This window comes from Azolla caroliniana, unplaced genomic scaffold (assembly GCF_043228905.1).
Source record: "Azolla caroliniana isolate FFs.n. ecotype wild unplaced genomic scaffold, voAzoCaro1.0.p SCAF_4, whole genome shotgun sequence".
NCBI lineage: Eukaryota > Viridiplantae > Streptophyta > Polypodiopsida > Salviniales > Salviniaceae > Azolla > Azolla caroliniana.
The window spans coordinates 3254629-3326717 of record NW_028230439.1 but is presented as its reverse complement, the minus strand read 5'-3'; the positions used below and the strand labels follow the sequence as shown (position 1 = coordinate 3326717).

Sequence of the window (72089 nt, the reverse complement as noted above, 5' to 3'; positions counted from 1 at the left end):
AGAAGTCCCTGCACAACAGGTAGCACCGGCAAGTCCCGTCACTCGAGAGCCAGTTATACAAAGGCCAAACTCCTTAGCCGACCAGGAACAAGCAGACAAGGGGCGGCTAGCCGAAACACACCCAGAGCCAGAACGACAAAGTGGTCAGCATGCGGAACCAGAAGAGCAGCTCGATGCAATAAGGCGGGACAAGCCACCGGCAAGTGAACCCATCAGCCAACCCTCCATGTAGACGCAACAACAGTGCACCAGCAGCCAATGGCTCCGGTGGATAGGAGAACAAATTGCCGGAGTAGTCGGATGCATAGAGGCGGAAGAAAGAGCGCAAACGGAACGATTGCTCGTCACAACCGATGAACTGGAGACGGCCCGGTCAAGGATCCGGTGCCTCGAACAAGACTTGGATCGGATCACAGGAGACATGGCCAAAATGGCCTTAACTACAACGCAAATCCAAGCATCGGTGACTCCGGTTGATGTACACATGAATAAGACCCCGGAGACAAAAACTGTCCCAGAGAAAGATGCGGCGCAAGCCCAAGAGCTTGCGGAATTACGAGATGAACTTGCCGCACAAGAAGCATTACGGAGCCGCGAACGCGACTTGAAGAAGGTGGCCGAAGAAGAATTAAAGAAGACTGTTGAGAACCTCCGCCGGGCAGAGGAAAACCTGCGTAAAGGACATCATGCTTACGACCGACTAAAGGAGGAAAAGGAGAAATTGTTGCAGGAAAAAGACAAGCTGCACTGGATGGCGGAGACGGAAATCGAGAGGCTAAAGGAGGAACTCCGTCAACAGAAGGACCGGGAGGACCGCGCGCGCCAACAGATCAACCAGAGGCTGAAGCAGAAGACCGATTATTTTGATCATCTACACCGGGACTACAAGCAGTTGGAGACGGAGTATACACAACAGCAGGAACGGATGGCTGAGCTCCGGCAAGAAGTTGATAGGGCCACAGTGGCACTCGCCGAAGAACGAGCTGAGAGTTCCAAGCTATTGGAGGAAGTCGCGATGGACCGGATGGAGCTCCACAAGCAGAACCATGAAGAAAAAGAAAGGGCGACAATGGTGTTACAGAGGTTGCAACCAACCTATCAAAGTCAATTGTCGCATTATAGGGATCAAGAGGCGGACACGGTCCGAATCATCAAGCAATTGAAAGGAGAAATTGTTGCACGAAAAAGACAAGTTGCGATGGATGGCGGAGACGGAAATCGAGAGGCTGAAGGAGGAACTCCGTCAACAGAAGGACCGGGAGGACCGCGCGCGCCGACAGATCAACCAGAGGCTGAAGCAGAAGACCGATGATTTTGATCATCTACACTGGGACTACAAGCAGCTGGAAATGGAGTATACGCAACAGCAGGAACAAATGGCCGAGCTCCGGCAAGAATTTGATAGGGCCACAGTGGCACTCGCTGAAGAACGAGCTGAGAGTTCCAAGCTATTAGAGGAAGCCGCGATGGACCGGATGGAGCTCCACAAGCAGAACCATGAAGAAAAAGAAAGGGCGACAATGGTGTTACAGAGGTTGCAAACAACCTATCAAAGTCAATTGTCGCATTATAGGGAGCAGGAGGCGAACACAGTCTGAATCATCAAGCAATTGAAAGAGGAGCGACAAGCCGCCGAAAATAAATCACGGATGGGAGCCGAACGGATCCAGTGCATCCTCCGGTCATGGCTCACTAAGACCAAAAGCTTTGTTTGACGACAGCTCTGTGCGATGGTGGACGAAATGGGCGCAGAATACAGCGGAACTCCAATTGCTCAGGGCGAACGTGGAAAACCGGCGGAAGGAGGGTGACGACTGTTATACGCTGACACCAGAGGACTTCACCGCCATAAGGGATGAGTTGGCCGAAGATTTCATAGCCCTGGCGGATGAACAATTGGTGCAGGTCTGGCAGCTCGTAGCTCAACTGGACGACGATCGGTTGGAGGCTCAAATCCAGTTTGAGAGTTATGAGCGGTCCCGACTTTGGGAAGAAAAAGCGAGAAAGGCGGCAACGGTCAACCTTAGTGATGAGGAACCGTCGCCGGAACAAGGACCAGACGGGGACCAGGCCGGGGTCAGTCAGCCAAAGACAACTCTAACAGAGGAACCAATGAAGGAAACTCCAGTGCCAAAGCAACAAACGGAGCCGCAACCCCAAACGGAGAAGGCACAAACGGAGCAGCCACAGCCACAAACAGAACAGCAGCCACAACAGCAACAACCATAACAGCAACAACAGATTCCTGACGAGCCATTGGAAATTTTGGAGCAAAGCATTCTGGACATTTTGGACGAAGCGTAAAACGGTCGGATAATGGGTTCGACGTACAAGGTACTGTCCCACGGGTGTGCCATGTGTTACCCAACTGGCAAGAAGGCTTAAAGACGTCCAAACCAAAGTGTGAAAGGAATAGTTTATTCGGGAACTGTTGTAATTAGTAATCTTAATATATATTAATATATGAGAAGATGAGGACAGACAGACCGGAATCGGTATGCCGATCCGGATCCGGACCGATCCCGATAAGGTGCCGATTGGCAATGAAGGAAACGCCAGTGCCAAAGCAACAAACGGAGCCGCAACCCCAAACGGAGAAGGCACAAACGGAGCAGCCACAGCCACAAACAGAACAGCAGCCACAACAGCAACAACCACAACAGCAACAACCACAACAGCAACAACAGATTCCTGACGAGCCATTGGAAATTCTGGAGCAAAGCATTCTGGACATTTTGGACGAAGCGTAAAACGGCCGGATAATGGGTTCGACGTACAAGGTACTGTCCCACGGGTGTGCCATGTGTTACCCAACTGGCAAGAAGGCTTAAAGACGTCCAAACCAAAGTGTGAAAGGAATAGTTTATTCGGGAACTGTTGTAATTAGTAATCTTAATATATATTAATATATGAGAAGATGAGGACAGACAGACCGGAATCGGTATGCCGATCCGGATCCGGACCGATCCCGATAAGGTGCCGATTGGCACCATTTTGTACTTCGCACCGGAGACCTATATAAAGGCCCGATTACAATGTAATCGACAGCGGATAATTAATAGAACTTATTGCCTTAATCTTTTCAGTATTGATTACCGTTCTGTACTCATTGTTATATCTTACGCGTTGTCGGGGTTGCTACGCCCTTGCGTGTAGAAAGGAGGAGGGACCACGGGGGTCTTGAACCGAAGAGCAAGAGAGAGAGAGGTAAGAGAGAGAGACCCCGATTACACAGAACCGAAGTTCCGATTGCGCAGAACCGACGATTACACAGGGACACGGCCCAACAAACAGAGATCACAAATAACGCCGACGCAGATGGACGCAACAACGAAAGGTATGTACTTATGAATGCAAGGAAATAACAGACTAAAGTATTACAACCCACAGTGGGGCACGAAATAGATACTAACGAAAACGAACAGGGCGGCGAACAGATGCCGACCCCTGTATGTCGCGACGCACAGAAGGGGGAAACAGGTCGGAGGTGCTGCAGGACGCACTCGGGGCGTTCCACGGAACAGCGCAAGCCTCCTCGAAACCTGCACAGGTACGCGATGGAGCAGAAGACAGAGAGAGCGGGAGTGAGAGAGAAGCTCCGAAATCGGTTCGGCAGCACTTCGTCCTCTCCGCGGGAGATCCCCGACTTCTCTTCTTCCTCTTCCTTTTATAGCCCGTCAAGAGGCCGTTTGGCATTAACTGCATACCAACCGAATCTACCCACCTAGGATCCTCGTATGTGCCTACTTCGTCCTTAGGTACTTCTTGGCGCGCGTGTGTGTGTAGAGCCGTTTCCCACGCCTTGTTCCTCCGATTCCTCTTGTGGGCGGTTTTCTTCACGACATCCGCCCCCACCTAACCGCGCATCCACCGGCATGCGCCAAATTAAGTTGGCACGGAGAAAACCGGCCCGCCTTTACTCTTCGCCTGCCGGCCCTTCCTCGGCCTCGGATCGGTCGTCGCTGCTGTCCAGGAGAATCGGGTCGGGTTCGTCGTCGTGCCGCTTCTTGAAAGCTTTGATCCTCTTCCCGGCCACGGGTATCGCTATTCTCGTACCGTCGAGTTCCGCCAGATGATACGTCCCGTTGTCGTTGGCGCTCTGTACCGTGTACGGCCCGAACCATCTCCGTGCGAACTTCCTTGTTGCTCGGTGCTGGTTGTCGAGGCTGCTGTCGTAGACGAGCACCCAGTCACCTTCGTCGATTTTCTTCGGTCGTAGCCGGTGCGTTCGGTCGAACCGGGCTTTGTTCTTCGTCCTCGCCACCCGGAGCTTCTCCGCAGCCAGTGCCACGTCCTCCGGTCTCCGCTCGAGCTGTCGTATACGTGCGGTCAACAACTCCTCCCGGCTCATCTCGTCCCTCCAGTCGACCGTTGCCCACGAGGAGATCGTCCGTTCAATCGGCATGATCGGCTTCTGGCCGAACATGAGCTTCGTCGGCATGTACCCGGTTACCGAACTGTGCGTGGTCCGGTCTGCCCACAAAGCATAAGGTAGCAACTGCGGCCAGTTACCGACTCGGCCTCCGCATGCCCGAATCAACGCCTTGACGATCGGTCCGTGTCCGCGCTCCACCTTTCCATTCGCCTCCGGATTGTACGCAGTGGTGAGCGAGAGCTTGACTCCAAGCCGGTCGAACAGCTCCGCGGCCTCTTCGGCGTCCAACTCCCCTCGGTCAGCCACGATCTTCCCGACGCACCCGTACCGGCATATCACGTCCTCGACTAGGAACCGACACACGGCCGCGGTCGTCTTGTTCTGAAGGGCCCGGCCTTCCACCTGGTTCGTCAGGTCTTCCCGCGCTAGGACCAGATACCGCATCTGTCCTACCCCCATCGGCATCGTCACTAGATCTACCATCCATTTGAAGTGGATAGTCGGAGGGTACGTAGGGTGAAGCCCGTCCCGGTGTCGGACTATCGAGTGCATCTGACAACTCTCGCAAGTTGACACGAACCGATGCACGTCCCGGTACAATCCCGGCCACCAGTACTTTCCCTTCAGCTTCTCAAACGTCGCCCACGTTCCACGGTGTCCAGCCCAAGGGCTGTCGTGGTAGGCCGCCAGTAGCTCCTCCTGTACTTCCTTCATCGCCACCACTCGGAGCGGGACGCCGTCCCTCTTCTTCGGGTGCTTCCATAGATGCCCATCTCGGAGAAAGAATCGATATGCTTTCTTCCGGATCCGGTTGGCCTCGTCCTTCGTCCATGACGCATCGGGCGTCATTGTCTTCAAAAACCCGCCGATCTGCAGCCATTCCCCGTCGTACTTGCTCGCGTCGAACTCGTTAAGCGCCGGAGTGCTCATCCCGTCGGTCGTTATGTATGCCGCCTCGAAGAAATCCACGCCGACTTCTTCGTCTTCCGAAACCATGCCGCCCTCGTCGTCGAACCTCGCCCTCGAAAGCATGTCGGCCATGGCGTTGTCTTTCCCGGAAAGGTGTCGTATTTCCGGGTCCAGGGACTTGATGTACGCTATCCACCTGAGCATCGCCAGGTCCGGAGTCACGCATCCGGAAACCATTCCGAGAATCGGCAGGCAATCCGTCTCGATGATCACTTCTGTCCCTATCAGGTAGTCTTTGTCGGCCTTAACCGCCGAAACAATACCCCAGAGTTCGCGTTTAACCTGGCCGTATCCTCGCTGCCGTTCACTGAGGACTTTCGCGCCGAATCGGATCGGAAACCGATTGCCGTCCTCGTCTTCCTGGTTCACGACCCATCCGATCCCGGTCGGACTGGTATCCACCGTTATGAATACCGGGGTACCCTTCCCGTATACCGCCTTCCGGAGTGCCGGTGCCGCTGCAAGGGCCTCTTTCAGCTTCCGGACCGATTCCGCGTGTTCGTCTAGCCATTCGAACCTTCGCCCCTTTTTCAGCAACCCGTACAGTGGCTCCGCGACGTGTGCGTAATGCGGGATCCACATGTGGTAGAACGCGCATGCCCCCAGGAATCTCCGTACTTCCGTGACCGAGCTGCAGTCGGGCTTCATCGCGGAGATGGCTTCTACCTTTGCCGGAGACGGTTTCCGGCCATATGGTCCGCACAGGTGTCCGACCACCATGATTTCTGACTGTCCGAAGGCCGACTTCTCCCCGGAGAAGGTGAGTCTCGCATCCTCTAGCCTTTGCAGCACCTTCTCGCAGTCGTCGATGTGCGTCGCCACGAATCGCCGGCATCCGTCCGGCCCGATCGTCTCGTCCCTTTCTTCCACCGGGCATCCCTTGATCGGGATGTCGTCCAGAAACGGCATGGTGATGTCCGGGATACAGTCCCTCAGAACCTTGTTCATCGCATTCACCATGTGGGCCACCGAGTTGGTCCCTCCTTGCGGCAGTGTACACATCCGAACTAGGCCGAGGGGAGTTCGCATCGTCGTAATGTCTCTGCTCTCCACGGCTAGCTGGAACTGGTCGTACCCTGAGTATAGATCCCCGACCGAGTAAATTGACCTTCCGGCGAAGGCCTCCGCGAACTCGTCTATGGTCGGTCCGATCCCTGCGTTCCGAATGGTCACTCGATTGACCGGCTGCAGGTCCTGGATGAAGCGCAGCGAACCGTTTTTCTTCGGTACGGTAAACCATCGATTCGAATATGGGGCGCTCGACGGCTCGAGAATTCCCATATCAACTTTCTGCCTCAGCAGCTCCATCAACTTCGGGATGTGAGCTCTCGGAACCGGGATTGGCTTGAGATTCCATGGTACATGCGGTACCGTGAATATCACCAGCGGCTCCACGATCGTCGGGTCAACGCACCCGATTTCCTCCGGCGAGAATGCGAAGGCTTTCCCGTGCCTTCCGAGCATTCTCCGAAACCGGTCTTCCTCCGCCGGCATTAGGAACCCGCCCCCACCGATTTTGAGCTCTCGGAGCGTCTCGTCAGTGAAGGTGTGCCCTATGCAGGCCGGATCTCGTAGACTAGGGTCCGATGCAACCCCTTTGATTCTCGACGCGCTGTCCTCCGGTAAGGGTGCCGCTACTGGCCTTACCTTCCGGTCCACAGTCTTGTACTTGGTGTTTACGTGGGCCGTCCGAACTGACTCGAGCCCTCGACCGAAGTCCGCGATGACTTCGTACATCTCCTCGGAACACACCGGTATCGTCCGGTCTTCGTTAAGGCCTTCTTCGACTACCTTTCCCAGCATTCCCAAGGTGTCGTCGAATGAGACCGCCTCCACGGCTCCGTTGATTTCCTCGTCCGGGCCGAGAACTCCGCACGCTCGAAGTCTCGCCTCCGTCTTTGTTTTCTCTCGGCCGGCGATGCCGACCATCGCACACGCTCCGCTGTCGGAGAACAAAAATTCCCTACCTATGGTACAAGGTTTCTTCGGTTTTATCGTACAGGTGTGGGGTTTTCCCGGGGTGTCCGGACTGTCGCGGCCCCACGCCTTGGCAGCCCTCTCTAAAAATCCTCTCGGTTATCGGAACCGAGGGAGTCGCGGTTACGTTCGTGGTTCGGCCGTACCGTCAGAAACTGGACCGAATGGCGCCCGTCTTGGCTTTTGACCCTCGCGTAGGCCGAACCATTGTCCAACACCTTGGTCTCCATCCGCGCCGCCGTGATGTACGGCTCTCCCAGTATGACCGGATGCGAAGACGTCTCCTGCACGAAGAAGTGCTGGTCAATCTCGACGTCGCCGATCTTGACTCGCACATTCGGACAGGCCCCGTGCAGTTCCTCGGTGGCGCGCGTTGCTGCCCTTATTTTCCACCCGTGCTTGGTGTTGATCGGCCATTTGCCCTTCTTATAGAAGTCCATGGACATCAAATTGATCTCCGATCCGTGGTCCACCAAAGCTATCACCGGTTCCTGGACATCGCCGATCTTCACCGGGGTTTCCGTGGTCGCTCGGGCCCAGTGCGGTCTCGAATAGTGGCTTTCCGCCCACTCTTCTCCCAGCGCCATGTCGTCTAGGTGCGTCGTCCGTACTTCCACCGGTCTTTCCGGTTCAGTCTCCGTTGACAGCCTCTTCCGTTTCACCAAGTCCACGATGGAGTCGTGGAACTCCTTCTTGGCGATTCCAAGCACCTCCCGTAGCGACAGCTCCACCTTGCTGTCGAGGATCCGTTCCTCCAGGACCTTTCGTAAGTCCGTGGTTCTTTCTATCTCCGTCCCCAGACGGTACCCGCCCTTCTGGGGTTTATCTTGCGTACTGGCCCCGCCGGCTTCGTCCCGCCGTGGCCCGGACCGGGTCTCGTATCGTTGTGAGGGCCCGGTCGTCCCGGGTTTCCCCACCCGCTTCTCTTCTACCAGAGCCTCGTAGTTCCGGCAAGCGGCTTCCACGAAGCCCGTCTTTTCCTCGACCGGGTCGCTCCACCCGGTCATCTCCCGTACCCGTTTCTCCGCACGGTCCGATTCCTCCCCTTTTAGCCCTGCACCGGCAAGGCCTTCCAGCATCGTCGGCCAGAATCCGGCTTTGCTTTCCTTTCGGGCCTCGCCGCCCCCGACTCGAATACCGGCCGACGCCGAGTAGTGGACGGTTTCCACATGTCGGGCCGCCGCCTCTTCCATCAACCTCTTCATTCCGCCTCGCCCGTCGTTTCGGTTTAGGGCCCTTCTCGTGTCGTTGGCGTGAACCCGGCCTTCCCATAGGTACACCACCCGGTTCCTCAGCGCCTCCGCGAAATCGCCGCAGTCTTTTCGGATGTGGCCGACCCCGTCGCACCACATGCACCTGTTCCCTGCCGCCGGCCGTCGGTCACGAGCAGGTCCTCCGCCTTCTCTGCGGGCTTGTGCGATTTGGAGGTCTTTTATCGCCCTCGTCAGTTCCTCCAACGCAGCTCCTCCAGTCGAGCCTCTGATCCCGCCGGTCGGAGATGAACCGGATTCCAGCCACTCCCGAGTCTCTTCCCTTCGCACCGGCTGCGCCGGCTCGAGTTTCCTCGCCGCGACTGAGCCCGACCCGGTTGCTCTGTCATCCTCCCATTCTCGCCGTTTGTCGAAACGGCCGCAGGCTCTCTTGACCGCCGCCCAGTCGGCTGTCAGCCCGTCTTCGGTTTCTAGCAGGGCGCCCACGTGACTCCGATCCCTCTCGTCAACCGATTTGACGAACAGCAGGACCCGGCTTGTATCCAGGACCATCCTGTCAAGCGCCGAAAGGCGCGCGAAGTTCTCCTCGAACTCCCGGAGGAGTGCCGACGCATTCCTTACTTTCCCGGGAGACTCCACCCACTCCAGGAAGCTTCGCTTCGAAAGCCGGAGCGCGTCGTCCAGTCCGTATTTTTCCAGGAGCCGACCTTCGAACTCCTCCCAGGTACGGCTCTCCGCCCGCACCTCGAGCACCTCCGCGTGGATGCTCGGCATCGCCACTCGGGGAAAACCGGCAAGGCGCCTGTCTTCCGGAATGTCCCGCATTAACATTTCCGCACCGTAGGACGCCAGGTACTTCGTGGCATCTTTTCCGGTGAATCGACCGATCGTTCCGACGACCGCCTCAATAGCTCTATCGAGGGCGCCGGTGCCCTCGCGCGCGCTTACTATCCGATCCACGGCCGAAGCCATGGCCTCTGCAAGATCCGCCCCCTTCATTTCCTGCTCTTCTGCCGCCTCTTTCACGTCGGGTTCACCAAAGATGTCGGGGTTGCTACGCCCTTGCGTGTAGAAAGGAGGAGGGACCACGGGGGTCTTGAACCGAAGAGCAAGAGAGAGAGAGGTAAGAGAGAGAGACCCCGATTACACAGAACCGAAGTTCCGATTGCGCAGAACCGACGATTACACAGGGACACGGCCCAACAAACAGAGATCACAAATAACGCCGACGCAGATGGACGCAACAACGAAAGGTATGTACTTATGAATGCAAGGAAATAACAGACTAAAGTATTACAACCCACAGTGGGGCACGAAATAGATACTAACGAAAACGAACAGGGCGGCGAACAGATGCCGACCCCTGTATGTCGCGACGCACAGAAGGGGGAAACAGGTCGGAGGTGCTGCAGGACGCACTCGGGGCGTTCCACGGAACAGCGCAAGCCTCCTCGAAACCTGCACAGGTACGCGATGGAGCAGAAGACAGAGAGAGCGGGAGTGAGAGAGAAGCTCCGAAATCGGTTCGGCAGCACTTCGTCCTCTCCGCGGGAGATCCCCGACTTCTCTTCTTCCTCTTCCTTTTATAGCCCGTCAAGAGGCCGTTTGGCATTAACTGCATACCAACCGAATCTACCCACCTAGGATCCTCGTATGTGCCTACTTCGTCCTTAGGTACTTCTTGGCACGCGTGTGTGTGTAGAGCCGTTTCCCACGCCTTGTTCCTCCGATTCCTCTTGTGGGCGGTTTTCTTCACGACAGCGTGTTAATGATGTGTTGCTAAGTAACCGATTAAGGTCTAATTAAGTGTTGTGCCGTAAGTCATCTTGTCGTGACACCCTTTGGTGAAGTGTCTTAAGTGGACACCCTGTGTCAGTTTGTTGTCCGGCCTAGGATTAACATGATGACACGCCGTCACGCGTTATCTTCCTTTTTCCTCTCCCGGACCACTCCTTGTCCAATTGTCAGCATACTCTTTCGACTTCCGACCAGTCCTCGGTAAGGCCATTCACTCCGTCATCTTCTTCAAGCTCAATCCCGATGGCCTCATGTTCCGCTCGGTCGATCGACCTAACCAACAATAGGACTTTATCCGCCCCCACCAAACTTTGCTCCCGCTCCAGGAGCTGAGCAAGCCGCCGCTCGAACTCTCGAAACGCCTTCATTGCACCCCGGGGCCTCGAAGGCCTCCCACGAACTATGAGCTGCTTGGAGCTCCTTCACTACCACGTGCATACGGACATGGACGACCTCACAGAAGAACTCCAGCCTCAACACCTCATCCACGTCTCTCTCCTCCATTTCTGCGTTGTAGGATTCCAAGTAGAATGGGACTTTGTCCCCGTTGAAACGGCCGACTCCTTCGACCACTCGCTCAATAGCTTGCCGCGCTGACTCCCGTCTCACCACCACTCGTCTGAACTCCAACACCACTTCAGCCACCATCTCTGCGAAGTCATCGTCTTCCGACTCCATCCTCCCTTGTTGCCTTTCCACGTCGGGTTCACCAAAGATGTCGCGGTATTCCGCGGGTACGTGTAGGTTCCAAGGCGGGACCGCAGGGGTCTTGGACTAGGGAGTAGAGAGTACTAGGAGACTAACTCCCTCCTTACTGTAAACCACTTTCCGGAGTGCCGGTGCCACGGTAAGCACTTTTTTCAATCTCCGGACCGACTCTGTATGTTCCCCGCTCCACTCAAACTTTCGCCCTTGCTTCAACGACCAGTAGAGCAGCTCCGCGACGTGTGCGTAGTGCGGAATCCAGATGTGGTAGAACGCGCATGCGCCTAAGAACCTCCGGACTTTCGTAACCGACTTGTAGTCTTCCTTCATTGCGGAGATGGCCTCTACCTTTTCCGGGGACGGTTTCCGGCCATAAGGCCCGCATAGGTGACCGACGACCATGATCTCTTACTGTCCAAAAGTCGATTTCTCTCTGAAGAAGGTGAGTTGCGCGCCCTCCAGCCTTTGTAGCACCTTCTCGCAGTCGCTGACATGGTCCGCAATGAATTTCCGGCAACCGTCCGGTCCAATTGATTTGTCCATATCTTCCACCGGACACCCTTTGATCGGGATGTCGTCCAAGAACGGCATGGTGATGTCCAGGATGCAGTCCTTCAGCACTTTTTTCATTGCATTCACCATGTGCGCCACCGAGTTGGTTCCTCATTGCGGAAGGGTACACATCCGTACAAGACCGAGAGGAGTCCGCATTTTCATAATATCCCTCCTCTCTACGGCTAGTTGGAATTGGTCGTACCCTGAGTACAGATCCCCGACTGAATAAATTGACCTTCCGGCGAAGGCCTCCGCGAACTCGTCAATGGTCGGCATGATTCCTGCATTCCGAATGGTCTGCAAGTCCTGAATGAAGCGTAGCATGCCGTTCTTCTTTAGCACGGTAAACCACCGATTCGAATATGGGGTGCTCGACAGCTCGAGGATGTCCATCTCCACCTTCTGCTTCAGCAGCTCCATCACCTTCGAGATGTGAGCTCTGGGTACCGGAATCGACTTGAGATTCCACGGCACATGCGGTACCGTGAAGATAACCATTGGCTCAACGATCGTCGGGTCTACGCACCCGATCTCCTTCGGTGAGAATGCGAAGGCCTTCCCGTGCCTCCCAAGCATTCTCCGAAACTGTTGTTGGGTGGGGGGTGAAGCCTAGAATGTGACCGAACCACGAGCACAACCGCGAGACCCTCGGCGACAAAAGCCGAGGGGATTTTTGGATGATTCTAGTTAACTCAATGGAAATGTACGAAGTCATTACCGACTTTGGGGAAAGGGTCAGGTCTGATCGAACGGCCTGCGTGTATACAAGGTACAAGACTGTGGACTAGAAGGTGAGGCCAGTCGCGGCATGCTTACCGGAGGGCAGTGGGTTACGGATGAAAGGGGTCGCGTCGGACCAAACTCTACGAGATCCAGCCGGCATAGGACACCGTTTCACCAACATAACGCTACGGGAGCTCAAGGTTGGTGGGGGTGGCTTCCTACTGCCGGTGGAGGAGGAATAGTTTTGGAGAATGCTCGAGAGGCACGGGTGTCGAATACATGTGTATAATGGACGTATTCACACCATCCCGTCTCGGCCATTTATGTAATTAGCATAAAGGGTAGTTGCCCTAAGTCGGTCACTATATATAGTGACCTTGTAACCTCTTTGTGAGGTTGGTTGTTGTATTCTTTGTTTATGCAATAAAGAGTTTTTTGTGTCTCTCTCTCTCCCTCTCTCTCTCTCTCTGTGCAACGACCTACATTCTGTCATACACAGGGAATAAACAGGAATCGAGTGCTTCTCGATCTTCCGCACAGACGACATTGCTTCCAACATCTGGTATCAGAGCCTGCACAGTAGTCGGTCCTTCAATCCGCTGTCGGCCGTCGTCTCTGCATTCGGTTTCCTGCGTCATTCGAAGAAGAGAGAAGAAGAAGAAAAACAGGTTTGCATCTCATCGCGTTAGATCATCTTTGCTTGGAGTAAGCCAGCAGGTTGTACTTCCCTCCTTGTGATCGTAACCGCTCGAGGTGAAATCCCCTTGTGCATCATTGACACGATCGTGCTCCATTCGGTTAAACGGCATCCGAAGAGGTCTCCAAACGCTGCTCGTTGTAACCACTCGGTGCAGATCGGTCTCAAGACAACAACCCTAAATTCGTGCTTCATCCGGCTGATCGACATTCGAGAGGATCAGTTGGATCTGTCTCTCTCGTCGCTGCAGTCAACCGAAGCAGAATCGGTCCAGATAATCGGTTTCAATAATCGGTATTCGGCACATATATCCGAAGCGAACCGGGCTCACTCCGACTCGGCAACATTCGGGAAGACCAGTCGGCTCTGTCCCTCAAGTTACCGGAGTCAATTCGAGCAAGTTCCGAAGCCGAACCGACTCGGGTTCAAATCCGACTAGAACGATATCGGGTGAGCCAACCGGCTGCACTCCAACAAGGTTCACAGTCAACTCTGAACCGAGCTTCGTCAACCGAAACCGAATTTGATGGCATCAACATCAGGCTCGTCAGAAATGAGTCTACGAAAGTTCGATGGATCGAACTTCAACTTCTGGAAGGAACAAATGCAGGACTATCTCATAGTCAAGGGGCAAATCGACCCCATCGAACATGAAGAACCTCCAGAAGGATACAAACCAATTGAGTGGCAGAAGCTGGACAGAATCGTCCGCGCCACGATTCGGATGCACCTATCGGAATCGGTATACTTCACGGTGCAATCGTGTACGACAGCATTCGAACTGTGGAAAACACTGTCGGACACTTACGAAAAGAAGGTCGCCGCAACGAAGATGTTTCTGATCCGGCGCCTCTACAACTTGCGGATGAAAGAATCCGACTCGGTCCAAGCACACCTCAATGAGTACGAAAGCATAAGCTCCCAAATCTCGTCACAGGGGACGGCAATCGAGGATGAACTCAGAGCAATGATACTCATGAGCAGCCTTCCCCCATCATGGGAAACTTTCGTCACAACCGTGTGCAACGCGTCAACCACGGCTGTTAAATACTCCGAAGTCACGAGCGCAATCCTGACCGAAGCAGCTCGGAGAAAGTCTTTCGCCAAAGACTCAACAGACGACGCCTACGTAGTACAAGGTTCGACAGACCGATCAAACATACGAGGAAGAGATTCCTCACGGCCGCCGAACAATCAGCGAAGACGGAGCCAGTCACGGGATAACCGAATCTGCAACTATTGCAAGAAACCCGGACACATCAAAGCCGACTGCCGCGCACTCAAGAACAAGAACAACAAGAAGAGTGGCCGGCATGAGGAGATCAATTACGTCAGCTTCTCAGCTGATGTGCTACCAGACGACCCGAATATACTATCAATCGAAAATCCAGTCGGCTCAGAAGTTCTGCTCACGACTGAAGAATCGAGCACATGGCTCTTAGATTCGGGCGCGTCATTTCACGTGACTCCTCATCGATCCCAATTTCGGCAATATACGATCCGTCACTCCGACTCAGTTCGGGTCGGCAACTCGCAACACTGTGACATCATTGGAATCGGCACAGTAGAGCTCAACCTTGCAGGTGGCTCTACACTTGTACTCCACAATGTCCGACATGTACCCGAGCTCTCAAGGCCATTGATCTCAGTCGGACAACTAGATGAAGACGGCATTCGTGCCGGTTTCTCTTCGGGAGGGTGGACACTCCACAGGGGGAACCTCCTGCTTGCTAGAGGACCCAAGATACACTCACTGTATCCGTTACATGTTACGCTCAGAGAGGGTAACCTGTTTTTGGTGGATATTCCTGTGTCATCACTATGGCACCGACGATTGGGACACCTCAGCAAGGCCGGCATCACGCATCTATCTAGAGCCGGATACATCCCCAAACTCTCCTTCTCCGACCATCAATTCTGCGAGCATTGCCAGTATGGCAAACAAGCCGCCGCATCACACCCGACATCAGCACCAAGAGAAACGAGACCTCTCGATTTGGTCCACTCGGACGTCTGCGGCCCAATGCCGCATCAGTCTCTAGGCGGTGCATCTTACTTCGTCACTTTCATTGACGACTCGACTCGAAAGGTGTGGGCGTATCCAATTCGCACCAAAGATCGTGTCTTCTCGATCTTTTCAGATTGGCTCGCTATGGTGGAAAATCAAACCGACCGAAAGCTGAAATGCTTTCGGACAGACAATGGGGGAGAGTTTAAATCCGAAGAATTCGTCAAATTCTGCCGACAACGCGGCATCCGACGTGAACTTACGGCACCACACAGTCCGGAGCAAAACGGGATTGCAGAACGAATGAATCGGACAATCCAAGAACGGACAGTTTCCATGCTCCAACACTCCGGACTGTCGGATGGCTTCTGGGCAGAGGCTCTACTCACGGCAGTACACATAATCAATATGTCGCCAAGTAGACCTCTAGGACTTCAAATTCCTCAGGAATTATGGATCGGCAGCAAGCCGAATTACGACAAGCTGAGGATCTTCGGATGCGAGGCGTACGCCCTTATTCCGAAAGATGATCGCCGAAAACTTGCACCTCGGTCCAGGAAATGCATTTTCCTTGGATATGGATCAGACGGCGAAATGGGATACCGACTCTGGGACCCCGAACGCAGACAAATCGTTCGAAGTTCGGACGTTGTGTTCAACGAGTCGGCTATGAATCCATCGGTCGACAAACCGATCGAAGTCCGAAGGGTAACATTCTCCGATGTGCCGACCCTTCAAGAAGGCCCCGCTCTCAACACACGGTCAGCTTCACGGGTAGCTGACCCTTATACTACCGACTCGGACAACTCTGACTCGGCACAGCCGAATGATTCGGTTTCGGACCATCCGACCACGATACCCGATGCGACCAGTCCAATCATACCTCGACGATCCGAGAGACTGTCGCAACCTCCGGAGAGGTATTCTCCTGGAATTTTCTTCACCGACGCCGGCGAACCGACGTCTTACGAAGAAGCATCGACATCTGTCGATTCGGCCACCTGGCATCTGGCGATGGAGTCGGAAATGCACTCCATCCGGGCAAACAAGACTTGGGATCTGGTCGAATTACCTAGGAACCGACGTGCTCTTCCTTGCAAGTGGGTTTATCGACTAAAAGAGACGTCTGATTCGACCACCCCAAAGTACAAGGCCAGATTAGTTGCGAAGGGCTTCCGACAAGAATATGGAGTCGACTTCGACGAGATTTTTTCACCAGTGGTGAAAATGACAACCCTTCGTCTTCTGCTCGGCGTCGTGGCAGCCGACAACTTGGAGCTGATTCAGCTAGATGTCAAAACAGCCTTCCTCCATGGTGATCTCGAGGAGGAAATTTATATGGAGCAGCCAAAAGGCTTCGTGGCAACTGGCCAAGAACATCTAGTCTGCCGACTCAGGAAGAGTCTATACGGCCTCAAACAGGCACCGCGACAATGGTACAAGAAGTTCGACGACTTCATCCAATCAATCGGCTTCTCCAAAAGCGATGAGGACCATTGTCTCTTCACCAACACAGCTCGAGATGGATCACCCATCTTCCTCATCATTTACGTGGACGACATGCTAATTTCTGGACGCCACGCGGGCGAACTTTCCGATCTAGTTCGGCAACTGCGGTTGAAGTTTGCCATGAAGGACCTCGGTCCGGCACGACACATCCTTGGCATGAAAATTAGTCGGCATCGCGATAAACGACATCTTTTTTTGTCTCAGACCGACTATATCGGACGTGTCTTGGAACGCTTCAACATGCAATCAGCCAAATCTGCTTCAACCCCGCTCCCCATGAATCTTCGGCTCTCTCAGCGAGACTGCCCGACATCCGGTTCGGAGGGGGAAGATATGAAGTCGGTACCGTATGCACCGGCAGTCGGCTCCCTTATGTACCTGATGGTCGCGACACGGCCTGATATCTCTCATGCCGTAGGAGTCGTTAGCAGATTTATGCACAACCCTGGCCGATCGCATTGGAACGCAGTCAAGCATGTGTTCAGATATCTGGTTGGCACAAAAGACCATGGCATTCTTTTCGGACCGAACCGAACCTCAGGCGTAGTCGGTTACACCGACTCGGACTTCGCCGGCTGTATAGACAGTCGGAAATCAACAACCGGATACTGCTTCAAATTCGGCAATGGAGCAATCTCGTGGAAGTCGAAACTTCAGGAGTGCACAGCGACCTCAACGACCGAAGCAGAATATGTAGCTGCGTCCGACGCGGCAAAAGAAGCTTTGTGGCTCGGTCGGCTGGCGCACACGTTTCGACAAGTCGAACATGACTCGGCTCCAGTTGTCTACAGCGACAGTCAAGGTGCTGTTGCCTTGTCGAAAAATCCGGTTCACCACAACGCCTCCAAACATATCGACGTTCGATATCACTTCGTTCGGGACTGCGTCATTTCAGGGAAAATCGGTCTAGAGAAAATATCTACAACCGATAATGTCGCAGATGGAATGACCAAATGTCTCTCGGCAGACCGTTTTCGGTCTCTTCGGCATCAGATGGGCGTAACGACAAACCAGTCCGGTTAGAGCCGGACACAGAGCAGGATGGTTCCCGACAACCGACATCAGCTCCTTAATGATCGGCTTCAACTGTTCCGACCCGACCAGTTCGGTCTTCTGTCTTCGGATCCTGCCGACTCGAACAAAGCTGATATGTCCGAGAACCTAAGTCTATACCTGTAATCTTAGATAACCCATGTATACGCCCATTACGGGGGAGTGTCGAATACATGTGTATAATGGACGTATTCACACCATCCCGTCTCGGCCATTTATGTAATTAGCATAAAGGGTAGTTGCCCTAAGTCGGTCACTATATATAGTGACCTTGTAACCTCTTTGTGAGGTTGGTTGTTGTATTCTTTGTTTATGCAATAAAGAGTTTTTTGTGTCTCTCTCTCTCCCTCTCTCTCTCTCTCTGTGCAACGACCTACATTCTGTCATACACAGGGAATAAACAGGAATCGAGTGCTTCTCGATCTTCCGCACAGACGACATTGCTTCCAACAACGGGAAGGCCTTCGCGTTCTCGCCAGAATAGATCGGATGCGTGGACCTGACGGTCGTTGAGCCGATGGTTATTTTTACGGTACCGCATGTGCCGTGGAACCTCAAACCGATTCCAGTACCTAGAGCTCACATCCCAAAGCTAATGGAGCTACTGAAGCAGAAAGTGGAGATGGGCATCCTTGAACCGTCAAATGCCCCATACTCGAATCGGTGGTTTACCGTGCCTAAGAAGAACGGCACGTTGCGCCTCATTCAGAACCTGCAGCCGGTCAATAAAGTGACCATTCGGAACACAGGAGTTGGACCGACGATCGACGAGTTTGCAGAGGCCTTCGCCAGGAGGTCGATCTATTCGGTCGGGGATCTATTTGTGCCAACTAGCCGAGGAGAGCAGGGATGTCATGACGATGCGGACACCTCTCGGCTTAGTGCAGATGTGTACCCTGCCGCAAGGAGGGACAAACTCAGTGGCGCACATGGTGAATGCGATGAACAAGGTGTTGAGGGACTGCATCCCGGACATCACCATGCCATTTCTAAACAATATACCGATAAAGGGGTGCCCAGTGGAGGATAAGGATGAAACGGTTGGGCTGGACGGATGTCGGAGATTCGTGGCATACCACATTGACAACTACGAGAAGGTACTGCAAAGACTAGAGGGTGCGCGGCTCACCCTCTCCAGAGACAAGTCGGCTTTCAGGCAGTCAGAGATCCTTCTGGTTGGTCACCTGTGCGGGCCTTATGGTCGGAAACCGTCTCCGGCAAAGGTAGAGGCCATCTCCGCGATGAAGGAAGAATGTGAGTCGGTTACGGAGGTGCGGAGGTTCCTGGGGGCATGCACGTTCTATCACATTTGGATCCCGCACTACGCACACGTCGCGGAACCGCTCTACGGGTTGCTAAAGAAAGGACGAAAGTTCAAATGGAGAGACAAGCATATGGAATTGGTCCGGAGGTTAAAAGAGGCGCTTACCGCAGCGTCGGCTCTCCGAAAAGCGGTCTCCGAAAAGAGTTCGATGAAAGCAAGTACGACGGGGAGTGGCTCTAGATCGGTGGGTTCCTGAAGACGATGACGCCGGGAGCGGCGTGGACAAGGGAAGAGGCTAACCGGATCCAGAAGAAAGCGTATTGATTCTTCCTGTAGGACAGAACCATATGGAAGCACCCGAACAAGCGACATGGAGTCCCACTCCGGGTGGTGGCAAGGAAGGAGGAGCAGGAAGCATTGCTAATGGTGTACCACGAGAGTCCTTGGGCCGGACACCAGGGGACATGGGCCACGTTCGAGAAGCTGAAGGAGAAGTATTGGTTCGTAACGACTTGCGAAAGCTGTCAGATGCATTCCATAGTCTGGTGGATGGTGGATTATCCGCCGACCATCCACTTCAAGTGGATGGTGGATCTGGTGACGATGCCGATGGGGGTAGGGCAAATGTGGTACCTGGTGCTAGCACGAGAAGATCTGAAGAACCAGGTGGAGGGTCGAGCATTACCAAACAAGACAACCGCGGTCGTATGCCTGTTGCTAATCGAGGAGGTGGTGTGTCGGTATGGGTGTGTAGGGAAGATCATAGCGGACCGTGGAGAACTGGATGCACAAGAGGCCGAAGAGCTATTTGAACGGTTAGGGGTTAAACTCTCACTCAGTACGGCGTACAACCCGGAGGCAAACATTAAGCTCTCTCCTCCTCCACCGTTGCTCTCCACTACGTTTCTGTGTCGGTTACCTCTGCTGCGCGTGAGCCCGTGTGCTTCCAGCAAAGGCTCCACCATGCGTTCTCTGTATCGTCCGTGTGTGTGCATGGGACCTCCGTTCGGGGTCTGTTACCGGTTTGCCAGTTGTAATCGTTGTTGACATTGTAATTGAATCTTCTGTTCCCGTCTCTCTCCCTGTGTTTTTGTGAGTCGCTCTCCTCCTTCTTTCCCACGCTCCTTGGTTCAGGGCCCCCGCAGTCCCGCCTCATTTCACACGCAAGAGCATAACAACACGATAATGGGAGAGGGTGTGGAGCGAGCCACCCTCTCGACATGCGGAGAAGGACGACCCGGGACAGGGTCGAGATGGATTAGAGGCTTGAGAAGGATCCTTCACACCGGTGTCTCGAAGTTTCGCGCGTGCGTGTAGAAGGGTGGGACCACGGGGGTCTCGGATGAGGGAAGAAGGGAAGCCGAGAAGACAATTCCGGACGTGTTCAGGAAACAGGAACACGAGATGCCAAGGCTCGATACCCAGAACAACAAATACGAAGAAGCAGAGAAAAGAAACGAAACCGTAAACGAGAGGAAAGAAAGAGGAAGAGAGAACGTTTCTTCCTCTAACGGTGTCGTGAAGATTTTCGTCCACAAGCGGAAACCCGAGCAACGAGAGCCAAAGAGCGATGTGCAACGTTGCATACGTACATAATGTATTTGTAATAGTAATAAGGGTAAAATCTATGGTGCTAGAAATGCCCCATAGGATCCCTAAGGTATAAAGGTGATGTGGTCTTGTGCGCACATCCACGCGAGAGAGAGAGAGAGAGAGAGAGAGAGAGAGAGAGAGGTACTATGCGGTACATAGGTACCTAGTTGTTTGTGTGGAGGTGGGAGTTAAGGGGCCATCAATCTCACCCTCCCCAAATCAAGGCAAATATCCCCTTTGAATGAAAGGGGATATTTTAGTCTCACTTTTGTAAACAGTCTTCCCTCCTTGTGCTATAAAAGGAGAGGGAAGGCACCATTGTGGGGGTTGCCTATTTTGAGTGTGCGAGATATACCACATAGGTCGAGCGTTAGGGTTAGGGTTAGGGTTTCTTTATCTTTATCTTCATCTTCATCGGTTAGGGTTTCGAGTAGTCGTTTGGTGTGGCCTATGCGGCCACCATTTTATAATCGTTCATTTCGTTTCAATACATCTTGTTGATCATCTTTTCTCCATCTTCCTCTTGTTCAATCTAATCAAGAGTTCATTCTTCTTCTTCTTGAGCAAAGCTTCCATTCCATGTCTGATTCCTTCTCCTCTACTCCTTAGTCCAAGACCCCTGTGGTCCCACCCTTTTCCACGCACGCGCATAGCAACGCGACAATGGTATACCCTACGAATGCAAAAATGGGCAATCCCTTCACAAAGGGCGCTCCCTTCCTTTTCTAGAACAAGGAGAGGGATGCGTTACAATGTCGGATAAATCCTGACTTACAAGGGATTCTCTGTCCCGACTTGACTTCTACTATTCACACATTTATACAAGGGTGAGTGCACATGTTGCACACCACCGATTCTCCCAATATTCTCCGATTCCGCCTAGGGACGGTTTTCTCCACGACATCTGCCCCCACCTAACCGCGCATCCACCGGTATGCTCCAAAATAGACCTTTTGCCGGAGAAGACCGGCCCGCGCTTACCCTTCGTCCTCCGGATCGCCATTCGCTTTGGACCGGTTCATCCTCGTGCCACTTGCCTCTCTGTAAGCTCATTCGTCCCGCCAATAGGTCGTTCGTCGTGGCCCCGTAGTATGCGTGCTTCGTCGTTGGCCCTTCGCCTAGCCAAATGCACGCCCCACTCTCCACCATATGCCCGATGCCCTCCGCTTGAGGAACGCCCGTAGTGGCCCGCTTGGCCTCCGTCGACCATTCGTGTTGTCCTGATTGCCGTCCCATGTTTCGCATTGCCTTCCCGCTCCTCTCGCTGCCACCTCCCTTCTCCATGGTCTTACGTCACCACGTCGGCTCAAACCGCCATGGTCTCCGGAACAATGTGCCTTTCCGGCCCAACACACCTCCCCGTGTTTGCCCCTACCGGCTCCTTCTGAAACCGTAACTGGTCGGTAAGGGTTTCGCACTTCGTCCGCCCCGTCTTACTGACTCCCGATCCGCTATCTGGTGTCGCCCGGTCCCGTTCCCTGCCGCCACCGTCCTTTTCCCTAGGTCTCACGTTGCCACGTTGGCCGAATTGCCAGAGTCTCCGGATCGGTGTGAGAATCCCATAGGACCGAACTCCGTTTCTCTGCTTGCCGAAATTCGGGGTGTCTTTTGTCATAGTCCTTCGCGACTCTCCTCGTGTCTTCCGCATAGGTGGGTCCCGTTTCCCACCGCCACCAACCTTCTCTCTCGGTCTCATGTTGCCATGTTGGCCGAACTGCCAGAGTCTCTGGTTCGGTGTGGGGATCCCATAGGACCGGACTTCCTTATGCCCGTGACCTCGCTGGTCGGTCTGATTCGGTTCGTAGCCGCTTCGCCGGTCTGATACCTTCCTTCTCTGCTTTTCGTCGTCCGAACACATTCACTTGCTGCCACCGTCCTTTCCTATAGGACTCACGCCGGCTCTCGGGCCGACCTCTGGATCGGTGTGAGGATCTTCGTGGGACCTTTGTTTGCCCGCATTGACGTGGCCACCGTTCTTCACTCTAGGTCTCACATCGGCTCTCGGGCCGACCGCCAAAGTCTCTAGAACCGGTGCGTGTAAGGTCTCTACAGCACCGTCTGGTCACGTTCACCTGCCGCCACCGACCTGTCCTAAAGGACTCACGCCGCTAGATCGGTGTGAGGATCTCCGTAGACCGCCCGTTCTTAGTTCTTTGCCTTCGTCCCCTTGCCACCACCATCAGTATCTTGGTCTTCCGTTGACCGCGTTGCCGACTGCCAAAGTCTCTAGATCCGGTGTGAAGGATCCTCCTTCGGCTCATCATATCTCTGACCCTTATCCTGGGTCTTCCTTCTCTCGCAAGCCGAGAGGGCGGTTTGCTCTGCACCGTCCCCCGTGGTACCGACGTACCGTGTTCTCGGCCTCTTCGTAGGCCTGCTCTCTTCCTCCCTCCCGGAATGGTTGTCCAGGAGTCCGCTCCACCCGGTTCTCGTCCAGGTCCGTTCGTCATTCTCTGGATTGCCGGGTCACGTTCTCCTGTCGCCACCGACCTCTTCTATAGGACTCACGCCGGCACTCAGGCCGACAGCCGGATCGGTGTGAGGATCTCTATAGGACCGGTCTTCATTCTCCTCTTCATCCTTTGTACTTCTCCCGAACTCGTCGTCGCTCTCCTTCTCGCGTACTCGCCTCCGTCTCCCTTCACTCCAGGTCTCACGCCAGCGCTCGTTGCCGGCTGCCTGAGTCTCCGGATAAGACGTGGTGTTTCCGTCTCGTAATGATTTGTGGATGCTTCTTCGGGCTACCACTCCCCAAGCACGTTCGGTGAGAAGCATCTGGACTTCGATCGATCAAGTGCCGCCTGCACTTGATTCTCCAATGTCCGGAGTTTCAGGCAGCGGTGTCCGAAACCTGCCGGTCTCTCTCCGCAAACTCGATCGCTAGCTTCCCAACTTGCGGCCTTCTCCTGGCCGGTTTGTGTCCTCATGTAAAAGAGGGCGATTTGTTTCGCACCCTCTTCCGCGTCGGCACTATTGTACCGAACCGAGCCCTACCGATCGGGCTGTATAGCCTGTCCCTGGTCTTTCACGCCTTGGGTCGGTTTCAGTCGAGTCATCCACATCTGGATCACGCTCCATTCGAATCGGAATACCAATCTTTCCGTGTCGCCTCCATCCTTGGCCTCCTCGTAGGCCGTTTCCCATCCCTCTTCGTCGGCATCATGCCAGGACTCCTCGTCTGCGCCTTCCTTCTCTCCGGTCTCATGTCGGCACACGGGCTCGACCACCAGAGTCTCCGGAATCCACGTGGAGGGCTTTTCTCCGCTCCTGACCTTGTCCTCAGTCGACAATTCTCCTCAAGTCGAGAGGGCGTTTTGTTCCGCGCCCTCTCCCGTGGTACCGTCGTACCGATCTCCTGTCATCGAGCGGGGCAAGTCCGTCTCCTCAGTCTCGCCTTGTGGCCTCGATCTCTCCTCTTCCTCCAGCATCGCCTCGAGAGCTGCGTATGCCTCCGCAATCCTGGCCCCAACGCCGACCCTTGCCGACTCTCTTTGCCGTTCGGCCTCTTCCCGCTGTGATGGCACGCCGTCGCGCGCCTACCTCTTAGCCTTCTCGGCTCGCTCATCATCTAGCCTTTGGCACACCCTTCCGACCTTCGACCAGTCCTCGGTAAGCCCATTCGCTCCGTCATCGTCTTCGAGCTCAATCCCGATGGCTTCCCGTTCCGCTCGGTCGATCGACCTGACGAACAATAGGACTCTGTCCGCCCCCACCAAACCTTGTTCCCGCTCCGGGAGCCGAGCAAGCCGTCGCTCGAACTCTCGGAACGCCTTTGTTGCGCTCCGGTGGGTCTTTGCCGATGCTACCCACTGGTCGAAGTCGTGTCGTCCCCAGCTCTTCCGCCGTCCTCCATATGCCTACAGGAGCGCCTCTTCAAAGGCCTCCCACAAACTATGAGCTTCTCGGAGCTCCTTCACTTCCGCGTGCATACGGACAGGGACAGCCCGACAGAAGAACTCCAACCTCAACGCTTCGTCCACGTCTCGCTCCTCCATTTCTGCGTTGTAGGCTTCCAAGTAAGATGGGACTTTGTCCCCGTTGAAACGGCCGACTCTTTCGACCACTCGCTACGCCGACTCTCGTCTTGCTGTCTCTCGTCCAAACTCCCTCACCGCTTCGACGAAAAGTTGCGCGAAGTCGTCTTCTTCCAACTCCATTCTCCCTTGCCACCCTTCACGTCGGGTTCACCAAAGATGTCGCATTATTACGCGCGTGCATGTAGAAGGGCGGGACCATGGGGATCTCGGACGAGGGAAGAAGGGAAGCCGAGAAGACGATTCCGAACGCGTTCCGGAAGCAACCGAACGGGAGAGAGAAAGAGAGAGAGAGCGCACTTGACACCAACTCACACCCACACACACACACCACGCCGACCCGACTCACGCCCTTATGTACAGAAACGGAGGTAAGAGGACGCCAAAACACCCACACAGATACCGATACGCAGAACCCTCCACACATATATTACATGATTAAGATACAATATTGGCATCGAGCTCGACCTAAGTAGCTCAGGTTACAACAGTCATCTACTGCCAAGCCGCCGGTCAAGGAGCTCTCGGGCTTGTCGTGTCGAGTGGGGTCTTGCACAGAGAACGGGCAGAAAATAGGAACACGAGATGCCAAGGCACGATACTCAAAACGACAAAGAAGAAGCAGAGAAAAGAAATGAAACCGTAAACGAGAGGAAAGAAAGAGGAAGAGAGAACGTTTCTTCCTCTAACGGTATACCCTACGAATGCAAAAATGGGCAACCCCTTCACAAAGGGCGCTCCCTTCCTTCTCTAGAACAAGGAGAGGGATGCGTTACAATGTCGGATAAATCCTGACTTATATGGGATTCTCTGTCCCGACTTGACTCCTACTATTCACACGTTTATACAAGGGTGAGTGCACATGTTGCACACCGCCGATTCTCCCGATATTCTCCGATTCCGCCTAGGGATGGTTTTCTCCACGACACCGTATCTCCGGGTTCAGGGACTTGATGTATGCGATCCGCTTGAGCATCGCCAGGTCCGGAGTCTGCATCCGGAAACCATACCCAAAATCGGTAGGCAGTCCGTCTCGATGATAACTTCCGTCTCGATCAGATAGTCCTTGTCGGCCTTGACTGCCGAAATGATACCCCATAGCTCGCGCTTGATTTGGGCATATCCTCGCTGCCGATCGATTAATACCTTTGCCCTGAACCGGATCAGGAACCGTACGCCGTCTTCGTCTTCCTGATTGATCACCCACCTAATCCCGGTGGGGCTCGTGTCCACCGTCACGTAAATGGGGACTTCCTTGCCGTAAACCGCTTTCCGAAGAACCGGTGCCGCGGCGAGTGCCTCCTTCAGTCTCCGGACCGACTCCGTGTGCTAGTCTCTCCACCCTAATTTACGCCCTTTCTCCAGCAACCCTTTAAGCGGTTCCGCGACATGCGCGTAGTGCGGAATCCAAATCTGATAGAACGCACATGCCCCCAGGATCCTTCAGACCTCCGTGACCGACCCGCAATCATCCTTCATCGCGGAGATGGCTTTTACCTTCGCCGGGGACGGCTTCCGACCGTAAGGCCCGCACAGGTGTCCGACTACTAGGATCTCCGGCTGTCCGAAGGTTGATTTTTCTCCAGAGAAGGTGAGCCGCGCTCTCCCGAGTCTTTGTAGCACCTTCTCGCAATCGCGGATGTGATCCATCACGAACCTCCGGCAACCGTCGGGCCCGATCGACTCGTCCTTGGCCTCCACCGGACATCCTTTGATCGGGATGTCGTCCAAAAACGGCATGGTGATGTCCGGGATGCAGTCCCTCAACACCTTGTTCATCGCATTCACCATGTGCGCCACCGAGTTAGTTCCCCCTTGCGGTAAGGTACACATCCGAACTAGGCCAAGAGGAGTCTGCATCGTCGTGACATCCCTGCTCTCTACGGCTAGTTGGAACTGATCGTACCCTGAGTACAGATCCCCGACCGAGTAGATCGACCTCCCTGTGAAGGCCTCCGCGAACTCATCATTGGTTGGTCCGATACATGCGTTTTGAATGGTCACCTTGTTGACCGGCTATAGGTCCTGTATGAAGCGTAGTTTGTCATTCTTCTTTGGCACTGTAAACCACCGATTCGAATATGGGGCACTCGATGGTTCAAGGATGCCCATTTCCACCTTCTGTTTCAGCAGCTCCATCAGCTTCGGGATGTGAACTCTGGATACTGGAATCGGTTTGAGATTCCACGGCACATGCGGTACCGTGAAGATCACCATTAGTTCCACAACCGGTGGTACGCACACGATCTCCTCCGGCAAGAATGCAAAAGCCTTCCCGTGCCTCCCGAGCATTCTCCAAAACCAGTCCTCTTCCGTCGGCAGTAGAAAGCCACCCCCACCGATCTTGAGCTCGTGTAGCATTATGTCGGTGAACGTGTATCCAATGTTGTCCGGATCTCGTAAACTTGGGTCTGACGCAACCCCCTTTATCCGTAACTCGCTACCCTCCGGAAAAGGTGCCGCAACTGGCCTCACCTTCCGGTCCATAGTCTTGTACTTTGTATCCACTCAGGCCGTCCGATTCGACTCGAGTCCATTACCGAAGTCGGCAACGACTTCTTACATCTTTTCCGAACATACCGGAATCGTTTGGTCCTCATTAAGGCCTTCTTCGAACACCTCCCGTAACTTCCCTAAGGTGTCGTCAAAAGAGACCACCTCCACGGCTCCATTGATTTCCTCTTCAGGGCTGAGGACTTCGCATGCCCGAAGTCACTCCTCCACCCGCTTCTTTTCCCGGCCAACTACGCCGACTATCGTACAACCTCCGCTATCGGAGAACCAAAATTTCCTACCTATGGTACCCCTGGACGTCCCCGATCCGAACAGGGGTTTCCGTAGTGGCCCTAGCCCAATGTGGCCTCGAGTAGTGGCTTTCTGCCAATTCGTCCTCCAGGGCCATGTCTTCTAGGTGCGTCATTCGCACCTCCATCGGCTTCTCCGGCTTCGGCTCCATTGAAAGCCTTTTCCGCTTCACCAAGTCTACGATGGAGTTGTGGAACTCCTTCTTGGCGATACCGAGCACTTCCCTCAGCGACAACTCCACTTTGTTGTCGAGGATCCGTTCCTCCAGGACCTTTCGTAGGTCTGTGGTCCTTTTGAACTCTGTGCTCAACCGATAATCGGCCTTCTTGGCCTTGTCCGCTTGTCTTCCACTAGAACCTCATAGTTCTGGCACGCAGCTTCCACGAAACCCGTCTTCGCTTCGACCGGGTCACTCCACCCGGTTACCTCCCAGACCCGTCTTTCCGTGCGGTCCACTTCCTCTTTCCTCAGCCGTACACCGATGAGGCCTTCCAACATCAACGGCCAGAATCCGGCTTCTTTTGTCTCCCAGACTTCATCACTTCCGACCCGGATTCCAGCCGACACCGAGTAGTGGACGGTCTCCGCGTGGCGAGTCGCCGCTTCCTCCATCAGCCGTTTCATACCCCCTCATCGGACATTCAGATCCAGGGCCCTTCGGGTCTCGCTAGCGTGCACCCGACCATTCCATAGGTACACCATGTTAGCTCTTATCGCTTCGGCGAAGTCCCCGCAGTCCTTTCGAGCGTGGCCGACCGCGTCGCACCACAAGCACCAGTTCCCAACCAGAGGCCTTTAGTCACGGACTTGTTCACCACCGTCCCTCCGTGCTTGTGCAATCTGGAGGTCCCTCACCATCTGAGTCAGCTCCTCCAGAGCCGCTCCTCCGGACGAGCCTTTGACCATGCTGGTCAAAGTCGAGCCGGTCTCAAGCCAGTCTCGGGTCTCTTCCTTTCGCGCCGGTGGGGGAACCTCGACCTTCCTTGTCGCAACAAAACCCGTCCCCATCAAGCCTTTATCGACCCACTCACACCGTTTGTCAAAATGGCCACTGACTCTCTTTACCACGGCCCAGTCAGTTGTTAGGCCATCATCGGTCTCCAGCAGGAAGCCCACTTGCTCCCGGTCCCTTACATCCACCGATTTAACGAACAATAGGACACGACTTGTGTCCAGTACGGTTCGGTCCAGCGCCGAAAGACGTGCAAAGCGTTCTTCAAACTCCCGAAGGAGCACCGATGCGTTTCTCCCCTTTTCGGGGGTCTCCACCCATTCCATGAACTCCCGCTTCGATAGCCGAAGCGCGTCATAAAGCTTGTATCTTTCAAGGAGCCGACCTTCAAACTCTTCCTAGGTCCGACTCTCAGCCCGTACCTCAAGCACCTCCGCGTGGATGCTCGGCATCGCCACCCGAGGGAATCCGGCCAGTCGCCTGTCCTCCGAGAGGTCCCTCATCACCATTTCAGCTCAGTAAGCCTCCAAATAGCTCGTGGCTTCCTTCCCACCGAACCGGCCTATTGTGCCGACAACTGCTTCAATAGCCCTATCGAGGGCGCCTGTGCCTTCGCGCGCACTCACTATCCGATCCACAACCGAAGCCATGGCTTCTGCAAGATCCGACCCTCTCATCTTTCTATTCCTCTGCCGCCTATTCACGTCGGGTTCACCAAATATGTCACATTGTTACGCGTGTGCGTGGAGAACGAGGCGGGACCACGGGGGCCTTGGACCGAGAAATAACCGAATGAGAAGAGGGGAAGGAAACTCAGATGTACTTCATGACAGGAACTACACACTCCCGATGAACACCGCTCGGCCACAACCAAGCTTAGACTCAAACACAGAAAGCGGGGAATGAAAGCACGACACAATGGAGAGAAGAGTACACAGGATGTTTACGTGGAAAACCCAAACACGGGAAAAACCACTAGCAGTCCACTGACTACTAACTATCACTATGTAACAATATACAAAAGGTGAACACAGAGGCAACAACCTCTTGTTCACTGTCTTCGCCACAGGCGGCAATTACAACAGAGATATGAACTCTTCGTCTCTTTCTCTCTCTCTCTCTGTACACTGTTGCGCTCTAATCTTGCGCCATCAAGAATGACAACAACACATCCTAAGTTTGCCCTAAGTCATATTTATACTAATATGTCTTTTCGGCTATTTACAAATATAGCCCCGATGGACTCTCAGAAAACATATTTACGAATATGTCCCATCATCCGGTTCTCACCGAGTCTTCCGTTGCCAGGTACTCGTCATCCGGTTTTCACCGGGTCTTCCGTAGCCAGGTACTCGTCATCCGGTTCTCATCGGGTCTTCCGTAGCCGGGTACTCGTCATCTGGTCCGGCCGAGGCCTTTCGGCCTTGGCCGAGTTTGCTCATCAGTACTGTTCTTCTCACTTCCCATCCGGAGGGACTTGTTTCCTAACAAACTCCCCCTTCACTCCGGCATTGGATGTCTTACTAGTCCGATCTGCTTCCGGCATGCATCCAGCTTGTCAGGTAATAGTACTTTGGTCAGTATATCTGACCCATTCTCGGTCGTGTGGATCTTTGTCAGCGCGAACTCCTAGTCATCTACTCTTTCCTGGATCCAGTGATACCTTCGCTGGATATACTTCGTCCGGGAATGGTAGGCCACATTCTTAGCAAGGTGGATGGTACTTTGACTGTCGCAATAGAGCCGATATTCATCTTGTCGGATACCGAGCTCTCCCATGAAGTCCTTCATCCATAATATTTCCTTGCCAGCTTCCACAGCCGCCATGTACTCCGCCTCCGTGGTTGACAACGCAACCGTCTTCTGCAGCCTCGACTGCCACGAAACAGCTCCCCCTGCATATGTCATTACATACCCGGATGTAGACAGGCTGGTATCCACATCAGCCGACATGTCCGAATCGGTAAAACCGTCAAGTTGAGGTTTTCCGGAGCCGAATCGGAGACACATCTTTGAAGTGCCCTTCAAGTACCGGAGTATCCATTTGACCGCGTTCCAGTGCTCCGTGCCGGGATTGCTCATAAACCGGCTCACCACTCCGACTGCGTATCCTATATCCGGTCGGGTACACACCATTGCGTACATTAAGCTCCCGACGGCAGAGGCATATGGAACCTTCATCATATCAGCCTTCTCTGCTTTCGTCTTCGGGCTTTGCTTACCGGATAATCTGCAGTTGCTGGGAGTGTCAATCCGACCAGTTTCGCTTCTAACATGTTGAACCGCTGAAGCACCTTTGTCACGTATTTCTCCTGTGACAACCACAGTTGCTTTGTTGGCCGGTTCCGGATGATATGCATCCCCAGCATCTGTCTTGCCGGACCCAAGTCTTTCATCGCAAAAGTTCGGTTGAGAGCCTTCTTCAGCATCCATATTCTGGCTTGGTTCCGTCCGACAATCAAGATGTCGTCCACGTACAGAAGGAGTATCAGGAAGTCGCCTCCTTCGAACTTCTTCACAAACACGCAGTGATCGGCCTGCGTCTTGTGGTACCCTTGATCGGTCATGAAGGAATCGAACTTCCGGTACCATTGTCGGGGAGCCTGCTTCAGTCCGTACAAGCTCTTCTTCAACCGGCATACTAGGTGCTCCTTCCCTTTCTCCACGAATCCTTCCGGTTGCTGCATGTAGATCTCCTCTTCGAGGTCAACGTGAAGGAATGTCGTCTTCACGTCTAGCTGCTCTACCTCGAGGTCCATGCTTGCCGCTATACTCAGCACCGTTCGGATGGAGGTCATCTTTACTACCGAGGCAAATATCTCGTCGAAGTCCACAACCTTCTTCTGCTGGAACCCCTTCACCACAATCCTGGGTTTGTATCTCGGGGGGTTGCCGGCATCTCCCAGTTTCAACTTGTACACCCACTTGTTTCGGAGTGCCCGCTTTCCTTTCGGCAACTCCACCAATTTGTACGTATGGTTCTCATGCAAGGAATCCATCTCATCCTGCATGGCACTTAACCATTTGCGGTTGTAGGTGTCATCCTTCGCTTCTTCGAAGCTTTCTGGCTCCCCCTCATCAGTTAGCAGCACATGCTCTGCATCCGGAAATCTCAGGGGGGCCCTTCTCTCTCTGAGAGGATATCTCCGTCTTTGGGCTTTGGTAACCGGCTCCTCCATTTGCTCTTCATCTGAATCCGATTCGGGGTCTTGGCCAGTTCCGGTTTCAGCTTCCTCTACTTCTTCTTCTGCCGGTTCGGTATCCTCACCGTAACCGGCTGGTTCCTCGAGTGCTAACCGGTCTCTTGCCGGTTGGGTCTACTCATCGTAGAATCGATCCGTACCAGTCGACTCGGAGTTCATTATCTTCTTCTCCAACTCCCAATCGGCGAGCGTCTTGTCCTCCATGAAGATAATATCTCGACTCTGGAATACCTTCTTGTCGACTAGGTCCCACACTCAGTAGCCGAACTCATAGTCGCCGTAACCGAGGAATATGCATGGCCGGGTCTTCGGATCTAGTTTTCCTCTCCGGTCCTTAGCTACATGCACATACGCAAGACACCTGAATACCTTCATATGCCGGTAGGACACTTCCTTACTAGTCCAGACTCTCTGTGGCATGTCTCCGTCCAAGGTTACTGAGGGTGATCTGTTTATCACATATGTCGCCGTCGATAGTGCCTCAGCCCAAAACTTCTTGGGTAGTTTTGCGTGCGCCAACATACTCCGAACCCTCTTCATTATGGTTCGATTCATCCTCTCGGCCAGCCCGTTTAGTTCCGGCATCTTCGGCACGGTAAATTCAAGCCGGATTCCCTTCGAGCGACAATACTCCTCGAACTGCCCCTGGTATTCACCTCTATTATCTACTCGAACCGCCTTCAGCTTCTGGCCGGTTTCTCTTTCCACTCTGGCGTGGAGCTCTTTGAAGATGGATAACACCTGATCCTTCGTCTTCAACGATGTGGCCCACAGCTTCCGGCTGTGGTCATCTATGAACGTCACGAAGTACTGCAATCCGGCATGTGACTTCGTGTCCACTTGACATACATCAGTATGCACCAACTCCAGTGGTGCATTACGTCTCATCGGTGGCCTCGATCGGAAGGAGGTCTGGTTTTGTTTACTGGCCAGACAATCAATGCACTTCTCCAAGTGCACGTTCTTCACTGGAATGAGGTTGTCGTCTGCAAGCCTCTTCATCCCCTTCTCGCTCATGTGACCTAGCCTCTTGTGCCACAGCTCACCGGCAGTGTCGAATGCAAGACGGGAACAAAAGATTCAATTACAATGTCAACAACAATTACAACCGGCAAACCGATAACAGACCCCAAACAGAGGTCCCTCGCACACACACGGACGACACAGAGAACGCACGGGAAGCCTCTACTGGAACCACACGGGCTCACACGCAGTAGAGGTAACCAACACAGAAACGTAGTGGAGAGCAACGATGGAGGAGGAGAGAGCTCGGTCCCATTCCGGCAGCACTTCGTCCTTGTCAAAACACGATATTATCTTCTTCTTCACCCCTCCCTTTTATAGGTCGTCGAGGAGGCCATTACATCAAAACACATCAACTTTATTCTATGTCCTTTCGGACAGAGATACGCATCGATTCCCTAGACAATTAATACCCTTCCTAGTACATATGTACATCAGCCGATCTATCTCTAGTTATGTACAATTCATAAACACACACACGCGCGGAAAGGGGTTGGGTCACGCCTCCTCCCCTTGATTCCTCCTAGGGGCGGTTTTCTCCACGACACCGTGGTACCGTGGTACCGAGTTCTTGGCCTCTCCATAGGCTTGCTTCGTCCACCCTTCCAGTTCGGTTATCCGGAAGTCCGCTCCGCCCGGTTCTCGTCCAGGTTCGTCTGTAACTCTTTGAATTGCCAGGTCCCGTTCTCCTACTGCCACCGTCAGTATCTTGGTCTTATGTCGGATCTGATGCCGACCGCCGAAGTCTCTAGCCCGGTGTGAGGTGACCCATAGGACCAGTCTTCGTTCCTCCACTTCCTTGTTCTTCTCTCGAACTCGTCGTCGACCTCCTTGTGCCCCCGCCTCCATCTTCCATCTCTCTAGGTCTCACGTCGGATCTCGGGCCGACTGCCGAAGTCTCCAGATGAGATGCTAGGATACTGATTCTGAAACGACTCCCGACAACTCGTCCGAGGCCACCGACTCCTTAGTGATGTCGGTGGAAAGCATCCATTCCATGATCACTCAAGCCCCACCTGGGCTTGATTCTCCAATGTCCGGCATTTCAGCTCCGATGCCGATCCCGCCGGACTCGTTCAGTTCCCTCGATCATCTTCTTCCTGAATTCCGACCTTCACCTTGGTCAATCTTTCTCCCCATGTAAAGAGGGTGGCTCGTTCCTCACCCTCTTCTGTATCGGTACCTTCATACCGAACCCGGCCCATGTCGATCAATCCAAATCCGGATCGTGCTCCATCCGAATCGAAATGCCGACGAGTTCGATCCCCGATCATGTAGACTTCTGATTCCACTCCATTCGGCGCCAGCTCTCATTTCCTCCTTCTCTGCTGCGGCTCCGTCCTCGACCTCCTCGCAGGCCGTCTCTTATCCATCTTCGTTGGCATCGTGCCAGGACTCCTCGCTGGCGCTTTCCATCTCTCCGATCTTATGTTGGCACACATGCTCGACTGCTAGAGTCTCCGGAATCCACGTGGAGGGCTCTTCTCCGCTCCCAACCTCCTCCTCGATTGGTCTTTCTCCGCAAGTCAAGAGGGTGTCTTGCTCCGCACCCTCTCCCGTGGTACCATCGTACCATTCTTCGGCCTCTGCCTCGGCCATGTCTGCCTTGTCCGGAAGGCCGACTAGCTCTGAGTCTTCAGGATCCGTTCATGTGCCGGATCTCTCTTCTTTGTCGACCATCGCCTTCAGAGCCTTGTACGCTTCCCAGACCAAGGCATCAACATTGAGCTTCGCCGATCCTTCTTGTTGTGTGCGCACTCCTTGCTGTGATGACGCGTCGTCATGCGTTACCTTCCCTTTACCTTTCACAAACCGCTCCTCATCCAACCATCGGCATACTCATTCGACTTCCGACCAGTCCTCGGTAAGGCCATTCGCTCCATCGTCATCTTCGAGCTCAATTCCGATGGCCTCCCGTTCCGCTCAGTCGATCGACCTAACGAACAACAGGACTTTGTCCACCCCCACCAGACTTTGTTCCCGCTCCGAGAGCTGAGTAAAGCGTCGCTTGGGTCGTCCCCACCTCTTCGAAGGCCTCCCACGAACTATGAGCTCCTCGGAGCTCCTTTACTTCCGTGTGCATATGGACGGTGACGACCCTACAGAAGAACTCTAGCCTCAGCGCCTCGTCTACGCCTCGCACCTCCATTTCCGCGTTGTAGGCTTCCAAGTAGAATGGGACTTTGTCCCCATTGAAACGGTCGACTCTTTCGAGCACTCGCTCAATAGCTTGCTACGCCGCTTCCTGTCTCATCATCACTCGTCCGAACTCCATCACCACTTTGGCCACCATCTCCGCAAAGTATTCGTCTTCCAACTCCATCCTCCCTTGCCGCCCTTTCACGTCGGGTTCACCAAAGATGTCGCGGCGTTCCGCGAGCACGTGTTGGATCGGGTGGGACCATCGGGGTCACGAACAAGGAAGAGATGGATGTCGGGAGGCCGACTCTCTCCAGAACCGGTTAGGCCAGTTGTGGCATCAAACGGGATGATTCCGGATGCGAGCCGGAAGCAACAGGTTTGAGGAGAGGGAGAGCACACGCACGCTCACTGGCTCTTCGCACCCTCTTATATACAAAACGATGAGCCTCCGGACCGAAAGAGGAGACACGCCGCGACACAGAACAGCTCAACATGCACACATCACAACACGTGCACCTGTGGGATACAAGACACTAAAGACATTGACACCGACACAAACACTCAGAAGCTTTCTTATGTACAGAAACTGGAAAGAAAGAAACACACCCCGCACCAAAAGAGACACAAAAATGCACAACCCATCATATATATAATTACAAGAGCAAGATACAACTCCGGCTTCAAGCCGGACTAAGGTAGGTTAGGTTACCACAATAGTTTGCTGCCAAGTCGCCGATCGAGGAGCTCTTGGGCTCGTCGTGCTGAGCAAGGTCTTGCACAGGAGACAGAGCAGAAGTGAAACCCCTTAGGACATACAAACTCTTAACCGAACTAAAACCTAAACAAACACGAAGACTCAACCCACACGGCGACGAAGAAGAAGAAGACCTCAAAGAACCCTAACAGAAAACAAGAAAGTAAGAAAAAGAAAGATTATCATACCTTGGACCTAATGGTATACCCTCCTAACTCAAAATGGGCAACCCTTTTACAAGGCACGCCCCCTTCCTTTTATAGAACAAGGAGGGGGATGCATAACAATGTGGGATAAATCTTGTTGTACATGGGATCCTCTGTCCCGAATTAACTCCTATTCGTCACCATAAAGGCGCCCTTATTATTTTACATGGGTATACAAGGGTGAGTGCTCACACCACACCATGCCGATATTCCCATTAGCCCCGGTTTTCTCACTATGGTCGTGAATCTCCACGACAACGGTTCTCCATTCCATTCGGTGCAAAGGTCCTAAGCGAGCGGCAGCGAGGATACATCCAAGTTAAACGTGAACTGTAGGGTATCGTTTCTGTGGTAAAGGCCGACAAAGACTACTTGATCAGGACAGAGGTAATTATCGAGATGAACTGCCTCCGATTCTCGGGATGGTTTCCACATGCATGACTCCAGACCTAACGATGCTCAGGTACCTCCCATGTCGCGGCATGGATCTTGTTCGGTCTTTTATCCCCAAATTGTACCGACAGCCAGAGATCTTTTACCACTAGCATGTCCCTCATCTTCAACTTGCACACTAAAGAGTCGGAGCCGGTAAGCTTGAACATGCCACTGAATGTTTGAAGCTTAGAACCTTGCTCTGATATGAAATTGATAAGAATCATTCTCGGGCACAACCGAGTTCTCAAATGCTAATGGAAGATTAACAGAAAAGGACCAATCTACTTTTGCAAGACAACAAGATGACACAGAATGTTTACGTGGAAAACCTCGAGAGACAAAACCACAGGAGTTCACCAAACTCCAAACAAAATCACTATAGGAGTGAGTTACACAATGCGAGACTCAGAAGCAACGACCTCGAGCTCTGTGTCTTCACCAACCGGCGGTTACAACAGAAAGCTTTATGATCGCTCTCTCTCTCTCTCTCTTGCTCTGTGTAACACAAGAGCAAAATTACAACCGCTAACTTAGTATTGCCCTAGTTATATTTATACATATATAATTGTGGGACTATTTACAAATGTGACCTCAACAGTCATATCGGAACATATTTACTAATATGTCCTCACTTTCGGTTCACACCAGATCCGCTCCGGATACCTTCCGAATCCATCCGATCCCATCCGGAGGGACTGGTTTCCCAACAAAAGATTCATGCGGTCCGGAATATTTAAAAATTGCAATTAAGATCACAAATAACTTGATCACTACACTGACGTCATACATTCATGGCCATGTAACATTGACAGAGGGCTCACCATCTCTCATAAAGGTTGCACCCAAAAGGGCTGCCACGCACTCAAGGCCTGCCATTGGCAAGAAGAAAGTCACAAAAATGTATGAGTCAGAGTCATCAAGTTCCACAGATGACGAAGAAGCTCAGACAACACAGGGACAAAGTTAGCTTCTGGTGTGCTTTCTTCAAAACGGAATAAAATAAGAAGGGAGATTATTTATAGAAAGCTTGTGTAGAAGGGCCAAGTGTTTAACCTTCCGATCACTCACATACATCCCCCACCTATTGATGAGAAGACTGGATGTGGACCCTTGGAGGTAAGAGAACCTCATAAACTCCACGTCTAGAATCTCAAGAAAAAAATGAAGATAAATCCTCATGCTAATTTTGTGCCATTTATTGTAATGGTTGATCCTAATGAGCGTTTATCCTTAGAAGACTTTGACTTAAGGAAACATGATGAGTACAACTATTTAGCATGGGACCATAACAACAATGACTACCGGCAGAAGATGTCATCCATTGAACACATTAGATTTTTCCACCATGACTACCTTGACGTGAAGCAAAAATATGGAGCAAAGTTATATCCCGCTCTTCCCTCACTGTCTTCACAAAGTTGGGATAGTGGTGGACGATATAGTGAAGTCGGATGGAATCCGAAAGTACAAGTCATGGTTTCAGTTGGCCTTCAGGGATGGTGAAGTTTGGGACCTACAAGAACATACTTTTACCATGTGGGAAAAAAAGGAAATGAAGGGTCAGAGCCAAATTTGTGTTCTTAAAGACCTCTAAATATCACCATGCAAGAACCTCTGGTCCCAAGTTCAATTTAACAAATTTTGCCATTGCCTCATCGAAGACATCCCATAGATTTTGGAATACTAATTTGTCATTCCATTAAATAACCTAATTGTGTTTTCTCGCCAAATAAACCATGATCTAGGTTCATAGTTAGATATCTTTTCACCACATTATCAAAACTCCCAAGCTATATGTCAAGATATAAGGCCATGCATATGAGCTAAAAGGGCCATTTGTATAAATTTATTCTGGGTGTTCTGATGTATGCTAAAGAAAGAGAATGTTGGGTGAAACTTATATCATGCATTGGCACATCAAGCATTACGTTGACAATGCCTTGACTCTGAGCTTTATTGCATACATTGATAGTGTGTGGACACCAATTTTGGTTTCATGTTTCTTATATATTTTCTTGACGCTCATTCTCTCCCTTATATTTCATTCTCTTAAAGTAGATATTAAGTAATAGTTTGTTTGGCATTGTCTTTATCATGTACTCACATCATCGTGGGTGAGAAAACCAAGCGACATAACACTCAATTGATATGAATTAACCACTATGTCCATAAAAGTCTCCCTCAACTACGAACTAGTCTAATACGTTGATGATGTGTAACATAGTTTATAATTTTCCATCTCATCAATATTGTTTTTGACATGGATGAAATATGAACACATTTACAAATTAGGAAGGTAATACTCTAATTAATTAATTAGTGCACTGATTAGGATGATACCATTTGAATGAATATATGATGTAAATCAATACATCTCCCAATTTGATTAATTATTTGAAAGGGTTGTGGGTTTGCTCATTGTATACGCAACATGATGATTATTGTGTTGCCTTAACTATATGTATCATTGTTATCTAAATTATTGGACCTTTTGTGCTCCATCACATGTCATTTTCGCTATAATAAAATATTCGATCATTCAACTACATTTACAATGTTTAAGTGTCAAACTTTCCCAAGATGCTTGCGACTTCATCCTTGAGAGTAAATTAGAACTAACTTGTGGAATTGACAAGAAGCAATGTATTATAAATGTATTTGAAGTTGTTCACTTTGCTTTGTATATGCTACATTCACACAATATCGTATCAATACGTAAACCTTAAATTATTGAATTGCATTTGATGATTTCATTAAGAGTTCCTTGCTTTTCTTTGTGCCATTCAATTCTTGTAACATATAATATTTGCTCATTGATAATTACTTTCAAAGTACGATTGTAGGAAAGGTAATGTATTTACATTGTACCTTGCATGTAGTGTTTTGATTTGAGTGACATTCAATGTCCATAGCTAACCTGACTATTAGAATGCAAAGACAAATGTTGGGCTTCAAAAGAAACCTTTGAGAACAATATATTTCAACCTTTGAGAACATTTCATTGTGCATAGTTTTCAGGTTGATGTCAGGAATCAAAGAAGAGCAGCTTCTTATATCTGTAATGGCTAGAGTCATGGCTAAGGAGCTAAGCTTGGAAGAAAAGGTCATTGAGTTCAACAAGTAAGTTCTACTATTTCAAGAATAATAATTATGGGTTTTCTCTTGAAATGGTAACATATTTCTAATGTTGGTTTTTTGTTCTCTAGCCACAAGGTGTATATGAAATACAAGAAGTGATGATGAAGCAACTTGGTTGCTTATCGTGGGAACAAATGACCAAGGAATATCCGATAACATCTTCTTACACTGTGCTATTATAATACTTCATTACATTTAAGGATTGGGTTAGTATTTCTCTTTAATTTGACATTCCCTTTAACCAATATTAAAGGCATTAACAATTTCTTTGTTACTGTGTTGTTTCATTTAGAAACCATGTCGACGTAAGAGGCCCGGTGAGGTTAAAGATATTCATAATTTCACAACCTCCTTTCTTGCACATCGTGAAAGGGCTCGAAAGGAAAAGGACATGCACTTGGTGAAAGTGTTTGATGTTGATGACGATGGCACCTTCAAGAAGTTCAACCACAAGAAAGACATAGCCAGATATTTATATGATAATGTTTATTGCGGTGATGTAGCTGATATGATCCAGTTTCTACCCAAAATTTGTTAATAGCAGATATTCCATATGGTTTTCATATGGCTGGATCAACATATGACAATGTACCTTTTAGGTTTATGTTGTTAGAGAAAATGGTTAAATATTTTGCCGACTTGACCACCACATCCTTGTGGAGAATAGTTATATTTCATAGCATGAACCAAGGATATTTTGTGGCTCAAGCATTCAGGTCTTGTTGACATGGAATAGAGAACCTTGCTTGGTACAGATCTATTGAGTGCTTGTAATGAATTCAAATATGATTTCCTAAGATTCGTGTATAAAACATCTAGATCAATTATTGTCTTCTCATAACTTCTTTTTTCCATTAACAAAATTAAAACCAACGTAAATAGAGGACCGACTTTTCGGTTCGTGAATGCGATGGAATATATAACCATTGGTTATTATGACGAGATCAAGAAACAAACTTGAATAAAGGAACACTCAAATGAGGTGGGATGCTCAAATCTGCTAGTGTACCTAACTGTCACATGTAAATTGCAACATGTCACGACGATTGAGCATGGACTTGTCAATCCCTATCAAAAGCCTCAACGACTAATGATGTGCCTGGTAGAAATGTTCTCTAATGAAGATGATTTGATATTAGATTTGTTTTCTGGCACGCGTATGTTTTCAAATGCTTGATGAAACAAATTATATTGTTGAATTACTATGTGAATCATTCTTATATTTTAATCGATGTTAGGTGCTACATCTGCATGTGCATTGAAACTTTTCCACAATTCTATTGCATTGAAGAAGGATGACGAGTAGGTGAACTTCATAAGTATGAGGCTTAGAGCACTATGGGAATGCCCTGATCAAGACGAGGAGGTAGGGGCTAAGCATATAGCAGATACAGAACGTTTTGAGCTTGCCTCTCGTGAGTACCTCTTGGTATGTATGGGTGTGTCCTCTTTCTTCAAGGTTTATGTGTGTTTCTTCTTATACACATTTTAATGTATGGTTCACTGTTGACAATTGAATGTTGTCTCTATTTTGGCTCTTAATTATTGAGCATGTTTATGGACGAATAGTTACCATGCGTGTTTGAGTGTATCTATTTTATGGTAAACACAATCAAAACGAATATTTCTCAGCACCATTTATATGTATAATTAGCTTGGGTTTTCACAAACATATACCTTTGGCATTATGTCCTCCAAGATCTATTAAGGATTAATTTGAATCAACTGTAATCACTAATATGTAGATATCACTTCCTCCTCTAGCACATACACCTCTAGGGGATAGATAAATTAGCATAAGAACTTTCACACTCCAACTTACAAAAAAGAATTTCTAGTTTAATAATATTGTTCTACAAAATTAACTTGTGTCAAATGAGACCACCATTGTGATATTCTTAAATTTAAATACATTGTGGAAGCGGAGATCATCGACTTTAAATATTCTCTTGAAAACTACATGTTCTATATTTAGAGAGTTGTTACATATTAATACTTTAGCAAATTTTATATAGGTGGTTGATCATGTGATACTGGTGCCGCCCAATATTTCACAATAGTCTAAATTTTTACTACTACAAAAGGAATCTAAAAGTGGAATGTGTGATCCTTCCAACCTTTATCGGATGACATAATCTGATATTCTTCTCAAGGAGAAGTCTTCCTTGTAGGAGATTTCAATTCGAGAACCCAAACTTGCCAATGCACAATTATATTTCAGATGGATAGAAACCTAGAAATGGTAAATGTCGATCCTTTAGCCATAGGCATCACACGTAGATCAAAAGATCAAGATGCAGACGCCACGAGCTTTGGCCATCATTTGCTTGAACTTGGCAGTCGTCACCAATGATCATATATAATGGTTTGGCCAAGTGGCCAAGCTCGGAAGAGCTCACATGTTTCCCATATGGAGGAGGGGAAAGCACGGTTGATTATCTAATAGGGCCCTAAATCTATCCACATTATGAACTCCTTCCGGATAGCCCCACATCATATTGGCGCGAACCATAGTTTCTTATACTTTGAGCTAAAATGCAATATCTCCAATGCCACCAAATCTAGTCGACCAAGCTATCACACCACAATAGATTTCACACATGAGCTCTTTGACATCTACTCTCGACATGTTTAGGCCCATATCTCCTCTCTTGATTCCCTCCTTGATTTTAAAAATCTTATTATGGAACTCACACACATCCTTAACTCCACAACAATTAGCAGTTTCCTATCCAAGAAACACTCCAATCAAGGTAAGATAGGGTCTATGCCATGGAATAGATGGTATGATGAGGATTGTAGAGAATTATATAGACAACGTAAAGTATCTTGACTTAGTGGTACTATTACCTCAATACAAGCTTGTAATGAAATGTGCAAGATGACACGTCGTAAGAGACAAGCATATGAGACATCTCAATATTGGGAACTCTACCATATGCTCATGAGTAACGATTGCGCCACTGCATGGAAGAGACTACAAGAACCAAGACCACAAACACCCATCGAGGATCCCAACATTTGGCACACATATACAAAGAAAGTTTACCAAGTCTCGAACCAACCACCCATTCCCATGCCTTCTACACCCCGACCTACCATGGGGACACTTTTCACGACCTCTAGGGTCACGAAGGTAATAAAGAAATTATAACATAGGAAGTCCATGGACCACCTAGGATTGCGAGTAGAACACATCATATATGCGTGAGAGTGCCTAGCTCCTTTTCTAACTCTAATCTTCAATCGTGCCCTCGCAGAGGGTTTTCCACCATAGTGGGCTATGAATATAGTGGCCCGCATACATAAAGGAGGTAACCCCATGGACCCAAATACATATAGGACCATTATGATAGGTCATACTCTCGCTAATTTATATGGTGTAGTAATGGAAGCAAAGCTCAGCAATTATATGGAGACCTTAATTCTTCAAGCACCCGATTAGGCTGGCTTTAAACGAGCCTTCTCTACTATTGACCGTATCTTCACACTTAGATGCTTAATTGACCAAACAAAGGCTCGCAAAAAAGAAATTATATTGTTGTTCTGTGGACTTCCACAAAGCCTTTGATAGAGTCCCAAGAGAGCGGTTGTTTGATAGGCTTAAAAGCTTGGAGATACCAAATGACATGATTTGGGCCATCTATGCACTATATGAGCAAGTCTACGAGTGTGTACGATGCCCAGGTGGCCTATCCAATTGCTTCACTAGAACCATTGGTGTAAAACAAGGTTGCCCCTATCACCAATTCTATTTGGGATCTACATTGATGAGATCATGGATTTTATTGCTCGTAAGGGAGGCAATGTAGTAGTCCTTGGGGGTATGCAAGTTAGTATCTTGCTCTATGCAGATGAAATGGTTTTGATATCTAAGTCTGAACACGACTTACAAAGGCACCTTAATGCCTTATATGACTTTTGCACACAACCAGGATTGGTAGTAAATCTAGGGAAAACTAAAGTCCTTACCTTTCACACATCGGCTCGAGTTAGAACTAAGTGTCACCTAACCCTCTCTCATAGACCAGTTGAGGTAGTTGGATCATATGTATATCTTGGAGTCACTTTCAGTGCCCACTCAGGTAAATTTTCGATGACACACGCATTCAAAGATAGACTTATGAGAGGATATGCACCCCTCTCACTCTTAGAGAGACAATGCCACCAGACATACTTTCAAGAGCCACGGACTAAGGGGTGGCTCTTCAACTCATTAGTGACCCCTTCGCTCATGTATGCATCGGTGGTTTGGGCTCCAAGGCTACCATCTTTCATGTGGACACAATTAGAGAGACCACTGGTGATGATGTTATCACGTCAACTCCGAAGCAAATCAACAGTACCACATGACATTATTAGAGTTGAGTTCACTTTACCCCTGATGTTAGTAGAAGCACTTTCTCAAGTTGTAGTCTTTATTCATAGGATACATAGCCAACCACAATATAGGATATCTCGTCAAGCTTTTGATGCATCTCGATCACTCTATGAGTCCGGATATACTAGCTCTTGGTATATCATGATGGTGATTTGGCTTCTTGCAAACGGACTAGACATTAATAACCTACCTCCCCTTAAGTACAACCACGACATTGATCAAACTTAATTCTCATGAGGATCATAATAAAGTAATACGCCAAGAAATATGGAAATTTTACACTCGATACAAATGGATCACCCCACTAGAACCACTCCCATCTAAAATGTTGTACTATAAGGCACACTTCATGCACTTCTCTAAGTTAGATTTTATTACATAACCAAAATATCTAGATACATTCTTACCAAATGCACTAAGGGTTGCCATTGGACAACTTAAGAATATCATTTCACCAACTTGAGATTGACAATGGTCGTACTAATGGAGTCCCTAGAGAGGAAAGGAATGTAGATTATGTCACATTGAGATAGAAGATGAGTACCACTTTACATGCAAGTGTCCAACTTACGCCGAGATAAGGGAAAAATACCAAGACATACTCGGACCCTCTCCCACCCTCTCCAAACTATTAGATACTCTAGACATGAAGAAATTATGTAGATATATCTTAGAGCTAAAACAACATAGAGAAAATAAACTACAAAATGTTAACAATAACTTTTCTAATATTCACCAACATGTAACCAATGAATTTTTTCAAGGATAAGGGGATAGTACGAGGAATGTGGACACACATGCACCACTCGGCCTCTTTGTTGATGAAGCAGAAAACCAAAGAAGAACCAAACGGCCTCGGATGTTGGGTTTCAAAGCAACTTGACATGGTGTGAAGCAATTAAGAAAATAAGGGAACATGAGCTACACCACCTAGAAGCCATGGTTAGGGTACCTTCTACATCGAGACCACGGGTCACACCCAAATTGACACCCTTTGACCTCCCGCTTCTTTTTGAGAGACTTGAGTTGGAAATGAAACTAGGCCTAGTACAAAGTCATTTCCTTCATAGAATATGTTGTTATTTTTATTTTTATTTATTTTTGATGATTGGGTAAACACCCTATTTTGTAGTAAACCAATTATCTCATGGGCCAATTTTGGCCTCAGAAGACATTAATATCTCTCTCTCTCTCTCTCTCTCTCTCTCTCTCTCTCTCTCTCTCTCTCTCTCTCTCTCTCTCACACACACACACACACACATACACACATTCCTATTCCACTGCACAAAATCATACACTCAATTCTTTACACATTATACAAATTTCGAAACCATGGTCAATCAATCCAATACAAGATTCCATCATTTCCCAAATCTTGATAGGGGTCTCTATCGTCGCCTGAGCCCAATGAACACAAGTGTAATGGCTTTGGTTTTCATCTTGATGGATATCTTTATTTGCATCCCTTACTCTAGCTAATAATGCAGCTTCTTTATAACTCCTCTTGCTTCACTTGTCACTTGCCTCTTTCTTTAGATCTTATCAATTAGAACCTCACACTTGCCTTTTTCTTCGGGATTCTTAACAGTTCCTTCAGAGTAAGCTCTATCTTCCTATGAAAAATTCTAGTTTCTAAAAGTTTTCTTAATAATGTCAATAGTAGTCTCTATGTACGAGGTTAGCTTAAATGTCGAGGTTTCTTTCTGCTTTGACTTTTCTTCCTAGCGACTTTCTTTATTTCTCTTCCTTTTTTCTTGCTTTCTTGTTAAGAAGGACCAACTTCACCTGTTCTTTTTCTCTTCTCTTCTACATGAATGGTCCATTCAATACCCCTTTCTCAATCCACTTGAGAAATGTTATGTACACATAACGTAGGTGAGGGTAGGTCACTAATATTTACATAAGTGAAGGGTATGTTCACTAATGTTAAAAAGGGGACTAATGTGATTGGATAGAAGGAATGATAGGTGCATGCACTATCATGATTTGGACAACCAATGAATGGAGAGCCTTTTAGAAAGGCACATCTATTGAAGGGGCCTAGGAAAAGGTATAAATATGAGGCTTAGCTACCCTCATAAGCACATTACGTCGGAAGGTTGTTGTCTTAGAAACCAATGCTGCGGGCTAGGCTTTCGTCTCGAATATCGTGTTTATCTCTTCCAAGGTATTAGTCATTCTAATATCCGGCAGTATGGGACATCGATGGTAGGTTGGTTATGTCTAGATCATAGCTCAGGGGTGGTCAGGTGGAACGGGTTCTTCTATCCAATCTATTTTCCTTCTTTTACTTTAGTTTGGTCTATTGATTAGTAATAGACTCTTAACAAGAAAAGTCTTCTTCGTGAATCTAGTATGGTCGTCAAGAATATATACTCATCTAGTTCAATGCTTGATGAAATCCATTCCAATCTACATGAAATATTTCTTGAAATTCCACTACCTTTACTTGAACATTTAAAGTCACTACTCTATTAGATTGAGTCACCGTGTGTAGCCCAACTACACCTTTTTTGGCCATTTCGTACATATAAACCTCCAAAAATCTTGTGATGTCGTCACCATTGAATTGACCAATCTTCTGAATAACCAACTGTACAACAAGTGTCAACTCTCTTTCCAATCGTTTAGCCACAATTTTCTCTTGTATCAATCGGCTTGTCATGGTCATAATGGAGTTGACCATGTCTACATTGAAGCCACACTCAACCATTTCTTCTATCGGAGACTCACTTGACATTGGGTTCACCAAATTTTGCCATAGAGTTCGTGATCGATGTATTGAATCGCCAAGGTTACAAAAGAGGAGAGTTTGTAACAAAAAGGGAGAGAGATGAGCATGGACAAGAGATGGTATAGTGTATGATTCATAAAGCAAAATGTATATGATGAAAATATACTTTATTTAATTGTGAATACAAGAATTTATCAAAGTTATAATATTTAAGCATAAGGATGACACTTTACTCTACCAAACTTCGACTTGAACCCTTGACTTCAATCTTGAGAGATGAGAAACCTTCTAGATGAGCTAACTTGATCCCTTAATTATTAATGACTGTATTTTTCTTCTGGCTTGTATCGTGGGTTTAGTAGTTCTAAAACCATCATTGATTGGTAAACCAGCCAATCCTTTTGCAACTCCGTTGGAAATATCACACGAGTGGTATATTTTCCCCATGTTCCAAATACTTTGTACCGTTCCAAATAAATTATTAAATGTACTTTTGATGGCGGTTGTATCCATAGGTTTGTTAACAGTACCCTTCATTGAGAATGTTAACAAATTTCAAAATCCATTTCAAAGTTCGGTAGCTACGACAATTTTTGTTTTCGGTATTGTTGTTACTGTTTCATTAGCATATGAGCAACTCTACCAATTGATGGATCTTTAACTTTGGGATTATTTCAAAATTACGTACATGCTTCCCTTCCTTCTCCTTATATAAGTGCTTGAATAAGAATGCATGTGATGTATGTGAGAGTTCATGCGATGTCTGGGATAAAGTGAGAGCTCTTAATACACTAGTGAAAGGGGAAACCCCAAGAATGGAGACCTGTTATGATGAGGTAGAGATGATAGAAAGGAGAGATAAGGAAGATAAACAGGCCCAAAACCATAAAGATCTATTGCTAATGAATAATTATGATGGAAGGAAGAGAGAAAGAAGATACATAAATCCAAGTCTACAAGGATAAATTGATAACAACTCAACCAACACTACGTGAATAGGCAAGAATACATCACAAGAAAGAGACTCTCTTACCACCTTACTCTTCTTCCTTTATATAAAGTTCTCTTCCCCTAGATAAGCTTCCCTTGTTTTCTTTTTTATGCTTTTTTTAGAGTTTTCATCGAGTCCTATTCTTATTTATGACACAATGATCTTCAAATCGTCATATCTCCCTCGTCCAAGCTCTAAATTTAGATATTTAAAAAGCTATAGATAGCTCTCTTCATAAGCTTTCCAACCCATATTTACACATTATATTTGGCTTCCAAACGAATGAGTTATGAGCGTTCGTTACAGACTGTGTTTTGGTACCCCGTTTTTTTCTTCTTTTACTTTTCTCCACGTGTCTTGCTTTTAGTTTGACTTATCCTCAAGACCTTAGCTCGTGATCTTGCCCTCCGGATGTGAACGCACCATACCTTATATTCTTGTAGTGTTCAATACTTTGAATTCTAAAAACACTTCCACAAGTTACATAAGTCACCCAAGGGTGCCTTGTATAGCTTTTTACAGAGGGGATGGGTTCCTTTCATACTAAGGGTGCCTATTGGCTACAAAGCTTTCTATTGGGTTCTTCTCTATTCCCTCTTTTCCTAAATAACCTAATTGTGTTTTCTCGCCAAATAAACCATGATCTAGGTTCATAGTTAGATATCTTTTCACCACATTATCAAAACTCCCAAGCTATATGTCAAGATATAAGGCCATGCATATGAGCTAAAAGGGCCATTTGTATAAATTTATTATGGGTGTTCTGATATATGCTCAAGTAAGAGAATGTTGGGTGAAACTTATATCATGCATTGGCACATCAAGCATTACGTTGAAAATGCCTTGACTCTGAGCTTTATTGCATACATCGATAGTGTGTGGACACCAATTTTGGTTTCATGTTTCTTATATATTTTCTTTTGACGCTCATTCTCTCCCTTATATTTCATTCTCTTAAAGTAGATATTAAGTAATGGTTTGTTTGGCATTGTCTTTATCATGTACTCACATTGTCAGGGGTGTGATAACCAAGTGACATAACACTCAATTGATATGAATTAACCACTATGTCCATAAAAGTCTCCCTCAACTACGAACTAGTCTAATACGTTGATGATGTGTAACATAGTTTATAATTTTCCATCTCATCAATATTGTTTTTGACATGGATGAAATATGAACACATTTACAAATTAGGAAGGTAATACTCTAATTAATTAATTAGTGCACTGATTAGGATGATACCATTTGAATGAATATATGATGTAAATCAATACATCTCCCAATTTGATTAATTATTTGAAAGGGTTGTGGGTTTGCTCATTGTATACGCAACATGATGATTATTGTGTTGCATTAACTATATGTATCATTGTTATCTAAATTATTGGACCTTTTGTGCTCCATCACACGTCATTTTCGCTATAATAAAATATTCGATCATTCAACTACATTTGCAATGTTTAAGTTTCAAACTTTCCCAAGATGCTTGCAACTTCATCCTTGAGAGTAAATTAGAACTGACTTGTGGAATCGACAAGAAGCAATGTATTATAAATGCATTTGAAGTTGTTCACTTTGCTTTGTATATGCTACATTCACACAATATCATATCAATACGTAAACCTTAAATTATTGAATTGCATTTGATGATTTCATTAAGAGTTCCCTGCTTTTCTTTGTGCCATTCAATTCTTGTAACATATAATATTTGCTCATTTTTCAAAGTACGATTGTAGGAAAGGTAATGTATTTACATTGTGCCTTGCATGTAGTGTTTTGATTTGAGTGACATTCAATGTCCATAGCTAACCTGACTATTAGAATGCAAAGACAAATGTTGGGCTTCAAAAGAAACCTTTGAGAACAATATATTTCAACCTTTGAGAACATTTCATTGTGCATAGTTTTCAGGTTGATGAAGTTTGACACCAATCAAATTATTGAAGGGCAAGAAATTTATCCCAAGCTAAGCTCTCTTGCCAAGATTTACTTAATCTTGTTGAAAAGTACATATGTGGAGATTAAACATTTCTGAGAAACTAAAAGGCGAACAAACGTTGCATAAGGTTAACTATAAAACTAGTTTAAAAACGGATATACTAAGCTTGTTATGTGGTATTAGTTTAAGATTAACGTACTAGTAAAACAAATGAAGAAACCAAGGAACCAAATAGTGGAGTTAAAAACCATATCATTTTTTGAGGTTATAATTGTGGCAAGTTTTTCTCATAATTACCATACGAAAAAAATATTTGGCTCCATGTCTATTCATCAAGAATGTATGTTAGATTTAATTGACGGTTAAATAATCTCGTTTTTGTTTACATACTTTTTTTGGAGGCAATGTATTATGGCTCTCTTTTTCTCTCTATCTCTCTCTCATTGTTTGCTTGTGGCACTTTGCCTTTACTATGTACACGAGAAACTTATTGTGTATCATATGTGTGTTACTAAAAAATAAAGTGTAGCATATGTACAAAAACTCGCCTATTGAAACAAAAAAGGGTATCCATGTCTATAAGATAAGTACTAGGAGGCACATGCATTGTGCAAATGAAGAAACGACATCATAAAAGTGGTCACGTCATCACTTAAGAATGGATCCATTGAGGACATTAAAAAGATTTCTCTCTCTCTCTCCCTCTTTTCCCAACGTCTATAGCTGCATTCACACACACACACACACACACACATATCACGGGAAATGAAATATTTTTGGTCTCATAGGTCATATTTGACCTCCGAAGACGATAATATAATCTATCTATCTATCTATCTCTATCCACTCCACACTTAGGCCACCTACACCACATATTGGAGATATTTCTATGCTTTGATGGGGGAAATATATCTAGTAATACATAAAATGAGTGATAATCAAATTACCCTTCCCTTATCATGTTCAAAATTTAATTTATGAGGGTGTATATAGAGCCAAAACTTGTCCAGTACAAAGCCAAATATTGGGATTTAAGAAGATTCTACCAATAAAACAATATTTGAAATAGACCTTATTCTTTTCAAGGAATTTCTTATTGAGACAAAGATGTCACGTTCAAGGTGGTATCTCAATTTTCCCAAAGCATAACTTATCTTACTTTCTCTTTTGAGTATTATATCTTCTTTCATTATCAAAAGACCTTTCTCTAGCATTTCATGTAATAACTCATTTTATCCATGGAAATTTTTAATGCTATACTTGGAGAAATTCTTGCACAACCCATCATTAGATTAATCTATCTTGTGGTTGCGGAAAATGTGATTTACATAAATGGTGATGATATATTGGAATAACAAAGAAAGTAATACTTTAAGAAAAGAGGAAAGAGAATGGTAAACCACAAGAGAATGAGAACTTGGACTAAAAACGGAAAAAGTATTTTCTATCGGTAGACAATCTAGAGATCATGAATGTCAGTACAACAAGTGATTACCATTTCTCATGTTAAAAGCCTAAAAGGCATGGGATGACAAGATGTTGGTTTCACATGTCATTTGTTAGTAGCCACCCCAAAATGTAGGGTTTATGTGAGTGTAATATACTATTGCAATTCATTATTCTCGGTGCCCTCATTATACTAGATTGTGAACACATGAACATCAAATCACATGTCATCTCTTAAACTCTGTGTGTGTGTGTGTGTGTGTGATTCTATTTGTCCTCTTCATTTCAATGTTTTTAGTTTATTTAGGGGGGTGGAGGGCAAGAGAGGGCATCTATCTATGCAAATGAAGGTCAAGCTTAAATTAAAAAGGGAAGGGGTTTGATAAGTTATAGCTATTTGATATCAAATATTGCGCAAACATTTGAATGCATGATATACATCTTATATTCCAATTTCCATCGATGTTATGCCGACTTTCAGAAGTATACCCATGGAAATCTTAATTTATTAACGATCTCCATAATGTCAAGCTTTAAAGTTTCTAGTGTAAATTGCTCAAGGAACATCCATGACATTATGTGGAGTGGGAACTATCGGAAAAACCTATGAAAGTTCCCCATTGTAACAAGTCTACGAAACCACCACTACTAGACACTAGCCCAAACTCCCCCCTGCCCCCGCCCCCCAACTCTCCTAAGGAGCACTAGTAGAAGCATATATACCGGCCAACCACAATATCTCTACTTTCAATAACAAATCTCCATTAGAACAAAAGTGTCTTGAAGATCGATCTTAACCACAACAACATATAGATTCTCACGAACGTAAACACAATGCTAGATTGTTAATCAAACATCCTGAATTTTCCCTTAGGAAAACATAACATAAAACTAATTGACATAATCATGAAGCTGAAATGAAGTTTTTCGGACTTTGCATAATCTTTATGAGCTCATAACTATTTCAAAGTAACACTATGTACGTCGCCGCATTTTGCTCACCACGATCTCTAACTAAGCAAGAAACTATGAACATTCCACATTTGAAAAAAAAATCCATTAATCCATAATTGTTGTAATGATGATTCCTTATCCTATTATCAGTTGAAGGCCAGCGGTCATGCCAGCCACGATTTTGAAAATGGCATACCCCATTATTAACTATTGAGGTAAGGTTACTTTACTATGGTTACAAAATAATGGAAGGCTTTTATATTTGCAAACGCGATAGTTTGATTTCTTGTGGCTATATAAATCCCAACCTTTTGGTCTTAACTTACACTTGCTCATTTTCTCTCATCTTTGCAATGGCTTTCTTTTACCATTATGTTTTCCTTGCTCTTCAATTGACTACATTATGTAAATCACTTTATCATAGATAATTCATAACCTTGGCATCATTTTGCAATTCAATCAATGTGTGTGTCATATACAAAAGCATTCATGTCTAATAATGAAATGAGACTAGTAAAATAATTGATCTTTCAGTAATTCAGGTAAGACTTAAATTTACACAATGTAATTGCATGACAATATGAACTCATAAATTGCACAATGCACTTGACCAATTCGGCATTGTGTAATGGGATGGAATTGTTGCTTAACATGAGAATAATTTCTAATTGTAACTATCATAATTGGTATAATGATGATGGCAGGTATAAGTGTGACATTGGCATCAAAAGAAGCCTTGTTTGTTTTTGGTGACTCCTATGGAGACACGGGGAACCATCATAACGATTCCGACACAACCCCAGCCGAGTACAAGCCATGGCGGCAACCTTATGGCATCACTTGGCCTGGATTCCCCACTGGCCGATACTCCAATGGTCGACTCTTCACGGATTTCTACGGTATCTCTCGCATTCTCTCTTTTAATGCCTAAATAGTCGTGCATGTAAATGGAAATGTGTTTGAGAAAGGGTGTGTGAGTGACTTCAACCCCCTACATTCCACAATAGCATTTAGTAAATCAAGGGAAAATATAACGTGCAAAAGAGATGTGTTATAGCCTATAGGTGAGCTTTGAACCCCAAGGCCTAGTGTTGGTAGACTTGCGCTAGACTAAGTTTGTTAGAAGAACCTTCACTCAATATATTTTATGTTAGTATGACATAATTGATGTTTTCTTGTTTGACAGACAAAATGGCATGCTCCAATATGTCCATTGATAGAGAGACTTTATAGTTATCATTTGAAGTGAAATATGACCCGCATACCACTATGAACATATTAGTGGTTGCCATTTTATTATTGAACATATTTTGTAGATTATAAAGTCATACCCTAAATGAATGAGGTGCAACCACTAATAGAATGTCATTGTCTAAACCAATACATCCTTCCATCTCTTTTATAAAATATTAGTGGTTGCCATTTTATTATTGAACATATTTGGTAGATTATAAAGTCATACCCTAAATGAATGAGGTGCAACCTCTAATAGAATGTCATTGTCTAAACCAAGCATTCCTTCCATGTCTTTAAATTAGTGGAGGGAAACCTCAAGATGAGGTAATCCATATATCTCTATTGATCAATCATTAAACAATCCATCGTATATGCATATTGGCAGCTAGCTATTTAGGCGTCTGTAGTCCTATTCCATATGCAAAGCTACATACGGGTATCATGAACAATGGAAATGTTGGCATCAACTTCGCATTTGGAGGAAGTGGTGTGTTTCCAACGGCATCTTTTTGTCCAAATGTGAGTACCCAAATTGATCAATTACAAGGTGTCATCAACAATGGCTTGGCATCACAAGAGCTTATAAATGCATCAGTAGCCCTCGTCCTTGTCAGTGGAAATGACTACTCAAAATACATTGCTTCAAATGGAACCACCGAGGTACTTCCTTCATGTCTCTCGATCTTTTGTGAATAAATAATATGACCAACATTGCCTATTAATAATTAAGATGTCACAAAACCATTCTCAAGAAACACAAAGGAGCCATTATAGCCTACACACATTGCATCAATCATTGTTATAACATAGTTGTGACAAGATTGTTTAGAGGATGATCAAAGGATCCTAGGAGGCAAATAATTTTGTACCATATATAACTAATAATATTATGGAAGTATTGTAAGTCTGGATTTACAAATCATTTTTCATGTCCCAAGGACTGAAAATAATTGCATTGCCTTAAACCAATGCTAGCAAAATGATGGAGCTCATGATAGCATTACCAATGTTTCCACTCATCATCTTGAAGTTTGAGGATGCATGTGTTAACAGTTTTTTGCTATAATTACCTTACCATGCACTCACTCTTAAGTTCATACATTTTGCAATAATAGGCAAAAAAAACAATAACAATTTCATGACACCAAAGTAATCTCTTGTTTCTTACAATGCAAGGTTGCTACAAGCTTGTTGCAAACACTTCCCTCAATTCATTTGATGAACCTTCTTTATCATGTTACACTTTCTATTGCCTCTAATATCAGCTTTCAAATAGTTGTGCATAAATTATGAACTCCATTAATTAGCTTGCATTATTTTCTATGATTGGATGTATACTTATATATATATATATATATATATCATTATGAACTCCAACAATTACATTGCATTATTTTCTATGATTGGATGTATGCTTACATTACATGTCACTAACTTTTCTATTATGTAATATGACTAGTCCAAAATAAATGTCCCCTTCTTTTGTGGAGACATTGTGTTTCAATAAAACCTATTTCATGAGCACATTTCTTACAAATTTACAAATTGTAACATAGTCATTTCTTTTACATAGGGCTTTCCAGCATTCATTCAAGCAGTGGTGCAACAACTTACAGCGGATATAGAGTTTCTATTTAATGTTGGGTTTAAAAGTTTCGCAATTTCCAACCTTGGGCCTACCGGGTGCTTACCATCAATAGCAAAACAAAATAACTACAGTTCTTGTGATGCCACATACAATGCACTTGCCCTTTATCACAATTCTCTACTAGCATCTAGCCTAGCTACACTTCAAAATACCCTACCAAACGTTGAGCTCATTACACTCGACTTTAATTATGCCTTCAATGCTGTGTTGCAAGGTATAGTACCCCTACATTTGGTACTTTCACTCAATTTAAGTTCTAGGCTTGTAAATGTTGTAAATATGAAAATGTGTGCCTAACCCTAACATTTTCGACAACTTCAATAGGGTATTTATCGAATGGGACTCAACAACCATACAGATCGTGTTGTCGGGGCATCGATGAAGCCACTTGTGGGGAAGTGGATGAACAAGGTGTGCCACTATACACAGTATGCTCATCCCCATCGGAATCATTCTATTGGGATGAATCCCATCCCACAGATGCTGCATGGCAAGCAATTTCCAATGTCGTATTTCTCGGACTTGAAGAGTATTAACCTTCCTATTTGGTTAACTTCTTTTGTGATTGGATTGTTGACAACATTTGGTTTTTTACTGTGAATATAATAAGGGGAGGATTTCAGAGTTGTATGCAATTAATGTAGTAGCACCTATTAGTAATCGTGTTGTCACAATATTTCTATTAGTAATCGTGTTGTCACAATTTTGAATGTCCCTATGCTATTAGCAATCGTGTTGTCACAATTTTGCATTCTTACTAAAAGATACATTTGTACCCTTTACATGCAATTTTCTATCATAGAAGTTCCTTTTACATAGTAAAAATGGAGGATAGCATGTTTCAGCAACATTACATTCTCAAGAACATAACCACTGAAAAGACAGAAGGCTCACAATCCTAACATCGAGAACTCAAACAAAATTTAGTGAAATCATAGTTTGACATTTGATCAAAACGACATTCGGTTCAATGCAGTAACAAATTACATTACAAAAAACGAAGCTATCAGGAAGCATATCCAACATTTATCCACAATGATGACTTAACAAACTGCCAGTTTATAACAATAATCAGTGTATGATCTACAATAAACACTAAATAAAAGGAGATTGAAAAAGAATGATCAACAGAACATCAAATGTACCCTAGAAAAATACTCACTACCCATATATTCAACATAGTATTATTTGATGACCTTGCGGTCATCAAATAATACTATTCAACATCAAATGTACCCTAGAAAAATACTCACTGCCCATATATTCAACATTTATCCACAATGATGACTTAACAAACTGCCAGTTTATAACAAGGAGTGCAGGTAGAAACTTGAAAGCATGAATTTAGAAATGAGGGGATAGGGGTAGAGTAAAACTTTAGAAAAAAAAAGGGGGATGAGAAATAAGAAGAAGGGTGGAGGGTATGAATTAAAATTTTAGAGAAAGGGGAGGGGTAGAGTGGGAAAAAGTGGAAAAAAGGTTAGGGTGCTTTTGTATAGAAAAAAGGGCAGGGGTAGAATAAGATTTAAGAAAAAAGAGGAGGGGAGGGGTATCGAAATTAAAGCGGGAGGGTAGAGTGGAATTAGAAAAAAAGAAAAGAGGAGGTATGGATAGAGTGAGAAGCTTTGTTGAAAGTGAAAAAGTGAGGAGAGGGAGAATTAGGAGGTAGGGGTAGGGTGAGAAATAGTTAAAAGATGGAGGGGTAAGGTTAATGAGAGAGGCGCAAGGTAGAGTGGAAATTAATAGAAGCTAAAAGATAGTGTGAGTTTTTTAGAAAAAGAGAAAGGGAGGGGTATGAAAGCTAAGGGGAGAGGGTAGAGTAACATAAGTGAAGGAAGGAGGGGTAGCGAGGAATTTAGAGAAAAGAAGGGAGGGGTAGAGTGGAGTTTAGAGAAAGGGAGTGAGGGGTAGAGAGAGAAATTTGTTAAAGTAAAAATGAGGGGAGGGAGAATTAGGAGGTAGGGGTAGAATGAGAAATAGTGAAAGGATGGAGGTTTTAGGTTTTATAGGGTTCTAGGTTTTGGGATGGGAGAATTAGGAGGCAAGGGTAGAGTAAGAAATAGTGAAAGAATAGAGGGGTCAAGAATAAATTGAAATGGATGCAAATTCGCATGGGAGAGCTTAACAAGCAAAGCTAATTGACATAATCATGAAGCTGAAATGAAGTTTCTCGGACTTTGCATAATCTTTGTGAGCTCATAACTATTTCAAAGTAACAATACGTACATCACCGCATCTTGCTCACAACGAACTCTAAATATGCAAGAAATTATCAATATTCCACATTTGCAAAGAGAAAATATCCATTAATTCATAATTGGTGTAGTGATGATTACTTCTCTCGTTGTCAGTGCCAAGGTCGGTGTCGTGCTTAGCTTCGCGATATCAAAACAATGTGGAAAAACTAAATATGATCTTGTCCCACCAGCTAATTCTTATGCAAGATTTTACTGTTCATGAATCGGACACTGGAAGCCCAAGATATAGCCTCTAGAAGGATCATGTTAGGTTTAAGATAGTTAAGGACAAAAATATAATTATGTTAGACTGGGGAGGTTGAGATAAAATAAGGTCAATTCTGTAATTTTTCAAACAATGTAATCTTTTATAATTTCAATCTATTAGAAAAAAAAAACACAATGCACGCAAGGAGTGTGGCAAAGCCCCTGCCATAAAAGCCCTTCTCCCATGGTGGGAGAAATCATGAGAAAGCGAACAAAGTAGGAGCTCGCAAAAGTGAAGAAGGTGTGGCGTTGTGGAGGTCACTTAAGAAGATGGTTTGTGTAGGAGATGTATTGCTTGCATAATACAATTGAAAAATTAGAGGAAAGAAACAAAAACAAAAAGAAGAGGTGTGTCTAAGTGGTTTATCTCAAACATAGTACGTAAAATTCGTGTTCGTCTAGCATAACATTCGTTTTCCTACTTTGGAAAACGAATGCGAATGTTATTCAAACATTCTTGTGTTTTTTTTTTTGTTTTCTTCCCATTTTTTGAATGTTTTTTTTTTGTTTTGTTTCCTTTTTAGGCATATTTACCTCATAATAAATAGTTAATCAAAAAGTATGGTATTTATCATTCTTTGAGGGTGTTTTTCTTACGCAAATGATTGAAACATTCACAAATGCGAATGCACGTATGGTTCACACTATGATGTGAATCATTCTTATATTTTAATCGATGTTAGGTACTACATCTACATGTGCGAATGCATGTATGGTACATGTGGTTCATACTATGATCTCAAACACTTTAATGAGAGGTCACGAGTTTGAGTTTTGCCAAAACACTTCATTTGATAAAGTGAATTCTGATAGCTAAAGTAATAAATACAAATGGAAAATAAGTGAAGTGGTCTACCACAAAAGCTTTTCTTTCAAATGGGAGGACACAAGTTTGAGTCTTCCCAAAGGAAATTTTGGCAAACCAATCTTGTAAGTGTTCGCTTTTCTTCCAAAAGAGAGGACACAAGTTTGAGCCTTGCCAAAGGCAATTTTGGCAAACCAATCTTGTAAGTATTTTTTAATCAATTAATTTTCTTTTCTCAACAACTTCGCATCTATCTCATCCTCTTGGCACCATAGATAAGTTTAGTGGTGAGGATATCACTCGGTTCCTCAAGGCCTATTATGCAAGGGCAACTTGGGTATAAATGGTGTCACAGATCAACCAGGTCTACATACTTGATATACGAATGAGAGTAACGGAGCTGCATGAGATGTTCCATGAATATTAGGTTGGGTTCAGTCAACCATTGCTCGATGAATATATGCTAGAATACCGGACCCGGATGTCAAAGAAGAGGTTTCTCGAATGGAACAAGAAAGGGAGTAAAGGACTCTTAGTCTCAAAGTTGTTGAGGGAGTTCGAGAAAAGATATAATGAGCTCTTAGTAAAAGACTGAGAACTATTACAGTCAAAGAAGGTGGATTTATTTGTCTGAATGGCAAATAAATCTTTTCAGAAAGATCGTGCTATTCTTTTGGAGGAATGAACAAGCATGATTGATTTAGTGTTCGACTAGGTAAAGGTGACAGAGGATTGTCGAATACATAAAAGAAGGGCATTAAGAACGCAAGATGATTACGACAATCGGAAGAAGACAACTGCTAGAGAATATCCAAAACAAGAATCAGGAACATGCTAGCAAAGGAAAGGGGTTGGAGTTAACAATTGATGAGTTGATAAAGGGAATGAAGGATTTACGAAGCTTGAGAAAGGTGAAAGCTCGGGTGTCAAGCTGAAGCCCCATAAGGTAGAAAAAAGTGAATATGTCTGCTAGTGCATATGGTGCAACACTGAGCACCTGAAAAGGGATTGTCAAAGTCACAAAGATGCATTACAAAGGAACATTATCTTCTACCAAAATGAGAGAATTCACTCATCTAAGACCTAACAACCCCTAAAGTCCAACTTCGGCAAAGGCAAGATGAATGTGCATCTTTCGATATAGTTTCCAACCTCTCATACCTTTGATTTACTAAATTCTGATATAGATGTTCGATCTAAGTTCAAGTGAGAGATAGCATGATGTGTACATCCCTTATGTCATAAACGTTTGATCTTAGTTACAAACAAGAGATGGCAAATGCATGCTATGTGATGGAACTATGTGGTAATTGTTTGCTTTTAGTTGCAAATAAGATATTCCAAGATTTAAATTATGCTCTGAAATTAGCAAATGACTATTGGATCTCATTTGACATTGTGAGTGTGCCATCCGTGGTATGATGTGCACAACATAATTTCCCAACCATTTTTCACCATTTACTTCATGAAATAAATTGTCAATCTTAGTCAAATAAGAGATAGCAAGGTATACAATGTAATAAGAGATAGCAAGTGCGCGCCATCCTTGGTATGATATTCACAAGGTAATTCCCCAACCTTTTACTCTATGCAATAAATGTTCAACTTCAATTGAAATAAGACATACAAGGATGTACATTACTTATGGCATAAATATTTGATCGTAGTTACAAGTAAGAGTTGGCAAGGTGCATGCTATGTAATGAAACTCTGTGATAACATTTGATTGTAGTTGCAATTAGTTACTCGCCCACAAGGTGTGCAAGTCCAAGAGGGGGTGGGTGTCATGAAGTTGAGGCTTCACGATAACAAAAAACGATATGCAAAAGCTAAAAATGATATTGTTCCAGCAGCCTGTGCTTAAGACAAGGAGTGTATAGGTTTTTTAAGGTTCGTGAATTGGACATCGGAAGCCGAAAAATACATCCTCCGGAAAGATCATGTGAGGTTCAAGATTGTTAAGGAAAAAAATTGTAATCATGTCAGAATGGGGAGGTCGAGTTAAAATAAGGTCAATTCTGTAATTTTGAAAACAATGTAATTTGTCCCCATGCATAGCCTAAATAATAGAATGCAGGAAAGAAATGAAAAGAATAAAAAGATGTGTGTCAAAAAGGTTTATCTCGAACTCTTCTCTTTACCTCGAATTCAAGTTTGGCCAAAGCACTTCATTTTGGTAAAACATATTTTGTAAGTTAAAGTAAGTAATAGAAAGGGAAAATTAAGCAAATAGACAAAGAAAAGGTTGTCAAGATGACCGTTTACCATGAAAGCTCTTCTTCCAAAAGAAAGGATCCAGGTTTATTAACTATTGAGATAGGGTTACTTTACTATGGTTACAAAATAAGGGAAGGCATTTATATTTGCAAATGTGATAGTTCTATTTCTTGTGGCTATAGAAATCCCAACCTTTTGGACTTAACTTACACACTTGCTCATTTTCTCTCATCTTTACAATGGCTTACTATTACCATTATGTTCTCCTTGCCCTTCAATTGACTACATTCGGTAAATCATTTTGCAATTCAATCATGTGTCACACAAAAGCATTTGTCTACTAGTGAAATGAGACTGGTAAACAATTGATGTTTCAGTAATTGAGGTAAGACTTAAACTGCATGCTCATTTGGGCAATGTAATTAGTTGGAGTAGGCGAGTCATTGGAATTGAAATATGTAAACAATCAGCTGGATATGACATATTGCCCTCGTGGTGATGGGGAGAGGACTACCACAAATTGTTCCAAAATTAATTGAGCCTTGGGAATGGTTACTATTTAGCAATGTAATTGGATGACAATGTGAACTCATAAATTGCTCAATGCACTTGACCAATTGAGTATTGTGTAATGGGATGGAATTGTTGGCTAACATGAGAATAATTTCTAATTGTAACTATCGTAATTGGTATGATGATGATGATAATGATGGCAGGTATAAGTCTGACATTGGCATCAAAAGAGGCATTGTTTGTTTTTGGTGACTCATATGGAGACACCGGGAACCATCACAACGATTCCGACACAAGCCCGGCTGAGTACAAGCCATGGCGACAACCTTATGGCATCACTTGGCCAGGATTCCCCACTGGCCGATACTCCAATGGTCAACTCTTCACAGATTTCTACGGTATCTCTCACATTCTCTCTTTGAATGCCTAAATAGTCGTGTATGTCAATGGGAATGTGTTTGAAACAGGGTGTGTGAGTGACTTTCAACCACCTACATTCCACAATGCCATCTAATAAATCGGGGGAAAATATATGGTGCAAAAGAGATATCTTATAGGTGAGCTTCGAACCCCAAGGCCTAGTGTTGGTAGGCTCACACTAGGCTAAGTTTGTTGTAAGAACCTTCACTTAATATTTTATGTTAGTATGACATAATTGATGCTTTCTTCTTTGATGGACAAAATGGCATGCTCCAATAGGCTCATTGATTACAAGCTTTGCTGATTTGGCTATTAGGAGTACCATCTTATGCACCTTTATTATTCTCTTCACTATGCCCCGGTTGCATCAATTGGTATATTTCAACACGTGAAATGTTTTATCACTTTATATGATGATCCTTAGAGTTCTAAAGGCATCATGCTTCATATTTCACGGTAGTAGATAATAGGATACACTATTATGATAGAGGGACTTTATAGTTGTCCTTTGAGGTAAAATATGACCCACATACCACAGTAAAACATTTTCACACGGTAGGTACTGGTGGAGTTTATTATGAGAAAATTAAATATATGAGGATATTGTTTTTCAATGACAACGAGAGATAGATATATGATAATAATGTCGTTCAACAACAGAGTATGAGAATGACACGATTTAACTCAGGTAGGAAAAGATATACTAACATTTTCTAAGACCAAAGTGGGCCCTTACTACTAAAGTTCAATGTGTCATGTCTCCCATCCTCAATGTTTTTCAATGATAAACGAGAGAATTAGATATATGATAATAACGAAATTCAACACCACAATAGAGAATGACACGATTAACTTGGATAGGGAAAGGCACAATTACCTTAACCAGGAGAAAGAAAAGAAAAAAAGATACAACTACTAAAGGTTAATGTGTCATGTCTCCCATTCTCAATGTTTTTCAATGACAAACGAGAGAATTTGATATATGATAATAATGTAATTCAACAACATATTGGAGAATGACACGATTAACTTAGGTAGGGAAACACACAGTGACCTCAACCAGGAGAGAAAATTGGGGCCCTGGCCCCTTAATACCAAAGTTCAAAACTTTAATGTGTCATGTCTCCCATTCTCATGCTTTACTATCTTTTTATTAAATGAAATTGTCATCATCCCTTTAACCTCCCATCTCCAACCAATACACATTCATTTATCTAAAAGGCCCGCCTTGCAAATTTTCGACTTTTCTTGATTCATGCATTATCTATGCGTGGAAAACTTTGTAGAAGGAAGATTCTACGGGAATAGTGTGTTCATTCCTTTCTTTCAAAAGATTCTCGATGAAATTCTTGATAGCATTGCAACGAGACTAAATATTTCCCTTAAACAAAGGAGAAAGAGCATCTCCTTAGAAATTCTTGCATGTTTCACTACACCATCATGTGTCATTGTACTTTTTGTTGGTCCAAGTATGTAAACATGATTATCTATTGTTGTCCTTGAAAGGTTGGCAACACTTATATATAGGATTGGTTAAAGTGTTACAAGCATCTCCTATATATATATAAGTTGATGAAGCTTTCCAAAGTGTGCTCCTATACATAAGCAAGAATAAATTAAAAATGTATTCAAGGTTGGGACGGTATCTCTTTCTAGTTGAAATGGTTAAATGAATTTCATAAATGGAAGCTTAAATTATTATGAGAATGCACTACATAACTTGTGTAATCATGAGTTGGCAATTACATGGTGACAATATGGACATCTATGTTCGGATGTGCATGAACATAAGCTAGTCGTACTTAACTGTGCACATACAATCATGGATCTGTCCATGTGGAATAGTTGTCATAACTAGATCATCTATCTTGTGGACACTCAAACCCAAGGTCCATGCTACATGACTCTTGGTTGCAAGGCATTATTATTGGACTCGTGGCTCATGAGCTAATCTCTAACCATGTACCTCAATGTCAATTATTGTGTTTAATGTGTTAATAATTTATTAGGTGGAATTTCTATACATGCATGTAGCATGGGTGATATTGCTGAATCAAACAACTTACATTTGGTTGCCATTTTATTATTGAACATATTTTGTAGACTGTAAAGTCCTACCCTAAATGAATGAGGTGCAACCACTAATAGAATGTCATTGTCTAAACCAAGCCATCATTCTATCTCCTTTTTAGTAATGCTTTAAATTAGTGGGGGAAACCTCAAGATGAGGTAATCCATATATCTCTATCGATCAATCATTAAACAATCCATTGTGTATGCATATTGACAGCTAGCTATTTAGGCGGCTATAGTCCTATTCCATATGCAAAGGTACATACGGATATCATGAACAATGGAAATGTTGGCATCAACTTCGCATTTGGAGGAAGTGGTGTGTTTCCAACAGCATCTTTTTGTCCAAATGTGAGTACCCAAATTGATCAATTACAAGGTGTCATCAACAATGGCTTGGCATCACAAGAGCTTATAAATGCATCAGTAGCCCTCGTCCTTGTCAGTGGAAATGACTACTCAAAATACATTGCTTCAAACGGAACCACCGAGGTACTTCCTTCATGTCTCTCGATCTTTTGTGAATAAATAATATGACCAACATTGCCTATGAATAATTAAGATGTCACAAAACCATTCTCAAGAAACACAAAGGAGCCATTATAGCCTACACACATTGCATCAATCATTGTTATATCATAGTTGTGACAAGATTGTTTAGAGAATGATCAAACGATCCCAGTAGGCAAATAATTTTTGTAGCATATATAGCTAATAATATTATGGAAGTATCGTAATTGTGGATATACAAACCGTTTTTCATGTCCCAAGGACTGAAAATAATTGCATTGCCTTAAACCAATGCTAGCAAAATGATGGAGCTCATGATAGCATTACCTTTTACTATGCCTCCCAATTTTTCCAATCATCATCTTGAAGTTTGAGGATGCATGTGTTAACAGTATTTTTCTATAATTACCTTACCATGCATTCACTCTTAAGTTCATACATTCTGCAATAATAGGCAAAAAAACAATAACAATTTCATGACACCAAAGTAATCTCTTGTTTCTTACAATGCAAGGTTGCTACAAGCTTGTTGCAAACACTTCCCTCAATTCATTTGATGGACCTTCTTTATCATGTTGCACTTTCTATTGACTTTCAAATAGTTGTGCATCAATTATGAACTCCATTAATTAGCTTGCATTATTTTCTATGATTGGATGAATACTTATATATATCATTATGAGCTCCAACAAATCGATTGCATTATTTTCTATGATTGGATGCATGCTTACATTACATGTCCCGAACTTCTATATTATGTAATATGACTAATCCAAAATAAATGTCCCCTTCTTTTGTGGAGACGCAATGGTTTCAATCAAACCTATTTCATGAGCACATATCTTACCAAGGTACTTAAACTACAAATTTACAAATTGTAACATAGTCATTCTTTTACATAGGGCTTTCCAGCATTCATTCAAGCAGTGGTGCAACAACTTACAGCGGACATAGAGTTTCTATTTAATGTTGGGTTCAAAAGTTTCGCAATTTCCAACCTTGGGCCTACCGGCTGCTTACCATCAATAGCAAAACAAAATAACTACAGTTCTTGTGATGCCACATACAATGCACTTGCCCTTTATCACAATTCTCTACTAGCATCTAGCCTAGCTACACTTCAAAATACCCTACCAAACGTTGAGCTCATTACTCTCGACTTTAATTATGCCTTCAATGTTGTGTTGCAAGGTATAGTACCCTTACATTTGATACTTTCACTCAATTTAAGTTCTAGGCTTGTCAATGTTGTAAATATGAAGATGTGTGCCTAACCCTAACATTTTCGACAACTTCAATAGGATATTTATCGAATGGGACTCAACAACCATACAGATCGTGTTGTTGGGGCATCAATGAAGCCACTTGTGGTGAAGTGGATGAACAAGGTGTGCCACTATACACAGTATGCTCATCCCCATCGGAATCATTCTATTGGGATGAATCCCATCCCACAGATGCTGCATGGCAAGCAATTTCCAATGTCGTATTTCTCGGACTTGAAGAGTATTAACCTTCCTGTTTGGTTAACATTTTCGTGATTGGATTGTTAACAGCATTTGGTTTTTACCATTAATGCCAGCTAAAGGGAGGATGTTCAGTTCTATGCAACTTAAGTAGTAGCAACTACTAAAATAAAAGAGTTCTATGCTATTATTAATCATGTTGTCACAAATAAATAAAGAATGTCAATTATACAATATTGCATTCTTACTAAAAGATACATTTGTACCCCTTACATACAATTTCTATTATAGAAGTTCCTTTTACATAGCGAAATAGAGGATAGCATGTTTCAGCAATATTACATTATCAAGCACATAACCATTGAAAAGAAAGACGGCTCAGATATCTAACATCTGGAATTCAAACAAAATTTAGTGAGAAGTGGGTCATAGTGAAATCATCATTGGTATTTGATCAAAATGACATTTGGTTCAATGAAGTAACAAATTACATTATAAAAACAACGCCATCAGGAAGCATATTCAACATTTAATCACAATTATGACTTAGCAACTGTCAGCTTATAACAATAATCAGTGTATGATGAACAGTAAACAATAAACAAAAGGAGACTGGAAAAGAATGATCAAGGGAACTTCAAACGTACCGTAGAAAATACTCACTACCCATATATTCAATAAAGTAGAAGCTCATCAAAGAAACAAATATTTTCAGCAGAACTCATAATGTGCTCCAAGTTAGAGAAACTAAGGAGCAGACAAATATGTATCAATACAGACACACCTTAAAAATAGTGGTAGAGATCAAGTAGCTGGGAAATTTGGTGACAAAGGAACTAACTTCAAGGCCATCTTAGCCACCTGAATAATCATTTCGGCATGGTATAACACTACAATGATATCTTTCGGTAGCCACACTTAGTTAAACTCCAAAAACATCAGGCCTTCTAGCACAATTCGAGTAAATTTAGTAAAATCTACATAATAAATGCCAGGCATACAAAGGATAGCTTTCCACTATTTAGCCACTTTTCTTTTTTCAGGTTCGAGTTAAGTTTTTAGTAACCATGGGTCTATTAGGTTCTGCTAAAGAATGTGAAGGTTGAGCACATGACTTTCCGATTTCTGCATATGACTTTATAACTGACTTGTGACCATATATATTGTATGGCCTAGGAAGCACTTTTCCTTTTCTGACAGCTTATGAAATCACTGACATGCTCTGTTTGCTTCTTCAATGTTTAACACAAAACTTGCAGTACAAAATGTGCCTCAACTTGCCACTGACACTTTGTGAAAGTAATACAATTTATATTGCTGGAGGAATGTATCAAGTAGAAAACTCTATGATTATTTTCTCCTGAAATTGAATAGTTCTATTGTCTGCTGACTAACATCATCAACAGAAAGCATATTTCTTCAAGAATTCATAACACGTGTTTATAGTGAATCAGATTTACTAAATTCTTTCCTCCCAAGAATAGAGCGCTATTGGGGATCCTCAAACCCCACTTGTTTCACTATCGCTTCCTTAACCTTGAAAGATTCTATTCTGGCTCAGAAAATACCCTTGATAGGATGCATCATGAAGCCTCCTACAGAGCACAATAAGAGCTCGGGTGGCTTTCGGACCGGCCTTTTTTTCATCATTACCAAGAATCAAAATCTGAACTACCATGGGCAAGCTGGATAGAGCAATTTTAAAAAGCCAGTTGCTTCAAATTTAAACCAAAATCTTAAACCTCAAAATTTCTATTCTGACTTGGAAAAATAGCCATGACAGGTTGCATCATAATGCCTCCAACAGACCAAAATAAGAGCACAAGTGGCATTTAGATTGGCCTTTTTTCATCATTTCCAAGACTCAAAATCCGAACTATCATGGGCAAACTCAATACAGTAATTTTAAAAGCCAGCATCATGCTATTCAAGTTTAAACAGGATAGGAAAACCAAAAAGCAAAAATGCTGGGGTTCAATGTTGACCCTTTGATGCTTGAATCCTTTGTGTTGGAAGTATTGTGTATTATTCATCACAAAAGATACAACGTAAAATGCATCATTTCCTAAATACCCAAAAAATCCTTTCTCACTCAGAAATATACCCTTGATATGTGGCACTGTGATGCCTCCTGCAGACAGAAGAATATTAGCTTGGATGGCATTCAGATCAGCCTTTTTATCCTCATAGCCAGAATCAAAATCTAAACAGCTATGATGGGCAGACCCAATAGAGCAATTTTAAAAGTATATGTTACCCATACCACAGCATGCAGTTGGAAGCCAGAACACTCTTGCACTGGGGTTTAGACTATATAACAACTTTTAAGATTTTTGGCCTTCTGATTCTTGAATACATTATATTGGAAGTACCATCATTCATTGCAGAAGATAGAAGATAAAGTGCATAATATTCTAAGCAACTCCAGACCAGCTCTCTCCAAGTCCCCTAATGTCTAGGATCCGCAATCTTGTTAATTCCTGTCATCATTATAAACACATTTTAACCCCAAGGTAAACATTTCATGGTACACCCAGTGTGATAAGGTGAAACACTACATGAACAAAAACAAGCTTCCATGGAAGAGTGAAACAAACAAAGATCTCTTCAAAAAAAAATTCTCTTGATTATAATGTAGTTTGATTGACTTTGAGTAATACTACCTGTCGATGACCCCTCGTTCTCCGATAATTTTTTCTTCTTTTTTTCTTGAATATTATAACCTTAGCATCAAGGACCTGAAGTTGACAATGAAATTAGTATTAACTGTTATCTAGCTCATCAGTTCTATTTTCAGGCAATGGAAACACTTCATGCATCACCTGTTCTTCAACTGCTGCATGAACAAAGGCTTTGGGCACAAAGGGTCTGCCTATGATTGTTTGAGTCTTTGAACCCAATAACAACACCTTTTCTAAGACTAACTGCATGCCAATAACCAATACTCTTTAAATAAAACTCCTTTTAAATTCCCCACACTTACTAAATGATGATGATAAAACAATGTTTCTCAATCACCTTGTCATTGACGTCTGCAAACTTAAGCTTCTCAGTGTAAATACAATCCCCGGGAGAAATTTTGAACTGATGAGAACCAACCTGAAAAATGCCATGCCTTGAGATGTGTTAGGTATCCCCATCACAAAGCCACTTGCATTGTACATGAGAAAATATGTAAAATACCATCTCTTTACTCTAAGAAAAGCTTTAAAAATACGTGAAATAGTATCTCTTTTCTCTAACGAAAGTTGCCATATTGCATTTTCTCTAACACATTTGGAAAGTTTAGCTCAAACTGTATTTTCTATATCACGTACAACAAACTGGTTTCATAAAACATCTTTTCTCTGGGACAATGTAGCAACTCTTTCTCTAACAGATCTAGTAAAGATTGCATTTTAGATCATATCCTCCTCTGAATACACGTGATTGGCTGACATCTTACTCCAAATTTGCATCTATGATATGCTTTGTATCTAGGTTTGTAACTTGAAGCAAACTTTCTCTAAAGCGTGTGAAAAGCATGCATCTATTTAAGTAAATTTGACATTGCAGCTGTGCACAAAGCATATACCTTCGAGATGCTCAGAAAACGCAGGGAAGATAACATACCTGAACAACTGCAAATGCTTTTGGAGGCTTGAAATTGGAAAAATCTCCAGCTTTGATGCGGCCATCGACCTTATACCCGATATATGCAGCCTCCTCGATAGGATCTTTGAAATCGGGAAGAGATCTCTGCGTTTCTGAAAGAAACTGGGACTCATCATCTTCGTCGTCATCATTCTCATCTCCATCCATCTCTTCACCGTCGTCATCGCTCTCATCTAATTCTTCATTACTTCGATCATCGATCGCTTCACGGTCTGATCCTCCGTTGGATTTTCCTTCTTCTATTCCTCCTTCTTTCCCCGAGGAAGAGGAGGAGGAATGCCGAATGCGTAGGGAGCGAATACCTGACGCGAGTAGAGAAATTGAGTGGGAGTTCTGTGTAGAGATAGAGGGAAGAGGCGATGGAAGGCTCTGATGGATGGAGTTTCTCGCGAATGAGGTGAGAGGCGCTGCTGCGAAACGCCGCCATTGAAGGAGGAGCTTCACAGAGAGTCTCTGTGCAGACGAAGACGCCATTGTGCAAGGAAGGCGTGGAAACCCTAAAACCTCGCCAAGACCTTGGCAACAAACAAGTCAATCTCCAGTAATTATGCTGAGTTTATTAAAATTACACAAATGGCCCTGTCTGAATTTTCAGTAAATTACCAAATTACCCCTCCCTGGATACATACATACATATACACACATACAAATTACCCCTGTCTTTTCATTGCCGCTACATATACACACATACATACATACATAATATGTGTATGCATGCATGTATGTACATATATACATGTGTGTGTGTGTGTGTGCATGCATGTATGTGCATATACACATGTGTGTGTGTGTATGCATGCATGTATGTGTGTGTGTGTGTGTGTGTATTTATGTATGTATGTAGATAGATAGATATAGGTTGCAAAAAATGGCCATCCTAAAATTTTCATAAATTGTCACATTACCCCTCCCATGTATTCTTTTCATTGTCGAATGGCTAGCTAACTAGCTAGGCCTCTTGCTCGTGACCATGGCGAATTATTGGACGATTCAAAGATACATTGAAAGATCCATGAATTGGCCCTTAACATTATTCCCATGACAACATTATGAAGTTTTGGCTATCCATCGCCACTATGCGGCCATGTGCATTGGATGCATATGTTGGGCCTATCCTCGTCTTCTTTTTTAGTATTTGTGTAAGACATGTACACATGCCCGCATAATGGCGATGGATGCACATGCACATGTTGGGTCCATCTCATTCTTCATCTCATCATGCTCCACTGAGCTTGGGGTGTTAGATAAATTTGGGGAAACACCCTTGGAGTTATCTTGATCCACTTGATGGCCATCTTGCGCCTGTCTATTTCCCTCAACTTCACCATTAATGCCATTGAGCTAAAGGTGTTGGATAGATTTGTGGGGAAGACCCCTTGAGGTGTCTTGATCGACTTGATGGCCATCTTGCACATGTCTACTACCCTTGGTGTCACCATTAACATGTTCAATCATCTTCCCATCATCATGATTGTTCTTCTATTGGATAATATTGTGATTTTGGCCTAGAGCTTTGATGACGACGCGTGTGCCATCTATTGGATTTTCTCAACACTTCATGTGTCGAAGTCTTGGGGTTCGGCAATGAGTTCAACCTATCAGCTTCTTCCTCTTCCTTTGTCTTGTCTTTTATTATTGATTTCCCAAATACGAGGACATCATTTTCATTAAAATTCTCTAGTTACAAGGTATTGAGCATAGAACCTTTGGGAGAAATAGCCACTAACTATTCTTTCTGTATTTCCTGAATTTCATCTTCGTATGTTTTGTCTTCACAATATTTCACCACTTTGTATAAGTAGCCACATATTGTTAAGCTATGAGTTGGCATTTGTCGTCATCTAAACCACCTTCTCACTTTCATTCTTGAATATATTAGCACTTGCACCCAAAGCTCTAAAGTTGTTCAGTGTTGCATCATCCGGTTTGCTCCCAGAATTACACTGGAATTTCGATAACCATTGCATCTGGACATGGAGCTCGGGGATCCAAAGAGAAAGAGACGCATATGGTTAGAGGGACATGTATAAATTTACCCAACTAATCTCTAATGTGTAAATGTTAATGTCTAAAATAAGTTTAAAAGTTAATGTGTAAATTTTTGTGCTTCTTCTTTTTATGTTTTTGAACTCTCTCATGAGCCTATCTTAATGTCTTCAAGCTTATTTAACTGTTGTAATTGTTGTATCATCATCTCCATGGAACACGAGCTCAAATGGAATCCTACTTTATTTTATTTTATTTTATAAACACTTGTGGAGTGGAAACTATTATGTACAAATTGTAGATTGCATTTGGCATTGTTAATTTTAATACCAATGGAGTATAGTTTTTGTGGGGAAAAAAAATGGAATCCTATTTGTAATGGTCGAGGGATGCAATGATTTGTTTGGTAATTGCCTCTTCGGTGATTTCTTAATGTTGTTTGTATACTCTTGATTTTAGAGCAACTGACATTCTAGTAAAGTCTATCAATGTACTTCTATATTGACTAATTGTGCTTAAGATTAAGAGTAAGAGTCATTTAGAGAGGTTGCTAACGAAACTAGGTCATTCGTTCGTTGTACACTCCAAAGTGGATTTATCCCTACTTTTCTATCGCCTCATTCGTAAAAGGGTGTATATTTGCCCAATCTTGACAACAATCTAACATGAAGAGAATCATTGGTTTGTCATGCCAAGTGGCAAATACGAGGAAGTTTCTCAATAAATTTGAGAATCCATAGCTTAGGGACAAAAAATGTTAAGTCTTTCAAGTTGGAGTACTTCAATGACAACAATCAATTACGCAAGAGGATATGGCATAATAAACTCATACAATTGCACAAAAGCTCATGTTAGAGTGTCGGTGCCATGTATATGTAGCTACTCAATGGTGTAGTGTTGATACTAGCTCATAAATACCATTGGATGATGCTCATGTCATAGTGTGAGTAGTTAGTTTGTGCTACATGCACATACTTGCTCAATGCTCATGGTATTATGTTGGTAAAAGGTCCACGCATACAATTGCGTGATTCTCATTTTATAGTGAGGGTGCAATTACATATAAATGGATGCATACAATATGTTATTAGTAACCAATTCATACATATACTTCCTCATTGTGCATGGTACATACCATTTTTGACACAACATTGTTCATGCATATACTCAATGTGCATAGGTACCTAATAATATTCTCCCTCTTTCCTCTCTCTCTTATTGTAATTAGCTTACCCTATTGGTAAGTCGTTTACACCAATAACACTACATCTTGGGTTCAAAACCCAAATTTATCACCTCTCTCTATATCTTTTATTTCATTAGATGCCACTGTGGAATGTAGGGGTTGAATCCATGACCACCTTATCTCCATTGGGCAACCTTACCAACCGAGCTACATCCATGTAGGCCTCTCTCTCTCTCTCTCTCTCTCTCTCTCTGCTTGTCTATACTCTCTGCGTGCTTCCCCAGCCTCCAAGTTC

General features: G+C 45.2%; 3 protein-coding genes across 3 annotated transcripts; 2 read left to right on the top strand and 1 right to left on the bottom strand.

Annotated features, from left to right (window-relative positions):
* Positions 1 to 51854: 51854 nt before the first annotated feature.
* LOC147864837 (GDSL esterase/lipase At5g03610-like) lies at positions 51855 to 55145 on the top strand. Its single transcript, XM_087319005.1, has 5 exons — positions 51855 to 51981; positions 52281 to 52475; positions 53198 to 53472; positions 54386 to 54674; positions 54785 to 55145. Exons 1-5 carry the CDS (start codon positions 51930 to 51932, stop codon positions 54994 to 54996), a joined length of 1023 nt encoding a protein of 340 aa, XP_087175131.1. The 5' UTR covers positions 51855 to 51929; the 3' UTR covers positions 54997 to 55145.
* Positions 55146 to 60199: 5054 nt separating this feature from the next.
* Positions 60200 to 65106, top strand: LOC147864836 (GDSL esterase/lipase At5g03610-like). Its single transcript, XM_087319006.1, has 5 exons — positions 60200 to 60277; positions 60703 to 60897; positions 63210 to 63484; positions 64405 to 64693; positions 64804 to 65106. The coding sequence occupies exons 1-5, from the start codon at positions 60226 to 60228 to the stop codon at positions 65013 to 65015; spliced, it is 1023 nt and encodes a 340-aa protein (XP_087175132.1). The 5' UTR covers positions 60200 to 60225; the 3' UTR covers positions 65016 to 65106.
* Positions 65107 to 66971: 1865 nt separating this feature from the next.
* LOC147864835 (uncharacterized) lies at positions 66972 to 69124 on the bottom strand. Its single transcript, XM_087319003.1, has 5 exons — positions 68581 to 69124; positions 67987 to 68067; positions 67791 to 67892; positions 67632 to 67706; positions 66972 to 67448 (listed from the first exon to the last, which is right to left on the bottom strand). The coding sequence occupies exons 1-5, from the start codon at positions 69094 to 69096 to the stop codon at positions 67383 to 67385; spliced, it is 840 nt and encodes a 279-aa protein (XP_087175129.1). The 5' UTR covers positions 69097 to 69124; the 3' UTR covers positions 66972 to 67382.
* Between the last annotated feature and the right edge of the window lie 2965 nt (positions 69125 to 72089).

Coding starts and splice junctions, on each gene's coding strand:
- LOC147864836 (XM_087319006.1), top strand. CDS start 60,226: ATGGCTTACTATTACCATTATGTTCTCCTTGCCCTTCAATTGACTACA. Junction 60,278..60,702: donor CCTTCAATTGACTACATTCG/GTAAATCATTTT, acceptor TAATGATGGCAG/GTATAAGTCTGACATTGGCA. Junction 64,694..64,803: donor CTTCAATGTTGTGTTGCAAG/GTATAGTACCCT, acceptor CAACTTCAATAG/GATATTTATCGAATGGGACT.
- LOC147864835 (XM_087319003.1), bottom strand. CDS start 69,096: ATGGCGTCTTCGTCTGCACAGAGACTCTCTGTGAAGCTCCTCCTTCAA. Junction 68,068..68,580: donor AAGCATTTGCAGTTGTTCAG/GTATGTTATCTT, acceptor GGCATTTTTCAG/GTTGGTTCTCATCAGTTCAA. Junction 67,893..67,986: donor TTGCAGACGTCAATGACAAG/GTGATTGAGAAA, acceptor ATTGGCATGCAG/TTAGTCTTAGAAAAGGTGTT.
- LOC147864837 (XM_087319005.1), top strand. CDS start 51,930: ATGGCTTTCTTTTACCATTATGTTTTCCTTGCTCTTCAATTGACTACA. Junction 51,982..52,280: donor TCTTCAATTGACTACATTAT/GTAAATCACTTT, acceptor TGATGATGGCAG/GTATAAGTGTGACATTGGCA. Junction 53,473..54,385: donor CTTCAAATGGAACCACCGAG/GTACTTCCTTCA, acceptor TCTTTTACATAG/GGCTTTCCAGCATTCATTCA.